The sequence below is a fragment of the Brachyhypopomus gauderio genome, chromosome 3 (genome assembly GCF_052324685.1).
Source record: "Brachyhypopomus gauderio isolate BG-103 chromosome 3, BGAUD_0.2, whole genome shotgun sequence".
Classification (NCBI taxonomy): Eukaryota; Metazoa; Chordata; class Actinopteri; order Gymnotiformes; family Hypopomidae; genus Brachyhypopomus; species Brachyhypopomus gauderio.
This window is the reverse complement of record NC_135213.1, coordinates 2,678,017-2,743,645: the sequence shown is the minus strand read 5'-3', so window position 1 is coordinate 2,743,645 and position 65,629 is coordinate 2,678,017. Positions and strand designations below refer to the sequence as shown.

The 65,629-nt window shown below is 41.4% G+C and overlaps 1 protein-coding gene and 2 long non-coding RNA genes across 3 annotated transcripts in view; 1 reads left to right on the top strand and 2 right to left on the bottom strand.

The window, feature by feature from the left end:
- The first annotated feature begins 9,665 nt into the window (after positions 1–9,665).
- On the top strand, positions 9,666–11,802 carry LOC143509685 (uncharacterized). Its single transcript, XR_013129732.1, has 3 exons — positions 9,666–9,963; positions 10,481–11,435; positions 11,623–11,802. It is a non-coding gene; the product is annotated as an uncharacterized LOC143509685 (long non-coding RNA).
- Positions 11,803–21,746: 9,944 nt separating this feature from the next.
- LOC143509986 (uncharacterized) lies at positions 21,747–60,146 on the bottom strand. The gene is made up of 7 exons (XM_076998926.1): positions 59,788–60,146; positions 28,740–28,799; positions 28,090–28,392; positions 27,688–27,978; positions 26,715–27,017; positions 26,228–26,527; positions 21,747–24,832 (listed from the first exon to the last, which is right to left on the bottom strand). The coding sequence occupies exons 2-7, from the start codon at positions 28,795–28,797 to the stop codon at positions 24,480–24,482; spliced, it is 1,608 nt and encodes a 535-aa protein (XP_076855041.1). The 5' UTR covers positions 28,798–28,799; positions 59,788–60,146; the 3' UTR covers positions 21,747–24,479.
- A 5,101-nt stretch (positions 60,147–65,247) lies between these two features.
- LOC143509854 (uncharacterized) overlaps positions 65,248–65,629 on the bottom strand; it is a 5,286-nt gene continuing 4,904 nt past the window's right edge. Inside the window, exons 2-3 of the long non-coding RNA XR_013129814.1 lie at positions 65,582–65,629; positions 65,248–65,373 (exon numbers count right to left, since the gene is read on the bottom strand). The exon at positions 65,582–65,629 is cut by the window's right edge and continues 175 nt beyond it. This is a non-coding gene — a long non-coding RNA (uncharacterized LOC143509854). The remainder of the gene's footprint in view (positions 65,374–65,581) is intronic.

Below are 65,629 nucleotides of genomic sequence, written 5' to 3'. Positions count from 1 at the left end.
TAGGAGGTTGTGGTGCACACGTGTCCAGAGCGGTGGGCAGTCCTAGCCCGGTGCCCGGTGAGCAGTTGGGGTTAGGTGCCTTGCTCAAGGGCACCTCAGTCATGGCCTTAGGCCTGGGAATCGAACCCACGACCCTCCGGTCACAAGACCAGTTCCCTACCACCAGACCATGTTCTACGTCACTATACATACAGTGATTAACTACCTTACCTACAGTGGATAGGGTGGGCTTTGATTTGATAGCAAATAATGTCCTGGTTGCATGGACGTAATTTTGATTTCAAAAGTGGGGGGGACATGGATTCGTCGCTATTTAAATATTTGGTTTTAACCGTAAAAACTGGGGGGGACCAAAGCCGGCTTTTGAAAAAGTGGGGGGGACATGCCCCCCCCCAAAATTACGTCCGTGCCTGGTTGTCAATGTTGACTCTTAGTAACTGCTGGTGTTTTCTGAATATTTACATGCTTTAATGTTACTTGCCAAGTGCTCTGACTCATTAGCTATATATGCACAAACACACGTCCACCATGATGTAAACCAGACTGTTTACAAAAGCCTCCCAAAAGCAAAAGTCATCATGGCAGACTGTGATGATGTTATCAGCAGTTTTCCACTTAGTCCCCCTAAATTATCATTTTCTGTTTAAACTGTTTCTGTTTCTAATGCAGTACTGAGGTACTCTGAATGTATTATATTGCAGTATTGAGTACTGATGTACTCTGAATGTATTTTAATGCAGTAAAGATGTACTCTGAAGCTTGAACAGAAGTGCATTTGTGAATGGAGTGTCACAGAGGAAAGCCTAGCCCAGGCAAGAATCAGAACAGTGGTGTCATCCAGACGTGTCCCTCATGTAGTGGTTGTGTCCTTGTGATGGCCCACTAAGGCCCACACGTGTAACAGCATATGGGTTGTGTGTGTGGGTGTAGTGTTGGGGAGTTTATGTGGTTTTAAATGTTTAAATGTAGCTCAATGAGCTTATAGGTATAGACACCAAATAAATACACCAGTGAACATGAAACCATAGACTAATAGGATGTAGGTAGCTCTTTTGTAGCTCTCTTTATGTGTAACACTGTTGATACCTTGTGCCAATGGTTTAGCCTTTTTAAAACATGTACTTTTCTATGCTAGGAGGGCACACCAGCAAGAAGAGTCAGACCATAGGTAGGGACAGTGGTAGCATTTTATTGAGCTTACCCAGATCTGATTTCGTGCCTTCTGTGTTCCCCAGGAGCCATGTCTGCAGCGTGGGTCAATGGGGGTGCTTAAGAGGGAGTGTGGGTTTACTGAGCCTGTCTTTATAGACCTGCTTGGAATTCTGGGAAATGTGGGCTAGACTATCTGGAACCTTTCTAGGGGGTAAACCAGAGGTATTCAGAGAGCTATGTGAAATATAGGTAACTTTCTTGTCAAACTTTCTTGGAGCTACAAGTCAAACGTGTTCAAATCAACACTAAGAACCAGGAGAACATAATGACATAAGGGAGGACAGTGTGAAACGAAAGGAGGGGGGGGGAAGCAAGCAACAAACACAGACACACAATGTGAAGAGAAAACAGCCAGCAATAAATGATTAAAAGTTATTTTCTTTTTGCTAATTATGTTACTATTAAATTATTAAATGTTCTTGACTGGGATATAAAATAACTAATAAAACACTAATGTTACAATATTATTAAAGACTACTATAAACAGCAATACTGATAATAAACAAACAAAAAAAAACCAAGTTATAGACTCATAGTTTTGCCATTTGGTTTAAAATCTGTTACAGACATATACTTTGGACTAGTTTAAAGAATACCAAATCAGGAAAAAAGACCCTTGAATTGGCTTGCTCTGGAACTGATAATGCTAAAGCTGTTGAGGCTTCCTACCGTGTTGTGCAGCTTATAGCAAAGGCTGGGAAGTCACATACGATTGGGGAAAGTTTAATTTTACCAGCTGCAAAAGAAATGGTTAGCGTGATGTTGGGAGAAAAACCCTGCAAGCAATTGAGTCTCATATCACTTTCTGATAACACAGTTGAACGGTGAATAAATGAAATGGCACATGATGTAACCCAGCAGCTTATAAAGAGAGTGCGAGATAGTCACTTTTATGCAATACAACTGGATGAATCTACTGACATTGCAAATCTTTCCAACCTTCTTGCGGTTGTGAGGTATGAGCATAACCGTGAAATATTTGAAGACATACTATTTTGTAAGCCTCTGCCCACCAAGACAACTGCTGAAGCTATTTTTGAGGTTTTGAATGCATTTATTGTGTTGAACGGAGTGAGCACTGATGGAGCAAATGTGTGTGAGTGAGCACTGATGGAGCAAATGTGTGTGAGTGAGCACTGATGGAGCAAATGTGTGTGAGTGAGCACTGATGGAGCAAATGTGTGTGAGTGAGCACTGATGGAGCAAATGTGTGTGAGTGAGCACTGATGGAGCAAGGGCAATGATGGGACAACACAACGGAGTCATCACGCGCGTGAAAGCTGTAGCGCCGCTGGAGACTTCTGTCTACTGGAGTTTACATAGAGAAACATTAGCTGCCAAGAGAATGTCAAGAGACCTTACAATTGTGCTGGATGAGGCAGTGAAGATAGTTAACTTCATTAAGGCTCGGCAACTCCATTAGATTCATTCATTCGATTTTTTCTAACCTGTTTATATACACTATATTACTAATAGTATTCGCTCACCTTCCTTGACTCACATATGAGCTTAAATGACATCCCATACCTAATCCATAGGGTTAAATATGACGTTGGTCCACCCTTTGCAGCTAGAGCAGCTTCAACTCTTCTGGGAAGGCTGTCCACAAGGTTTAGGAGTGTTTAAGGGGATTCTTGACCATTCTTCCAGAAGCGCATTTGTCAGGTCACATACTGATGTTGGACGAGAAGGCCTGGCTCTCATTTTCTACTCTAATTCATCCCAACCTATCGGGTTGAGGTCAGGACTCTGTGCAGGCCAGTCAAGTGCATCCACACCAGACTCCATCCATGTCTTTATGGACCTGGTGTTGGAAGAGGAAGGGACCAGCTCCAAACTGTTCCCACAAAGTTGAAAGCATGGAATTGCTCCAACAGACTTTACACTTGGCACAAGGCAGTCAGACAAATACCGTTCTCTTGGCAACTGCCAAACCCAGACTCGTCCATCAGATTGCCAGATGGAGAAGTGTGATTTGTCACTCCAGAGAACATGCCTCCACTGCTCTAGAGTCCAATTGCAGCGTGCTTTACACCATTGAATCCTACACTTTGCATTGTACTTGGTGATGTGTGGCTTGAATGCTGCTCAACCATGGAAACCCATTCCAAGAAGCTCTCTGTGCACCAGGGGCGGCTGTACGGGCGGGCCTGGGTGGGCCTGGCCCACCCTGATTGGCAGCTGGGCCCACCTAATCACAAACTCAGAATACAGTTTTCCGTATGAAAATTAAAGAAAATAAACTATAATTGCTGCAGGATGGCGCCCCCCCCCCCCAACCCCCCCCCCCCCAAATTACGTCCGTGGTGCTGTGCACTGCTCTTGAGCTACTCTGAAGGCCACATGAAATTTGGATGTCTGTAGTGATTGACTCTGCAAAAGTTGGCGACCTCTTCACACTATATGCTTCAGGGGAGAGAGAGCAGAAATGAGCTATAGCCTATGCCAACTAGCTATCTGTCCACACAACTGAAAAGTATTCTATATATAGGCATACTCATAAATGAACACACGAGGACAGAAATACTAATACAGACACTAAATACATTTTTACAAAGAATGACGGACAATAGACAATTAATCACAACTAATTACAGATTAGTATTTTTGTATGGAACCACCATGTCCGCCTTACCATTGCTGTAGCGTTCATTGACTGGGGCAATTCTACACCGCCCCACGTCGGTGAGCACGCACGCAGCCGCCAAACACATGACCTAGGTGCTTAATTTTATATGCCTGTGGCCATGGAGAGAATGAGAAATTATGGTTGTTTTTATTTTTGGTCAACATAAAATCTTAAATGTGCTTTATAAATACATTTTAAGTACATTATTAGAGTTTGCGTCGAAAGTTGTTAACCGAGGTCTTTCATACGGGAGTGGAGGATACTTATCAGTGTGTTTAGTAAGTGATAAACATAATGACTCTGATCATAACTGAGTCCATAAGTTCACTTCCCTCTGGCTTCAAGTCTCTCTAAGTCAGCGCGGACTTTGTGGGAGAGGTCCCAGCACGCGCCCCTCCACGCACTTTATTTAATGTAACATTTCGTTCATATTGTTCTTTCGCTTTGACTTGAAACCAAGAGGAAGAGGAAATTTATACGTAGCTATATTTTTATTTTTGAATTTTAAATATCTCTAGAAAACACGTTAATTAATTTACACATCTGCATTTTTGTCAGCCTTTCACATGCTCGTTAACACAGGATCAAGATCAGGTAAGATCAAACATAGCCTATCGCACTACGACGATAATTTATCACTTTTTGTCGAAATATTTTTAAACAGCGCTTCAGGCTGTTAAAAATTAGTATACTGCCACGGTAGTTGATATAGAGAATAAAGTCATAATATTTCGAGGAGTACGAGTCTTTTGAGGAAAGCCGGGGTTTACCACTTGATGTAGTCTTTTATATATATATATATATATATATATATATATATATATATATATATATATATATATATATATATATATATATATATATATACATATTTTTATTGGACATTGTATAAGATTACAGTACACATACTAACAGAAACAGTGTTAACATCCATTTTCTCATAAACAGTTTTCTCATAAACCCCCCTCCCCACCCAAGTTGGTCTAAAGGAAAAAGAAAAGAGTAAATAATAAATAAATAAATAAATAAAATAATAATAATAAAATAAATAACAATTATAATAAAAATAATAATGCTAATAATAATAACACTGAAAAGTGAAAGTGATTATGAGTATGGTAGGTACAGAACATGATGAGTTAAATAAATGCGTAAGGATAAGGGCCCTCAAGAGTTAGGCTAGTCCAGTTTTAGACAAACCGATGATTGGTCAAAATAGTAAAGAAGAGGTTGCCAAGATTGGTAAAATTTATGAGTTGAACCTTTTAGTGTGAATCCAGTTTTAGAAAGGACAGATAACCACATGAGGTCTGAGGGGGGCAATGGAGATTTCCAGTGTAAGAGTAAACATCTCCGGGCAATCAGAGATGAAAAAGACAAAACGTTTAAATTATTGTCAGAAAAATGTAAATAGTTCAATGGGACGCCAAATAGAGCTATAGAGGGGCAGGGGACTATGGAGACACCCAGGGAGTCAGACATCACTTTAAAGAAAGTGGACCAGTAATTTTGAAGTTTTGGGCAAGACCAGAACATGTGAGTGAGGTCAGCTAAGGCTACTAAGCATCTGTCACACAAAGGGTTCATTCCTGGGTTGTATTTAGATAATCTTGTTTTACATAAATGCATTCTGTGCAAAACCTTGAACTGTATAAAATTAAGATATGCACAAGAGGAAAGATAATTAACTTCGTACACAGCTTTGTCCCACCAGGCGTCCTGAAGCGTTTTTCCCAATTCCCTTTCCCATGCGGTTCTTGCTTTGGTTGTGGGACACTCCCCCTGTATTAATAAGTGTTTATACAATCTAGAAATGATACCAGTGATGGTATATGTTTATTTTAAAACATCATTTAATAAATCTTGAGGAGGCAAATTAGGAAATGTCGGGCAGTGATATTTGACAAAGCTACGAACCTGAAATAATCGAAATAAATGACTACGGGGCAAACCAAACCAAACTTCATATGAGTCATTTCTAAAAACCAATCGATGAATTTAAAGTCAGGTTATAAGCATTTGTTTCCACAACATGGATAAGCGACAGAACTTATGTTAGGGACTGTATACCATGGAGACTGTTCTGGTTGCATACTGTGATATTTGGTGGAAATTATCCAGGTATCTTTTACGTACTGAAAAATATGTCACAAACTAGTTGCGGCATACTGATTTGGGACCCAATCAATGTGCAAGTAGTATTTAGTAGGCTGTTACAAATATTGATTTTCATTCATATTCAAGAAAAATATATTTTGTGGCCCTGGGACTCCACTGATCCCGGGGGGGGGGGGTCGTGGGCGGGTGGGATTCCCGGGTCTTTCTCTGAAAAAAGAAAATTATATGGGGTGCAGACATTAGGTACTTTAAGAAGATGAAGAAATACTTTTTATTGACCCTCTTAGAGAAATTATGCTCTGTCTTTAACCCCTCCAGAGTGAACACACATACACCAGGTATCACAGCACTCACAGGGGCAGCATGCACAGACCCCAGAGGGAAATCACAGCAGTGCTCCTCACCAGTTGTGGATAAACTGATCCTGCTCAAGGGCATTTCAGCCATTTGGTACCGTGACAACATCCCAGAAATAAGGTTTGATTTCAATATACTAATTTAGCGCCTCCAACAATGTGTCTAGTACAGGGGTGCTCATTACGTCGATCGCGATCGACCGGAAGTGTCGGTCGATCGCGAAGGAATGTGCGTAGATTGCGTCACATAAAATAGTAGTAGATGAATCGCACACCTGCACTGACGGTTGTATTTTGATTGACATTCACGGTAGCCAATCTGCAATCCACGCAACAAATTACGTTCGCCCCCCCCCCCCGCTCAACAAATTACGTTCGCCACCCCCCCCCCCCCAACAAATTACGTTTGCCGCCACCCCGGTAGATCTTTCTGACTTGGTCATCTTATTAGTGATGGGATTTTCGGCTCTATTTTGAGATGCGGCTCTAATGGCTCTTCTTACTGTGGAGAGCCGGCTCTTTCGGCTCCCAAACGGCTCCCCATATATATTTTTACATTATTAATTAATTAATAGCTTAAACCTAATTTTATAACATTTTGTTTCATTATTGACATTGTTAAGTAAAAATGCTGCATAACAATGCTTTATAAATAAAAGTTTTATTATAACCAATTATTAAATTATCACAAAATAGAACAGCTTGGTCAATTGCCTGCCGTTTCCACAAAAAAAGTGGAGACTTTTTTTTTCAGTGTTTTCCCACCACATTATTAACTGAAAGCTGCGTGTGATTGGTCAGATGTGTGGAGCACACGCTTGACATGCGGGCAGTGGAGAAGTTCTTTGCAGTGTTGTCCGAAACGATATGGGTGGTAGTATAAAGAAACACCCCTAAAAAACAGGGAAAAACAGGATTTTACCTGACGAAAATTAATGTTGCATTGTGCTCCAGGTTTGAAAAGTGCTAAAGTAGGCTAAAGTACTTGAAAATGTAACTGTATTTTGTTTCACAACAAATAGATGTCTGACTGAATCGATGTGATAAAAAAGCGAATTATTTCGAATAATTTCGAGTATATGTATAAATATTTAAGTTTAAGGTGCTGGGAAATATTGAAAATGGCAAGTGACGTACAAGTGCTTGAATTCCACCTTGTAAAGGTGTATGAACCCGGCATACATAACTTCTTTGCGCTGAAGAGGTGCACGACCTCGCTTCGCACGGGGGTCCTCACGCAGGGGCGGAGCCACCGCGATTGCGTCATTTTCGGCGCACGGACCCTCGCGCTGGTCGCGACGCGCCAAGTATGCTCTACCTCTGGCAGAAACAGAGCAATACGCGCTAGGAGAGGGAGAGACACCGAGGCACCGAAGGACAAATAAAAACGATGTTGGAAAAAAACTGTGGCACTGTGGCACTTGCAGAGCACAAGCGCAATACTGAAGGAAAAAGCGGCTCCCAAATAGGATCCTAAAACGGCTCCCATTGTGGAGCCGGTTCCAATCGTTCACTTCAAAGAGCCGGCTCTTAGAGCCGGATCGTTCGCGAACGACACATCACTACATCTTATAAGTAGCTCGCAAGCTGAAAACTGTGGGCACCCCTGGTCTAGTACTATTATTTTGTTTGGTGCTACTTACTCTTAACCCTGAATAGTTAATGACTCAGTCCAGCCACAGATTAAAAAAATAATAAATAAATTAATGAGGAAAGAAAATAAAACAATGCCTGTAGCAGTGCGAGAAAGAGATCTGCACTACAGAGACACAGTATATAGGCTACTGTGTACCAGGAGTGACCAACCTGCGGCTCTTTGCCTGGTTTCATGCGGCTCCCCAGCCGGTCCGCTCTCACCTGCACTAACGGTCTGTGCCGTGGCCTGGTTACCTCATCATCTCTGAGGGCGACACACTGCTACATCTTCGTGCTGCGCGGTTTGTTTACAAGCCTAGCGAGCCGCTAATACTTTTAAAACCGGCGTAGTGGAAAACGGGAGACTAGCGGCATGAAGTGACTCCTTTGAGTCTCGTTGGTGAGACGCGGGTCTTCTGTCACACGTTTGGAATAAACCACATACGAGGTGCAGCAAAGGCACCGCACACGACTGAGGGAGCTTCAAAACTACTGACACTGTCTGTTCTCTTCATCATAAAGGTGAGCGCAGGTCAGTGGCGTTGTAACGAGTGTTGATAACGGAGTTTATCCACTTTTTACTTAAAAAACAACAGTTGCTTACATAACAGAGCTCGTAGTGTGCTCCAAATGTGACCAAGTCCTGAAGCATATCACGCCTTATGTTTAACCCCCCCCCCCCCCGTCAACAATCTATAATTGCTAGGATTGCTCAGTTCAATCAAAGGCTGACGGATCACGCCCAGAAACTGGTGTGGGGAAAAAATAAATAGGGCACCTATAGGATGAGTTGTTCATATCACGTGCAATAAAGATAACAAATAACATAAGACATAAACACCCCCACCCCCCTTTTTTATGGTGCCTATACTTATTTGAACCTGAATCCTTCTACCTGAACATAGGCAATTACCCCTGTGCTCTCCACATACCCGAATCTCTAATGCCTCTCCCTCCTTGTGCTCTCTCTCTCTCTCTCTCTCTCTCTCTCTCTCTCTCTCTCTCTCTCTCTCTCTCTCTCTCTCTCTCTCTCTCTCTGGTCCACAGAAATGTCACTCAACCTCAGTCCTCAGATTGTTCAGTTCACTCAAGGCTGACGGGTCATGCTCAGATACTAGCACAGGAAAAAAGAAATAGGACATTAGAGTCAATCATGTAACAAGCAATAAAGAAATACACAAATAACATGAGGAGGCCTAACAACACCCACACACCAACACAATAAGTATAGGGTGTCTATACTTATTTGAACCTTAATCCATTTTCCTGAACCTGAACATAGGCAATTGCAACTGTGCTCTCCTCAGACATGAAGGGCTTCAGTGTTCTGTCATCCATGATCCAACTCCTACTGATGTCTAACAGTAAGTAAAACAAGGTGGTAAGAATTACACACTCAACGACTAAAGTAACAGACTTTGAAAATCAAGGTTAAATTAACTGCAATGTTTACACATGTGGCATATGATAATTTAGGTTGTATTTCAATGGTCATAATTGTGTAATGTGTTTATATTCTTTAAATATCCACTAAGAGGTATCACAGCTGCATTATTGATTATTAAGGTTGTAGTTCCTCTCTGGTATCACAGCTGGATTAGGGATTATTAATATTTTGTAGTTCCCTCTCTGGTATCACAGCTGGATTATGGATTATTAATATGTTGTAGTTCCCTTTCTTGTGTTTAAATGTACTTTGTTTTGTTCCAGTCTTTTCTCCAGTTGCACCAGTCAGTCCAGTAAAGGTGAATCTTCATGATGCTGCTACTCTCCCCTGTAATCAGACGTGTTCTGGTCTGGTCACGTGGACTGTGTTCCATAAATCACGTGACATTCTGGCTCAGTGTGACCAGACATCCTGTCAGTCAAAGGAGGGATTTCACATGTCCCATGATCAGTACCTGAAGGGAGATCTCTCCCTCACCATCACTGATATTGATTACACTAAGAGGGCCTGGTACATCTGTGAGTGTGATACTGTAGAGATCTGTGATGTGAGCATATGGATTGCGTGTAAGTGTTTTAATGCTTAACTAGGTTTTTTCTACCCTGTTTACACATGAACTCAGTTCATTTACTCACTTTATTTGTAAAATATTTGTTGTGTTTTTGTGGGGTGGAGAGAGGGATATGAAGGTGAGGGTGGTAGAGGCACGTCTTAAATATCCATAACAAGACAAAAGAGAGCAAACATTGTCAGTGCAGGAAGAGTCCAAAGTGCACAGCATGTAGCGAAATAAATAATAATACTCAAAGTCTCTAGGAAGCAGTAAACACAGCAGTCGCATGAGCAGACTTCTGTGACATGAGTGAACAACACAGAAACAATGCACAGCAGTGGTGGTTTGGACCTGTGGGCTTAAATGCAGGGACAGGTGTGTGTGATGATGAGAGGGCGTGGCTAGTAGGTAGGAGATTGAGACCAGGGGAGTGGTGAAGTGTGAGGGGGTGTGTCTGTGTCTAAGTGGGCGTCTCCCCTGTGCTTTGAGGCCGGCCTACTGTGACAGTTTTTCTTGCTGCTTCTCCCCAGCTGTAAATGTCCACACACACGTCCATCCTGGAGAATCTCTCAACATGGATGTACCCGTCTCAGAGCCAGTGGAGGTGATTCTGAACAGGACTGGAGACACCAAACCAAACACTGTCAGACTGTGTGAGATTAGAGGACGTAAAATCCAGTGTGAGTCTGAGAAGAGAGTGTTGTTCAGATCCAGTCTGCAGTTGAAGGAGATGAAGGAGTCTGATAGTGGTGTTTACACCGTACGGGACACCAGGAATGATGAAGTCATTGCTACATGTACAGTAATAGTTGGTGGTAAGTTGGTAAAATAACTTTAATCACCAAATAAATTTATTTGGTAAATTGATTAAATACTGTAACCAGGATAAATCATAAGACTTTCATGCACTGTATTATAGTCTCACCTACTGCACCATCTTGTCTCTACTGACATTGTATTAACTATTTCAATTGTCTTCATATGTTTGTATATGTGGTATACAGAGAAGGCGTTATGTAAAAGTATAATTTGTATAATTGGAAAGAACAATACAGTCAGTGTTCTGTTTCTGTGTGACGTAGTTGTCTGTAGTTCTGTCTCAAGGGTCACAGTGAAGCTTCATGATGCTGCTACTCTCTCATGTAGTCAGTGTTCTGTTTCTGTTTGATGTGTTTGTCTGCTTTCAATCTCGAGTGTCACTGAATCCTGCTGTAAAGGTGAATCTTCATGATGATGCTACCCTCTCCTGCAGTCAGACGTGTTCTGGTCTGGTCACGTGGACTGTGTTCCATAATCCACATGACATTCTGGTTCAGTGTGACGAGACATCCTGTCAGTCAAAGGAGGGATTTCACATGTTCCATGATCAGTACCTGAAGGGAGATCTCTCCCTCACCATCACTGATGTTGATTACACTAAGAGGGCCTGGTACACCTGCTCCTGTAATGGTGAACCATTATGTGATTGGACTCTTCAAGTCCCTGGTAAGTAATATTTTACTATGTGGTTGTATTCCTATGTCAGATGGAACAGTAAGTTAGAACAGTCTGAGTCTTTTATAAACTAGATGCAGTGAGTATTGTGAGGAGTGTTTCTGCATTATTGTGTAATACTTACACACTACACACAGAAATACCAAGATGTTCTTCATATTTGTTTTTCTCCATCCAGCTTCCAGTTATAATGTTCCTGTCCTTCCTGGAGAGTCTCTCACCCTAGATGTACCTGTCTCAGAACCAGTGGAGGTGGTGTTTAATAAGGCTGATCATGACCGTCCAATCACTATCAGACTGTGTGAGATTAGGGGACGTGAAATCCAGTGTGTATCTGAGTATAAGAGGAGATTGATGTTCAGATCCAGTCTGCAGCTGAAGGAGATGAATGAGTCTGATAGTGGTGTTTATAGCATACGGGACACCTGGAATGATGAAGTAATTTCTACATACACAGTCACCACAGTCACAGTTGGGGGTAAGACTTGATTTCATTGTTCTGTCTGTAAATTAAGGTGACTGATCAGTAGGAGATGTGCTTTCAGAGCCCTAAAACCTAAATAGTGTTGTGAGGTTTACACCTCTCACGTCCTCTTTTCATATGCATACACTATTTGTGTTCATCTGTGGTCATACTATGTGAGTGCTATATTCATTAAGTAATGTAAGTTAAAATGTATTTATATAGCTCTTTAGAAAAAAGTTACTGAGTGAGTTCACAGGGTCATATTATCAACAAGAAGAAATATGGTAAGCAAAACATAAGTAGAAATTCAGACAAGATTAATAGAGGCTAATGTATGATGAACATAGAGCTTAAAAGAGGTTAATATACAATGGGCTAGAACAGATATAAATACATATGCTAACAAGGTAAAAGCAAGAAACGGGTGAAAACAATAATTAAGGATGAGTAGGTGTTTTGTTCCTGTATTTAACTATCATACCTGCTTATAGGGGTTTAGTTATGGTATTTAACTACCCTACCTGTTTGTAGGGATTTAGTTGTGATATTTAATTATTTTAATGAACAGCTGTTGCTGGTAGCATCCAAAATGCAGCATTCCATATGTTCAGATCTCATCACAAAAATTCATACACTAGTGTGTTTTAACACACACTCAACACTGAGGGGTTCACTTCTGGAGTATTTAAACTCTCCTAATGTGTTGTGTTCTGTGTTTAGGAAGACAGGACGGACCTGGCAGAACTGCTGTGGAGAAGAAGACAGACAAGCTGGTGCTGGCAGTAGTACTACCAGTTTTGGTGGTAATACTGGTGGTGGTGGTAGTGAAGTTACGAAAGAACTCACAGTGTTGTTGGGCACAACAAAATGAACATGGACAAGAGGAGCAGAGGACCAGTCAGAATGGTCCAGAGAGGGAATCTGCCACCGAGATGCTTCCCTTGAATCCTGCTTCATAATGAATGATTAATCAGATTCGATTCCTGAGTCATCAGACACAGCGTTGTAGCTCTGTAATCCTGTTTCTGATTCACCAAATACTGAATTATCTTTCAGTCATCCTGTTTGTGATTCCTGCCCATGAGATCTGGCTACTTACTGGACTAAATCACAGTACTGGACTGTTCAGAGATCAGTGATCTCAGCTGCTCTGCTGGACACTTTTGGGTGTTTTCACACTAGGAACCTTTCAGCATTTCTAGTGGTCTATCTGCTGAGTCATGCTTTCTGTATTAAATGTGAACACAGACCTCAAGGCTGGTCTCACACACCCACAATCTACACAGGACACACCAACCTAGGAGAAAAGCTACATGTGGGATTGTGTGATGTGAGGAAGAGACCTCAGCCTCTCTGCACCTCTGGAAGGTCACATGACTAATCAGCTGTGTTCTTCATGACAAAAGCTGTGTGCAGATGCACGAGAGTGAAACTGAGAGAGAGCAGAAATGTATGCAAGAGTGGAAATGCGCACGAGAGTGAGTGAGAGAGTTTAAAAGCACGCGAGAGTGAGTGTGGGTGAGTTGAAGTGAAGGATGAAAACATGAAGAATCCATCTTTCTTATTATCCTAAGTGAATGAGGGTGACATGAACAGTGATAATATCAGACAGACTAAGTTGCATTGTAATATTGGTGCTACTATTCTAGTGTATTTTTGGAATAAACAACATTTTACAACATTGTGTTTTATAATCACTAGCCTACTGTTCACTTCTTTTTAAAATTGTAAACAAAAGTTTTATAAATATGGACTCTACCATTTTTCAGTTTTTACATTTTAGTATTTGTCTTATTTTATAGTGGTCACGTAGGACTACGCCCCCCTCTTCTAGCTGTCACTCCAGTTTCCCTGGTTCTCATATCTGTGTTGTTCCCAGCCCATTGATCCCGCCTTGTTGTCTGTCTCCATGGTTTCCCCCGTCTGCCACGCCCGTGTCGTCAGTGTTTCCAGCTGTGTCCGTTTAAGTTCTGTGTATTTATAGTCCCTGTGTCTCCCATGTCAGTTGTCGGATATTTTATTCATTCCTATTCCTCGTTATCGCTGCCGTTTTTAGATTGGTGTTCTGTCTTCGCTGCCGTTTGGTATTTACGTTCTCTGTTGTTTTAGTCCCTGTTCTTGTTCCCTGCCTCGTTCGTTTTGTTCTTGTGTTAGTATGCCTGTGTACATGTTCAGACTCCCTGCCTGTTATGACCCCTGCCTGTGAATATGACTCTGCCTATGGAATTCCCATTAATAAATCTCGCTCTCCTCAGCATTTGTCAAATCAAATCAAATCAATGTTTGTCCGCCTCCATGCTCCGCAGCGCGAGCTGCGTTACAAGTGCACTTACAGTACAAGTTGTGTTTTAGTGTACTCCTTCCTTACTTGATTGGCTGCTTCTCAGACTGCCTTACCTTCAGAGGGGTATTCCAGAAAGCAGGTTAAGTGACGAAACCGGATAAGTAAACTCAGATTTAACCAAAACTCAGGGTTTTCCGTTCCAGAAACCTAGCTTGGAGAGATCCTGAGTCTGTTGCTATAGCAACTTGTGCTCTGAAGCTAACCTGCTCCCTAGCAGGTTAACTTGAACCTAAACCCGAGTTACAAACACGTCATTGTCACGTCCAGCCCCTCCCTCCTCCCTGGTCCCGCCTAGTTTCCCGGTTCCCATGGTTTCTCCCTCTGTCTGCCACTCCCTGTCCTCATTGTTCCCACCTGCATTTCGTTTCACCGTCATGTTGTCTGTGTATTTAAACCCCTCCGTTCTACCCCTTGTCGTCGGTCATTGTAAGTGAGTCCTTCTTTGTTTCTCTGTCAGCCTGCTATTACGAGTTATCATTATGTCTGTTCTTGTTCTTAGTTACATTCCTAGCCTTCGTTGTTAATACATGTTTCTCTCCAAATAGCACTGGTTTTGTTTGTGTATGTTGTCTTCCCCTGTCGGTCATGATCATCGGTTATTTATTTCCTGGTTGTCCATTTAGTTAGTCGTTCATGGTTTTGTGTTTGTGCCCGCTACCCCCTTTAGTCGTTGCTCCATTTATGTTATGAATCTTCCCGTAATGTTTGTGTGGTTTTATACTTGACGCGGGGTCCGCACGGCGAAATTTACGTAATCACAATGGCACCGCCCGTGCGCGAGGGCCTCACGCGCTGTCGATTCGCGAGGTCGTGCACCTCTCGACTTTTGTAACTTCGCGTGCGCCGCGCCTCAGCGCAATGAACAATGTCATGTTTACAGGGTTCATACACCTTTATAAGGTGGAATTAAAGCACTTGTACGTCACTTTAAAGGTCCATTTCAATATTTCCCAGCACGTTAAACTTAAAAAAATTTTTTTTTAATTAAGTTAAATATCTATACATATACTCGAAATGATTCGAAATAATTCGCTTTTTATCACATTATTTAATGGTTGTTTATTTTCAAAACGCCCAATCTTAACGTCTTCACGTTCTCTCATGTTTTGTCCTGGAATTACAAGAGGCTCGTATTTGTTAACGTAATACAGGAACTGTTCAGTCAGACAGCTATTTGTTGTGAAACGAAGTAGTTACAATTTCAAGTATTTTCAAGTACTTTAGCCTAAATTCCAGCACTTTTCAAACCTGGAACACAATGCAACATTAAAATTCATCAGGTAAATGTTTTTCCTTTCTTTTCTGCGCTACAGATTTCTGTTTACTTTAACTATCCACCACTGTATTTCCCGCTGTTGGGCGGGTACCAGGATTAATGTAATTAATATACATCTTCCACTGTTATTTACTTTCACAGTATCACACACTGCAGATACACTACCAATACAAGACTAGAATGTAAGATTCGTTTGTCTACAAAAACGAGGTATTTCAACTTACACGAAACGCTGGCGTCGGCCATTATTTTGCACACAAACGAGCATGCGCGAGATCAGGAACGCGCGCACACACACACAAGCGTGGTTTATGCCATGGCCAGGCAGCCATGCACAAGCAGCCACAGGGAGGTGGTCTCTTTTCTCGCGCTGTACCCTCAGCGGTGCTGGATCAAACCATATTTTCCAGTGGGATGCGGGGGTGTATGCACTTAATGGAAAATATGCAGATAGGTAAATAAAAGATATATTTTAGCCATTGAGCTTATTTTGAGTACAGAAATTTATAGTAATGAAAGATTTCAAGATTATTTAAAATTAGACTTTAAATAAAAATAAATTGCTGGGCTCTTTGATGGGTCCCCCCTGGCGCTGGGGCCCGGGACAACAGACACGGTTGTCCCCCCCCCCCCCCTGTTGACGGGGCTGCCGACAGCTACAAGCCTTATATACCTGCCTGGTAAACACGTATGTGACGTCACAATATAAATACGTCATACAGACTGCATGCATTTGAGTAACATCACGTCTTAAACACAGTAATGTATATAGTTCGTGGGTTCGATTCCCAGGCCTGAGGCCATGACTGAGGTGCCCTTGAGCAAGGCACCTAACCCCAACTGCTCCCCGGGCAGTGGTGGACAGTAACTAAGTAAATGTAATTCGTTACTGTACTTAAGTAACATTTCCATGTATCTGTACTTTACTCAAGTACTTTTATTTGGTAAGACTTTATACTTTTACTTCACTACATTTCAAAGCGAAACTTTTTACTTTTCACTTCATTACATTTACAGAAACATCTCGTTCCTTTTTCATTTTTAAATCAACACTTAATAAAATACCGAAAGATCAAAGTGTACCGTGTCACAGACTATAACCAATCAGCACTCAGTAAGAGATTAAGATTTGTACGCTAAATGGCTGAGGATCTGACATGGCTGCAACAGATGGCTTCCCCCCAACACCCCTGGCCTTATTTAGCCGAAATGTTTGAATTCCTCGAAAAGAAAAATTATTCGTATTCCTCCTCTGCATTCCGAAGAACACATCGCCGTCAAACTTGAAAAAACACATCGAAGTAAATTCACCATTAGATGAGTACTACCAACATGGTGGTTTATATACCCCGGTTAATTATATCACATTGAAATACACTACATTTAACAGATGCTTTTATCCAAAGCAGTGTGCTAGTATCTATGTGTGCTAGTACCTAAGTGTCAGTGTGCTAGTACCTAAATTGCAATCTGTGGAGACTCCCACATCATACGTTAAAGCCCGGGACACATACATGCAAATTTGGCCTAGCGAAGTGAACTTCGCAATTCATTCCTATGAGGGAGGTAAAGGCAAACAAATATGAGCAAGGCAAAGCAAAATTATAAAAATTATTATTAAAATTATTATTATCAGGGTGGGGGGGCGGCGATGTGTGTAAAATGTTGGCGGGGGATCGGGGGGTGGAGGGGTGGCGGTGAGTGTAAATTGTTGGACACAAATTAAGTATTATATTGTGATCGATTGCCGGTGGTTGGCGCCAGAGCGAACTAGTAACTCATTGAATCATAGATGTAGATCAGAGATAAATAAACTAGATTTTTTTTCAGTGTGAGAAATCGGATGTATGTCGTGTGAGCGTGTGAAGACGGTCTCTGGTAAAGACAGTCAATGCGTGTGTCTCACGCTCATTGCGTGAGAGTTGGCAACCCTGATTATTATTATATTAATTATTATTAATAATTCGGCCAAGTTTATTATTATGAGTTCAGTTGGTTAGGCTGCACACAGTTCTAGTTGTAGGTGCTAGAGCTTCTAGCTTCCCTGTCCCGCCATGTGGTGGACAACGTAGAACCTCAGAAAAAGTCCCCCAAGCTAGGACTGAAGTGGGCGGTTTGAAGTTATTGTTGTGTTTGGTAGTGAATTATGTTTTCATATTAAACGGTTTGTCTACTTGTCTACCTTTCTAGTGTGAATTATTAATATGGATAAAGTTTGGAAATGAATGTCGTGAGGATAATATAGGCTAGTTTTGTGTATTTTGTGTTTGCTAGGCAAATGTAAGGCATTGTTTCCTGTTCACCTGTTGATCAAGTAGGCCTAGGGGTTTTGATGTGACGCTAAGAAAAAAAAAGGTTTTTACTTTTACTTTTAATACTTAAGTATTTTTGAAGGCAGATACTTTTGTACTTCTACTCAAGTAAAAAATTGAGGTGAATACTTTTACTTTTACTTGAGTAATATTCAATGCAAGGTAACTGTACTTTTACTCAAGTACATAATTGGTGTACTTCGTCCACCACTGTCCCCGGGTGCCGGGCTAGGGCTGCCCACCGCTCTGGGTATGTGTGCACCACAGCCCCCTAGTAATCACTAGTGTGTGTGTGTGTGTTTGTGTTCTAACTGCACAGATGGGTAAAAAGCAGAGGACAAATTTCGATTGCGGTGAAAAAATCACAATTGACAAATATGGCACATTTGCACATAGTTTGTTGAGTGTGTGTTAAACACATTAGTGTATGTAGTGTGTGTTAACTAGGGGTGACCTGCAATAGTCGCTGATTCGACTATTCGATTGGAGGACCCCTAGTCGACTATGAACATCATAGTAGAATGTACCATTCTAACTGCATGGGGGTGCCCAAGGATGCTGCTAAGCATTAGTTGTTACATGAAATGTCTTTGTTTTCATTATATATAGCCTTTTGCCAAATCATCCCAATTTCTGTTAATAAATATTTTTAAATGATGTGTGCGCATTAACAATAAGCTTCTTCCTTACAACATATTAATAAATCACACCCTGCAGTTGCATAATTCAAATGAGCTGTCACGTAGGGCTACGCCCCCTCTCTAGCTGTCACTCCTGTCCCCTGTTCCATGTGCCTGTGTTTTCCTTGTCTGTTTATCCCGCCCCGTTTCTATCCGTTTCTATGCTTTTGTATTTATCAAACTTCTCAGAGTGGAATTTTGGACTTAAGTGCTGAAAAATTCTTAGATTTGCTCCTACTCACAGAGTTAAGTGTAAGTGCCAGTTATCAAAACTCTCAAGTATAAGAATCACTCTTACTCTCTCTAAAAGTTAAGACTGCTCCAGAGGACTCTTACGTTGTTAAGAGTTGCCACCAGGGGGCTGAGATTGCACTGAGAAGACAGAGACGCATGCGAACCTTCCTAGAGAGGAAGAATGTCTTGGAAATGTTTGATGACTTTCAATTAATCAAACGATATAGACTGGACAGAGCAGGAATCATCTTTGTCACTGACTTGGTGAGAGATGTCATCTCACCTTCAACTACACGCAGCAACGCCATCCCAGCTGAAATAAAAGTAGTGCTGATGCTTCATTTTCTTGCTACAGGAAAAATGCAACAGTGTAGTGCTGATGATTTGGGACCATCCCAACCAACAATTAGCCGAGTCGTCATGCAAACAATTATGGCACTTACAGTTACATTGCAACCCTTTTTATTGACTTTCCAAACAACACCCCGTGTCATCCAACAGATGCAAACCCAGTTTATGCAGATAGCTGGATTTCCAGGAGTTTTGCCAATTGATGACACTCACATAAAGATCATTGCTCCCAGCATTAATGAGGATGTTTATGTGAACAGAAAGAGGTACCACAGCATCAACACTCAAGTTGTGTTTGATGCAGAATACAACTTTTTAGATGTTGTACCCAAATGGCCTGGGTCAACCGATGACGCCCGGATTTTCACTGAAAGCGGCCTGAACCAACTCTTTGAAACAGGACTTGTGCCACCCGGACGTCATCTCTGACTTTGACTTCTGCCTTGTCAGTTCTTGTATGTCATTTGGGAGTGAGTCCTCTGCCAGACGTCCTTCAGACGCCCACTCTTCTTCTGGCCATTCATGACTTTGGAAGGTGTTTGGAAGCGCTGTCAAAAAGGGGCAGATGGAGAATCTGCGCTCAAGCCAGCAGGGTCGGAAGCACGAGCAGCTTCTTTATTACTGATGGATGCAATAATTTTGAAGTGACAATTAGCATCACAGTGTTTGTGTGCAAATCTAAATAAATGATAAAAACCTTGTCTTTGAGATATGTTTTAGAATTTCATTAATGCAGGATCCACTCCACAGATCACCACAGTATCTTCCCCCATGATATGTTGCACCACCTCACAAAATGCGCTAAGAGGCTTGCCCGGTGGTCCTCCGCCTGAATGTGATTCAGTTAGAATGTATGCAGTATCCAAAATAAATCTGAGAAAATATATGAATAACCAAAGAAAGAAGGGAAAATTATACACTGCTCAAAAAAATAAAGGGAACACTCAAATAACACATCCTAGATCTGAATGAATGAAATATTCTCATTGAATACTTTGTTCTGTACAAAGTTGAATGTGCTGACAACAAAATCACACAAAAATCATCAATGGAAATCTAATTTATCAACCAATGGAGGCCTGGATTTGGAGCCACACACAAAATTAAAGTGGAAAAACACACTACAGGCTGATCCAACTTTGATATAATGTCCTTAAAACAAGTCCAAATGAGGCTCAGTATTGTCTGTGGCCTCCACGTGCCTGTATGACCTCCCTACAACACCTGGGCATGCTCCTGATGAGGTGGCGGATGGTTTCCTGAGGGATCTCCTCCAAGACCTGGACTAAAGCATCCGCCAACTCCTGGACAGTCTGTGGTGCAACGTGACGTTGGTGGATGGAGCGAGACATGATGTCCCAGATGTGCTCAATCGGATTCAGGTCTGGGGAACAGGCGGGCCAGTCCATAGTTTCAATGCCTTCATCTTGCAGGAACTGCTGACACACTCCAGCCACATGAGGTCTAGCATTGTCCTGCATTAGGAGGAACCCAGGGCCAACCCCACCAGCATATGGTCTCACAAGGGGTCTGAGGATCTCATCTCGGTACCTAATGGCAGTCAGGCTACCTCTGGTGAGCACATGGAGGGCTGTGCGGCCCTCTAAAGACTTGCTACCCCACACCATTACTGACCCACTGCCAAACCGGTCATGCTGAAGGATGTTGCAGGCAGCAGATTGCTCTCCACGGCATCTCCAGACTCTGTCACGTCTGTCACATGTGCTCAGTGTGAACCTGCTTTCATCTGTGAAGAGCACAAGGCGCCAGTGGCGAATTTGCCAATCCTGGTGTTCTCTGGCAAATGCCAAGCGTCCTGCACGGTGTTGGGCTGTGAGCACAACCCCCATCTGTGGGCCCCATCCCAATGGGCCGGCTCATGTCAATCTCTAGTTTGGGCCGATTGGAAAAAGTTGGCCAGATTTGGGCATGAAACTCCCGGGCTGAAAGTGGCCCACTCTGGCCCTGTTTCTTCTTAAACCCCGTCTAGGGAGTTTTTCCTTGCCATTGTCGGCTCATGCTTGCTCATTAGGAATCTAGACCCATGCATTTGTAAAGCTGCTTTGTGACAACATGTTGTGAAAAGTGCTACGTAAATAAATTTTACTTGACTGTGTTTACCAGTGTCTGACCACCTCAGTGTAAACAGTGCAGATGGCAATACAGTTACTTTAGATCCTTCAATACTTGTGAAAGAAACAGTGTAGTGAAGCCCCAGGTATGGTCATTATATTAAAACTTATTTAATTATCATTACAATAATAACAAGAAGAAATCATGTTAACAATGGTCACAAGAAATCCAGTTTTAGTTTAGCCACTTGATCTGTTGTTATATATAAAGTAAGAAGGTAGTCGAGTCAGGTCTCTGAGAGCTGTTGTTACTATGGCATGAATGTACAAAACAGCATCAGTCTGTTGTGAATTCTGCCTCCAACAGACTGTATTTGAGCAAGACAACGTAAGCTTATACAGAACATTTTCACACACATATAGAAACACTTTTTGGACTATAAGTGCATGTCGTGGACATTTTCTGAAAATGGATGAGGACTCGGGCGTGGTTAAAATGATAAATTTATTAAAAGATAAAAAATATTAAAAAAGACAAAAGACAGACACAAACATGAGAGTCTCGTCTAGAACAATATAAGTATATAAGTCCCCCTGCTTATATACAATCTTAAACACAATTCAGCAATTCTAGCAAGCAGGTTATCTTTAGCACAGCATGTTCCAAAACATAGGCGCCCAGCAGACTGCTTTGTCTCACATATGTGTATGTCTTAATATGAAGCTTCCCTAGGTTTAGTGGAAGAAATTGATGTATCAGTTGAAAGCAGAGAAAGCTAAATGACCCAAGTATAGTAGACAGCAGAGGTGGGGACTCGAGTCACATGACTTGGACTCGAGTCAGACTCGAGTCATTAATATTAAGACTTTTGACTTGACTTGAAAAAATATTCAGAGACTTAGACTTGACTTGGACTTTTACACCAATAACTTGGGACTTGAATTGGACTTGAACCTGTTTACTTGCAAAGACTTGATTTTTTAACCCTAAATCTAAATTTTAAAACGCATATTAATATTTATAAAGTGTGCCCCATTAATTTCATTTCCGTCCTTCTGATGCAGACCGGTCCTCTGCTTTTCCACACTCTGTACGTGTGTGCGTGCATGAGCTGCAGCACAACCAATCAAATGGGGGGTTGGCGAACGTAAATTTTTACCGGGCGGGGTGTAAAATGGACACAAATTAAGTATTATATCGCGATCGATCGATCGCCAGTGGTTGGTGCCAGAGCGAACTAGTAACTCATTGAATCATAGATGTGGATCAGAGGTAAATAAACTAGATTTTTTTCCGGCGTGAGAAATCGGATGTGTGGCGTGAGAGCGTGTGAAGACGGTCAAATGTGTGTGTCTCACGCTCAATGCGTGAGGGTTGGCAACCCTGGGTTCTGTATCTGAACTCGGGGAAGAGAGCCTCTCTCTGTCACCATCATAATATCCAGTTCTATCTCAGCATGGATTGTGTATTTGAAGACATCTACGTCGAGAAAAAAATATATTGACAAAAGTGGAGCGAGTTTTCAGCTATGGGGACATCATTCATCGTGCACAAATGACATACAGACTTTTGGCCAGCAAATGCAATGCAGAATAGTTTACTGAAATGTCTAAAGTTGCAGATTCCTGTTAATTGTTCAGTTCTTATATTTGTTTGTCTTGTGTCACTCACACATGTTCTCCAAGAAACCAGATAAGAGAAGAGAGGGAAAATGCTGTTATGGTTCTTTGTATTGTACTGTGAAAATATCACAGTACAATCACCTGATATCATAAATATCAATATGGAGTTCTACTTATGACTTTTTCACAGAATATTTATTTCTGGAAAATTGTAGTTTAAAGTATGAATATTTTTGCAGCTAAGTTTAACAAATTGAACTGTGCAATAAAGAGGTGTAATTTTAATTTTTTTTTATACTTCGTGTTTTCAGTTGCACATGTTTTATCAAGATTTGAGGAGAATACAGATTTAAAAAAGAATTTACAATTTAAATTTATTTACATTTAAAATATACCTGCAACATTGGTAAAAAAAAAAAAAAAGACTCGAAAGGACTTGAAATTCCAAGTTTCAGACTTGGGACTTGACTTGACTGTTGCCTGTCTTGACTCGAGACTTGACTTGACTTGAGTGTCTTTGCTTGAGACTTGACTCGGGACTTGAGGTATAAAGACTTGGACTTACTTGAGACTTGCAAAACACTGACTTGGTCCCACCTCTGGTAGACAGTGACAACCAGTTAACAAAGTGCTTTTACCCTTTGCACTCCCCCTGACCTGGGTCACAGCATACCATAGCCTAATATGAACTAAACATGGTTACACTGAATCACAATACTTCATTATTGTAGTCCTTCTCCTTAATCAAAATGACATGTACTAAATCATAATGTTCATAATGATCTCTTATAATCTAAATAACAGGAGCAAGGATAACCTAATCAAGAATGACATAATTTCTGTCACAGTGCACTATAAAGGTAACAAACATGTAAAAGCTGAAAAATGGTTCAGCTGCATCACAAAACTAATCAGTGTATCTGATGTCACTGCTCATGCATCACTGCTAATTTGATCACACAGTGCTGAAGTCCCATATGGTCCAATATGGTCCAGCCATAGACACAACCGCCATTTATGACAAAACAGTGTGAGTAAAACTATGAGAGTTGAAACACACACAAAAGAGTGTTTCCAGCCACTCACACTTGCACTCATTTCCACTCTCTCACTCTCGTGTGCATTTCCACTATCTCTCAGTTTCACTCTCATGCATCTTCACTCAGCTTTTGCCATTAAGGACACAGTTGATGAGTCATGTGACCTTCCAGAGGTGCAGAGAGGCTGAGGTCTCTTTATCACACCACACAATCCCACATGTAGCTATTCTCCCAGTTTGGTGTGTCCTGTGTAGATTGTGGGTGTGTGTGACCAGCCTTGAGGTCTGCAGTGAAAACAACTGGGGCTGCTTTGTTGTCATGATGGGTGATGTGTTCACATATACTACAAAAAGCATGACTCAGCAGATAGACCATTAGACCATTAGAAATGCTGAAAAAGTTCCCAGTGTGAAAACACTCAAAAGTGTCCAACGGAGCAGCTGAGATCACTGATCTCTAAACAGCCCAGTTCTGTGATTTAGTCTAGTGAAATAGCTGGATCTCATGGGCAGGAGTCAGAAACAGGATGAGCGACCAGTTGTTCAGTATTTGGTGAATGACAAACAGGATTAAAGAGCTCCAAGTCTTTGTCTGATGAATCAGGAACAGAATTAGAAAGCTACAAGTCTGTATCTGATTAATCAGGAACAGAATCAGAGAGTGACAATTCATTATTCAAGAGTCGTTCCTGAATGGCTGGTTCTATCTCTGGATCATCCTGATTGGTTATCTGCTCCCCACCTGTGTTTATCACATTCATCCCTTGCTGCTCTACACGTTCATTTGGTGGTGGGTTCATCCGTAGCCAACAGTCCTGTAAGTTCATTCGGAACAGCACCATCAAAATCACCACAGACAGTAAGACCAGTGATGACACTATGGCCAGCACCCACATGGTAGTCTTCTCTGGCTCTTTCTCCTGTGTTCCAGGTCCCCCCGGTCTTTCAGAGTCCTCTTCCACATTGTCTTTGTCAGGTTCCTTCCATATTCCTAAACACGGAACCAAAAATGTTAGGAGGGTTTAAAACACTCTAGTGATGAACTGTGTAAAAGGCCCTCAGTGTTGAGTGTGTGTTCAATGCACTAGCGTATGTAGTGTGTTGAGTGTTACACTAGTGTATGTAGTATATTGAATGTATGTTAAACAGTAATGTGTATGTAGTCTGTTGAGTATGTGTTAAGTGTGTGTTGTTTGATTTTGAGATATGAGGTGCTAACAGGAACAGAAGGTACATCAGCTGGCTAAAAAATTAGGCTTAAACTTTAATTACAGAAGTTAGCGCCTGTTTGGCTCAGTTGCTACAGTTGACGTTGACTACTCTGTTTCTCATTTGTTTTTTGTCAATACTTTGTTTTGTCTTATTATTACCATTGTTTTTGTTTGTCAGCAATATCTCAACAAATGTTGATTCAAGGTAAATTTTTCAGGAACAGTTTGTTGTGTTTGTTGCCCTGTGTCATTGCTTGGCTGGAAGAGAGTCAGCAGCTAAGAAGCACAGTAGGACGACATATGGATCCAGTGCTGGTTCCCAAGTTAAAGTGTCATTTGAAAGCAAGCTTGTGTTGGTAATCTTCAAATGTTACCCATGGAGGTCCCTGGTTTTAGACTAATTAGCCCTGGTGTTGTGGCTGATGTGACTGCTGTAGGGATTCATATTAGATCCGCTACACCTTCCTCTCAGTGGTTTCCCAGTATTCACAGTCGATTGGCAGGTTTGCCAAAACATCGTCTGTGAACTTGCTGTGGTCAAGATGACTGCATTGTTTGAGTGGTTTGTGAAATTGTATATCTTTCTAAAGACTTTGAAAGATTGTGTCTTTTTCATTAAAAATATGTCATCTGGTCCCAGCTTGGTTGAGAACGCCTGCTCAAGAGATCTCTATATTCTATAATTTATTTTTTGTATTTATTTTTCACCTGGTTTTGCACCTTTGTCCTGTAATGAATAAATTCTCATGGCCTCAACATGTTTCTTGTAGCTCCAGCACTTGGTTTAGGTATGAGTAATGAAACTGCCTGAGGAATTAATCATTAATTATAACATCTTGCTATTTATTATTTATTCTCAAAATCTAGGATACAATCACTACAGTTTTATGTATATATGTTGTTTTGCACTGTTCACTTGCACTGTTTTTTATTCTTTTTATGTGACTAAGAGGTACCACTCAAAATTTTGTTGCATCATGTACAATGACAATAAATCTATCTATCTATCTATCTATCTATCTATCTATCTATCTATCTATCTATCTATCTATCTATCTATCTATCTATCTATCTATCTATCTATCTCCATCTAACAAACAGTATTAGGAATCTGAAAACACTCCTACTGATCAGTCTCCTGAATTTACAGACAGAACAATCAAATCAAGTCTTACCCTCAACAGTAGCTGTGCTTACAGTGTATGTACCAATGACTTCCTCATTCCTGGTGTCCCGTATGGTGTAAACACCACTATCAGACTCATTCATCTCCTTCAGCTGCAGACTGGATCTGAACAACACTCTCTTCTCATACTCAGACACACACTGGATTTCACGCCCCCAAATCTCACACAGTCTCATAGTGATTTGACGGTCATGATCAGTCTTGTTAAACACCACCTCCACTGGTTCTGAGACAGGCACATCCAGGGTGAGAGACTCTCCAGGAAGGACAGGAACATTATAATTGAAAGCTGGATATAGAGAAACAAATATGGAGAACATTCTGGTATTTTTGTGTGTAGTGTGTATTATCCAATAATGCAGAAACAGTCCTCAAAATACTACTGCATCTAGTTTATAAAAGACTGTTCTAACTTACTGTTCAACTGAAATATGAATACAGACAGTAGAAATCTAATAAAGCATTAATATACTTACGCTCGATCCGAGTGCTCACATCACAGATTTTTTCACCATCACACTCACAGGTGTACCAGGCCCTCTTAGTGTAATCAACATCAGTGATGGTGAGGGAGATATTTCCTTTCAGGTACTGATCATGGGACATGTGAAATCCCTCCTTTGACTGACAGAATGTCTGGTCACACTGAGCCAGAATGTCACGTGGTTTTTTGAACACAATCCACGTGACCAGACCAGAACACGTCTGACTGCAGGGGAGAGTAGCAGAACCATGAAGATTCACCTTTACAGCAGGATTCAGTGAAACTTGAGGTTGAACTGTAGACAAACACATCACACAGAAACAGAACACTGGATGTACTTATTCTGTTTTTCATTTGTATTGCATTTCCAATTATACACATTTTAGTTTTACACAAGGCCTTTTCTCTGTACCACAGAAATTGAATGCAATTGAAAGTTATTACAATGTGACTACAGTCAAGATGGTGTAACGTTGGCGCTGGCGAGAAGGATGAGACACGAATCCCACGTGGCAGCAAACATTATGTTTATTGTGACACAAATGTTGTGCAATCGCGCACGAGTACAAATACACATATACATGGAAACGTGCAGACTCAGACAACGACGAGCACAGGACACTGCGCGAACGCACATTAAGTAGACAAACCACATAAGCCCCTCGTGATGACGAGACGAGCCACAGGTGAGACGAATAATCACAAGACATAACCGCAACCACGGAGATCCACAGACGTAGACTAGGAGACGTAGACGACGTAAACACACGCCCAAAAGGGAGGGGCAGGGGTCCTCAACGTGACAGATGGTGCATAAAGTGAGACTATAATACTTACAGTGCATGAATGTCTTAAGCTTTATCCTAATTATTTAATACATTTAGCAAAAAAAATATTATATTTAGTAAACAAGAGTTCAGGACCTGACAAAAGAGTTTCAGTCAGACAGTAAAATTGGATCTTACCACCAACTATTACTGTATATGTGCCAATGACTTCATCATTCCAAGTGTCCCGTATGGTGTAAACACCATTATCAGACTCCTTTATCTCCTGCAGCTGCATACTGGATCTGAACATCACTCTCTTCTCATACTCAGACATACACTGGATTTCACGCTTGGTAATGTTACACAGACTGACAGTGATTGGATGGTCATGATCAGTTTTATTGAACACCACCTCTACTGGCTCTGAGATGGGTAAATCCATGCTAAGAGGTTCTCCAGGGAGGACGTTTGTGCAGACATTTACAGCTGGGGAGAAGCAGCAAGAAAAACACAACAAATATATTGCAAATGGAGTAATGACATATATAAATGAGTTTATGTGTAAACAGGTTAAAATCAAGCACTTAAAACACTTACACGCAATCTGAATGCTCACATCACAGATCTCTTTACTATCACACACACATGTGTACCAGGTCCTCTTATTATAATCAACATCAGTGATGGTGAGGGAGAGATCTCCCTTCAGGTACTGATCATGGGACATGTGATATCCCTCCTGTGACTGACAGGATGTCTGATTACACTGAGCCAGAATGTCACGTGGTTTATGGAGCACAGTCCATGTAACCAGATCAGAACACGTCTGACTGCAGGGGAGAGTAGCAGCATCATGAAGATTCACCTTTACTGGAGTTACTGGTGAAACTGGAGAAAAGACTGGACCAAAACAATGGACATTTAGACACGAGAGGGAACTACAACATATTAATAACTCATAATCTAGATGTGATATCAGAGAGCGAACTACAACATATTAAATAATCCATAATACAGCTGTGATACCACTTAATGCATATTTAAAGTAGATAAACGATATACACAAAATATAAACAAAACCATTGAAATACAACCTGAATTTCTATATGCTACATGAGTAAACACTACTGTTGCTCACACTCAAACGTATCAGCCAGAATTGATATCAGAGTTAATTTGTTCATAATTTTATCTTTCATTTTTCAAACTCTTGTTACTTTGGTTCAGTGAGACCTTATCTTACTTACCGTTAGAGATCAGATGGAGTTGCACCATGGATAACAGGGGGACACTGAAGCCCTTCATGTCTGTGGAGAGCAAAGGTACAATTTTCTATGTTCAGGTTCCAGTAGAAGATTTCAGATTCAAATTATAGACACCCAAAAAAAATTTGGGGAGGAGTTGTTAGGCCTCCTCATATTATCTAAATTGCTTGTGATATGAACAGTGATGTCAATAACTCGTTACTCTAATAACGAGTAATGAGTAATATAACGAGTTAGTATATTCCGATCCAGTAATCAGATTAAAGTTACTTTTTCAAGTGACTGTGCATTACTATTTTTTTAGTAAAAAAATACTACTATCTTAGTAAAAAAATATATATTTTTGCTTTCTTCTGGGCCCAGTTATAATTTTGCATCTGACTGTAGCACATCGCAACACATCATTCTTGGCAATGATCTCCGTAACGATATGTGTGAAGAAATACCCCTAAAAACATTTACCTGATGAACTTTAATGTTGCATTGTGTTCCAGGTTTGAACTTTAAAATGCTTGAAATTGTAATTGTATTTCATTTCACAACTAATAGCTGTCTGACTGAATGGTTCGCTTGTATTACGTTTACAAATACATTTACTAGGGGTGACCTGCAATAGTCGCTGATTCGACTATTCGATTGGAGGACCCCTAGTCGACTATGAACATCATAGTAGAATGTACCATTCTAACTGCATGGGGTGCCCAAGGATGCTGCTAAGCATTAGTTGTTACATGAAATGTCTTTGTTTTCGTTATATATAGCCTTTAGTCAAATAAAATCATCCTAATTTCTGTTAATAAAATATTTTTAAATGATGTGTGTGCATTAACAATAGGCTTCTTATTTCTACACATTAATAAATCACACCCTGCAGTTGCACAATCCAAACAGTTGAGCTGTTTGTCGTTTCAGTTGTATTGTCTCATCTCGTCGCGGTGCGTCTCGGCAAGTAGGCCTATAAACATTTGTTGTTGTTTGCTTTATAAACCCCATTACTTTAACCTTTACTTATAATTTTTTTGCTGTTGTGTGGTATTTTTTTTATATTTTCAGGCAGACATATTTTATTTAAAATATTTTTGACATTTTGCACAGTGCCTATGTGACAAAGTTCGATATGCGCACTGACGGTGACTTTTTTGTTAATGTTCTCTAATGTTTCATTAAAAAATAAGTAAATAAATTAAACAATTAAAGCTGAATAAAGCCAACCTACCATGTTTATTCATTTATCTGAGTGTTTTAGGTTTTTAGGTTCTCCGGAATGAGAATGGGATGCCGTTTAAGATGATATGAATATTTTATTTGTAATTTTTTGCATTAAAGCAGGCCACCACATGCATTCTTAAAAATAATCAAAATATTTATTGGATTCGTTTTTAACTAAAACAAAAAAAGTGAAATCACGTGCTGGTGAGAATTCAGAAAATATGTTTTTTTAATAAAGAATAAATGAAACAACCACTTCAATGTTGAAAAGGGACATGTTAGCTCTCAGCTGTAACATTGCAGACTCATGAGGCAGGTTAGGATCCATGTGCAGGTTAAATATAGTATTTAATAGGACAAATCCAGAGAATGTGGTCGTACAAGCAGAGGTCAAAAATCCAAAAAAAAAAAACCGAACAGAAGCAAATAGAGGGCAAGGCAAAGGCAACGTCGAGAGAACCAGGCAAAGAGATCATACACAGAGAAACTGAATCAGAGTAAATGCTCGGTATGCAAACTTGTAAGGAATGGCAATACTTCGCAATGAGCAAGAGTGAATGTAAATGTGAATGAAAATGTGCCATATTTTGTCAATTGTGATTTTTCACCGCAATCGAAATTTGTCCTCCGCTTTTTACCCATCTGTTCAGTTAGAACACACACACACACACACACACACACACACACACACTAGTGATTACTAGGGGGCTGTGGATCACACGTGCCCAGAGCGGTGGGCAGCCCTAGCCTGGCGCCCGGGGAGCAGTTGGGGTTAGGTGCCTTGCTCAAGGGCACCTCAGTCATGGCCTCAGGTCTGGGAATCGAACCCACAACCCTCCGGTCACAAGACCAGTTCCCTACCACCAGGCCATGACTGCCCCATGCTGGTTGGTGATAAATATGCCTGTCAATCATGCTTAATAACAAACAGCTGAGCTGTACTAAAACTCCGGGGGGTCAGACCTCTGGCGGCGCGACCGGGGAGTACAGGACCTGACATCAGTTACTGTCTGTTTTTCACATTATTTTAAACCACAAGTCTTTCAAACAGTTATGCATATGTATGTAACAGTATGGACATCTCTGGGTCAGAGATTTCATAAAAATATTTAAATAAATACTACAGATTATATGCCTGAGCTTGACCAAAATTAGTTTTTAAAAGTTTAATATGTCCCTTTCATAATAAAACATGAAAAACTAATAAAAACATATTCAAATGTTCAACATATTCATGTTTCATATTCAAAAATGTTTGAGGTCCAAATGGCACCGTATGCCAGGAGTGACCCATAAAGAAAAGCTCGGAGTTGAACTGAAGAGTCATTAGAATGCAAAACAAACGCATTGAGGAACATGTCATGAATATCGTGTTTATTGTTATTTATTATTCACCAGTTTAACAGTTTAACTAGTGTCCTAGATGATGAATAGCTAAGAGTTGTTTCTTGTCGTGACCAATGTTATATTTTAGTATATCTAGCCCTGGTTCAATTTCTCTTTTTGACCTTTGTTTCATCATACTGTATCTGTTCGGTTATATAGTTGTTTTTTTAAGATTTAATTGCAAATTACAATAATTTTGTAAGTTAAAGATCTGTTGCTGACTTATGGCACATAAAAAAAAATATGGCACTTAAATAGGGTGACCAAACGTCCGTATTTGCCGGGACATGTCCGTATTTCACGTCCGGCGTCCCGGGTTTTTTTTTTAAGTGAGGGAATGTCCTGGTTTTTAAATTACCTGCATCGGGCCATTAATTGTACAGGCACAAAGTGTCCTGATTTTCCCAAATAAAAATATGGTCACCCTAACTTAAAGTGGTGATGAGGTCTTATACATTTCTTGGAAGGTCTTTAAAATGGTATTGAATTAAATTTCAGTATTTCTGCATATACACTGTTGTCCCAGCAGGCATTTCAACGTTGAATCAACGTTGAATCAACGTCGAAATTTATGGTTGAATCAACGTTGGATTTTGTGTAGATTTTGAAAGGTGAATCAACGTTGATATGCCAACGTCGTTTCAATGTCATACATTCAACCTTGAATAAACCATAAAATTCACGTTCATGATGCTCAAAATTGCATGAGAGAGAGGAAAAAAACAACTGTATGCCATAATGAACAATTTTATTTTTTTTATTCTCTCATTTTACTCGGAGTACCACCACACAACCTCAGTCATGGCCTCAAGTCTGGGACTCGAACCTACGACCCTTCAGTCTCAAGACCAGTTCCCTAACCGCCAGGCCACGACTACCCTGCCCTACTGTCTTTAAACCTGTTGATTTGTCATTGCGAAGTTTTGTTTCTGCCTCAAAACATTTAAAACTGTTTCATTGCCTGATGTTGTCTTCCTGGTTAATACCTGCCTGTTTTTGACGACGTTTTTGGACGAATTAATAAATTTTAAAAAATTATATTATTATTATTATTATTACTAATAATAATAATAATAATAATTAATACCTCTTTCAAAACCCTCAGCCAATCCCAAAGTGTTGTTAGTACTTTTTTATTGTATGTGTTTTTTGAACTTGAAATGGTAATACAAAGGCAGGTTGAAGATATTACGTTGATTCACCGTTAATAGTTCAACGTTTGCGCAACCATTTAACATTAAACGTTGATTCACCGTTAATAGTTCAACGTTTGCGCAACCATTTAACATTAAACGTTGATACAACGTTGTTTCAACGTTGAAACAACAACAGACAGTATTTCAACTATATTTCAACCACATTTCAACGTTGAAGGTCGGTCGTGTGCCAGCTGGGGTAGCTTCCTTATATTTGTAAACAGCCGACTCACTACCTTTTTTCTCTGCTCTGAACACCTTCGTTGCTCGAGTTGAATTATGGGATAGGATAGCGTGCAGTAATCAACATTTCAAAATGGCGCCCGACTTAGTTTTTTTTTTTTTTTTTTTTTTTTTATTATTGAAGAATAACAAGTACATACACATCACTCGTAAAGGTAGGAGAAAACAAGGTACAGAAACGTCAAGAAAACAAAGAGGGACTAGGGGGCCAAGAAAAAAACTCTAAACACTAAAAACACTAGAACAGAAGAAATTTAGAAACATCAAGAGCCACTTTTTTGGCATACTCAGATCTTACACATTTTAATGAGGAGAAGTACCGCTTAAAGTCAACTAGGAAGCCTGCAAAGCATGGGGCTGAGCGTCTCCATTTACAGCAGTGTATGTGGTATTTAGCAAGCAAGAAAACAATATTCACCAAATCAGATATTTTGTGATCAAGATCGCTGAAAAAGTACAACACATGATTAAGATTAAAGACCGGAATGTTCTCAAGTTTTAATGATAACCAATTTCTCATGTCACTCCAAAAAATTTTAGTGATGGGGCAAGTGAAGAACAGATGTTCTAAGGATTCACCTTGACTATCACAAAAAGAACAACCTTCCACTTCGAATTTAAACCGTCTTTGTAGAAAATCTGCAACTGGATAAAAGTTATGACAAATTTTAAAATGAGTTTCTTTCACCTTAGGTGAGACAGGATATCTCAGATATTTAGAGTTGGACTTTAATGCTGTAGCTGAGTCTGCCAGGACTGATGTCCTTATGTTATAATCATAAAACAATTTAGATTTAAAGGCAGACGTAAGAACAGCAGTATTACACCTTTTGTCCATTACGTTGCAAGTACTTATTACCAAATTAGGAAGGGTTGAAGAGACTTTAGCATACAGAAGGGTGTTTTGTATGAGACAGACCAGAGCATCTGGAATAGCTTTACACATTTTCAAATAATCTTTACGATTACAAACCAAATTATATTTGTCCATAAAATCCCTGTGGTCCAACAGACAACCACTGGCATCCATCAAATCAGTTACAAACAAAACACCCTTCTCGTACCAATCAGCTTTAAAAACTGATTTCCTGTTGACCAGTATTGTTCTATTATTCCACAATAAAGAACCATGTGGTGAAAAGTTGTGAGAGAAAATCATTTTCCAGTAGTGCAAGACTTGCGCGTGGAATTTAGATAACTTAACCGGAATCTTACTAATCTCAAAATCACACCGTAGGAAAAAATCCATACCACCAATCTTTTTAATTAAAGCTCTAGGAATGTGAAACCACATAGAGTTCGGAGAAGACAGGAGGGACCTTAACCAGTTAATTCTACAAGAACCAAGTAATGCTTCAAAATCTAAGGCTTTGATACCACCCTTATTATAATCTTTAATCAATTGAGATCTCCTCAAGTAGTGAGTTTTATTCTTCCAAAGGAAATGAAAAAATATTGAATTTGCCTTTTGAATAGATTTCTTAGAAGTAAAAACCGCCTGGCAAGGATAAATCAATTTAGACACTCCTTCAGCTTTAGAAAGAAGAACACGACCGAAAATTGTAAGATCTCTAGTTAACCAGTGACCCAGGGATTTCTTCATATCAGTCACCCTTTTATCAACATTGATCTCTTCTCTCCTAACAGGGTCCTTAGAAATCGTAATGCCCAGATATTTCACTTCAGACTTAACGGAAATAGAAGCAAAAGATTCCTCAGAGCAAGAATGGATCGGGAGCAGATCACATTTTTTGATATTGAGAAGCAGACCTGAAGCACCAGAAAAAGACGAAACCAGATTTAGAGCCACTTCCACCATGGTTTTATCTTTTAGAAAAATAGCAGTATCATCGGCAAATTGACTTAATTTAAATTCCTTACCCAAAATATTAATGCCATGCAAATTTGAATTCCTATAAATTGATAGCGTAAACATTTGAGTTGCCAAGATGAATAATTTAGGAGAAATCGGACATCCTTGACGAATGCCTCGTGACACACTAAAGCTTGGGGTCATACCATTACCAAGGGATACTGAACTACTTATATCAGTATAAAACATCTCGATTATACTACGAAATTTCTCCCCAAAACCCATGCGTTCCAGGGTTTCGGCAATGAAACAATGTTCCAAAGAGTCGAACGCCTTGTAGAAATCAAGGAATAAAATAAAACTGTCATTATTAATAAATTCTCTATAGTCCAACATGTCTAGAATCAATCTGGTATGAAAATGTATATTCCTTCCTTTCATGAAGGCAGACTGACATTCACTAATTACAGAAGCCAAGCCCTTATTTAAGCGATTTGCATACACAAACGCTAGCATTTTATAGTCTATACATAATAAAGTGATTGGTCTCCAATTTTCCAGGGATAAAGGGTCCTTGTTGACCTTAGGAATCAGGGTGATGAGTCCTCGCTTCATGGTGGGAGAGAGAGATTTGTTAGAGATGCAGTCTACAAGGCCATTGAATAATAACAACCGAATATCTTCCCAAAAGAAAAGATAGAATTCAACTGTCAGACCATCCAGGCCTGGTGATTTCCCCTTAGCCATTCGCTGGATTACATCATCCAACTCATCAATGGTCAAATCTTTCTCCATTGCTTCCTTAAATTGAGAGTCAACTAATTCAATGGAATCATTAATTTCCTCAAAAAAGGACTGGCACTTAAATTTGGAAAATTTGGAACTGTACAAATTGCTATAAAAGGCACTAATCTTGTCACATATTGAATCCGAATCTTCAGTAACACTGCCATTAACATATAATTTGGAGATTCTCTTTTTGGACTGTCTCTGCTTCTCAAGACCATAGAAATATGCGGAATTTCTTTCACCCTCCTCAATCCAACGAGCCCTGGAGCGAATAAACGCGCCCTTTGCCTTTTCTAAAAATAAATCATCAAGTTGAGATTTGAGATCATCTAAATGGCCTCTCTCCTCCGATGTTAACAGAGGTTTAGCACACATAGAATTTGTTATTTATAATTTGTGATTGTTTTGCTCTCATCTCATTGACAGTGTGCTTACCTATTTTAATTGCAAGAGATTTAACGCTAAATTTAAACCACTCCCATTTGCTCAATGATGAAGTTTCCATCAGTGAAATTTCCTCTAAGAGTTTTCTAACTTCTGTACAAAAGTTCACATTTAACAAAAGCTTGCTATTGAATTTCCAAATTGAATTTGTGTGCAATTTACGATTGTTCAAGGAGAGGAGTAATGAAACAGCACAGTGGTCAGTTAAGGGAGATGCAGAGATTTCACATTTCACAACTCCATCCAACCTATTACGAGGGATTAACCAGTAGTCTAATCTTGAACACTGACCGTTGTTTGAAGCATTAAACCAGGTGTATTGTCTGGAATTAGGGTTTCTTGACCTCCAACAGTCAGTCACATTAGCGTTGGAAACTAAGTTGTTGAAGTTATCATCAATGAGATTATGCCGCCCTCGAGAGGGAAGACGGTCAACCGAACTGTCTGGAACTACATTAAAATCACCTCCTATAATCACCTCCTCTGTCGAGTACGTTATTTTCCACTGTTTTATCTTCTCACATAGATCTGAATAAAAAATGTTGTTAATTACTTTGCTGTTATACCCATACACACAAACTAGAATGAATTTAACTCTGTCAATTTCCACTGCTACCATTAACCAATGACCATCCGTATCCCCTGAGTGACCCAAAATGGATCCCGGAAACTTGTGGAACATGATCATCACACCAGCTGAATGAGATGTGCCATGACTAAAATAGGTGAGATCTCCCCATTGCGTATGCCAGAAAGGAACATCCTCCCTTAAAGAGTGAGTTTCCTGCAGAAAAAAAACAGTTTGCTTTTTGCTCCTTGCAATAAAGAAAAATAGCCTTACGTTTAACATTGTTTCTTAGTCCCCTAGAATTTAACGTTAATAAAGAAAACATAAAACAAACCGTGAATAAATTCACCAAAAGATGACGGTAAGCAGGAACGTATAAAGTGACTTAGCCGTTAAACATCAGAGTTAGCCTTGCAGTAAGCCTTTAACCGAAAAAACAAAGAATCCTTCAGCATAAACAGAAAATGGTTATTCAGAAAACACTCTTTCATTATCTATCAGCGCATACCCTTCCTTCAAGTACGCACGCTTCCCCCTGCTCCTGGCCTCCTGAACCAAAGGCCAAAGTTTGTTTCGGGCAATTCTGTCCTCCATAGAAAAGTCCTCCTTAAATCGAATATGCAGATCTCTGCAAACTTTAGCGTCCTTGGATTTTAGCCAGACCTCGTCCCGAACAGTGCGCATACTGAACTGTATAATAACAGCTCGATGGACGTTATCAGAAGTGGCGGCGCTGGTTCTCCTCCCCAGCCGATGTACAGTGTCCACTGTGTCACGCAACCGGTCCACTGATACCGGGATGACTCTTGTGAGAATCCCGATGATAGTTTCACGCAAGTTTTCACCCTCCTTTTCCGGCAGACCGATCACTCTTAGATTCCACCGCCTCTTATACCGGGCATGTTCAGCACAGGAACTTTTCAGCTTCTGATTCTCGATCCGGAGATTGTTTACCTGGGACTGAAGCTCGGAAATTTCTTTTTTATTGTCTTGGATTGCCACAGTATTCGCCTCGATGCGCTTTTCGATTCCCGTTAAGATGTCCGTCTGAAAGTCCATCTTATTGTTGTAGCGGATACATATATTAGTTTATGGATTATGAACGGGGCACCATCCTGATTGCTCAGGAACCAGTATTGTGATAACGGAGTTAGGTGGAATATGGTTTGATCAGTCTCATTACTAAAGGGTTAAGTTCTGGTTCCGCGCAGTGACCTAATACCATCGACCAAAATATGCATTTACCACCGTGACCAGATGAATAAATGTCCACATTTATTAAATGGTTAATATTACAATTGATACAAAGCATATGAATGATTTGGCTCAAATTGAAACTAAACCTATATGTGAATCTACTAATTTAAACCAGGGATATAATAGTGAACAACAAAGAATATAAAATTAAACAACAATAGCGAATGATAAACAACTGTCGGATCATGAGATTTATTTATTTAACTATCCTAAGGCTTGCCTAACTAGCGTAGGACCCAGGGACGGACACGAGGTCTTTAGAGAGAGAATAGAAAAGAAGAAAGAGGAAGTTTGGGCAGGTTAATGGTAACAGTATTTACTATTTTGGATTCCGGGAGAAATAGCAGCTGGCAACCCCAAAACAGCATATGAACTGAGCGTCTTACTTCGAAGGAGAGACGTGGTTACGCGGACCAACCGGTGCGCGTTCACGGTTCGTTTCTTGAGGCGGCTAAGGTCTGCGGAGCAGGTCACGTGAGACAGCTCGGGTCGCGGAGACTTAGCGGTGACGTCACAGTCGAAGCTTGAGGGCGCAGACAAACTTGTGCAGATGACTTGACTGAGAAAGAAGATGAGCTTGACTTGAACGACTAGACGAAATAAAAGTACTTTTGACGACGAAACGTAGAATAAAGAAAATAAAATAAAATAAAGAAGAATCTTCTGTTGGACTCGGTGAGAGCGTTAGTTGCGGTTTCTTGGCATCGCTCTTCTGGACACTGCGGTGTTCGGCGTGAGTCCAGCGAACAGTCGCGATGGTTTGGCGTGTTCGAGTCTTTGAGTCTTGGCGACTCTGGCGAAGTTCTCCAAGTCTTCCCAAATTACCAGGCTGCCAAGCTCATAGTTTCGCTTCGAGCTAGGGCTTTTAAAACAAGTTTTAGGGGCGTAATTGTAAGGCGCTTTCATGTTCATCAGGCCATTGACCATTGGCCTTTATTAATGAATATTCATGACCTCTGCCCAGACAGGGGAGAGAACGAGAGAGAGAGAGGGGGAGAGCGAGGAGTGCCCGTCTTTCCAGGTCTAGTTAATGACTTAACCAAAGAAGACAGATTAACACAATTCGAAGACAAAGTAAACTAATCCTAAATAAATTGTCTTACATACTCTGCCTAAACAAGAACTAATTTGGTTCTATTAGTCTACACATTGAGCCATTCTCAATTTCCACTTTTGGACAACAAATGACATAATGCACAGACAGGCATAAATGTGAGGTCACATACGTACACATGAGAATGATTACATTCGATGAGTAACATACAAACTAATACATAGATATGCATCAATGTGGTGTGTTTATACAGTAACACGTATTCTAATAAGATCACTTAATACTGAATACATGAAAGATCATAAGTTGTGTCTTTATATCAACCACATGGCACAGTGTTCACATTTAAATGGTCTTGTGGTCCTTTGTTCTTAAGGCTGGAATGCTGAATACTGGTTTCAAGAATAATTAATCTTTCCTTGTATGGAAGGTAGTCAAGTTCGGTGTCTCTAGACTGCATTCGCCGAGCTGGTTCCTGTAGGCTGAAGCCCAATTCTGTGTACAGATCAGATTTGGAGTTACAGAGATCCCTGAAATATTTGTATCTTCAGCTCTGGATTATAACACAGGACATAGAGTGGGTTTAAACTGTGGGCGATCAGATAAGGTTGGAATTTAGAGTTTTATGGTCCTTCCTGACTGTGGTCCCAGTGTCCATCGACGAAGGTTGGTTTTGACCAGCCTCTCTTAGATGGCCTCTCTCCCAAGCTCAGGAGATCATAAGGTCAGCATTGTAGGCTTTTGGGAGGTAAACACCACTATGGATGTGGGTCCTTTGGGGCCTGTTGCTGTGTAAAGAATCAGTCTTTAAATTTACATGCAACCAAAGAGATGTGAGTCAGTTTCTCAGTTCAGTGGGAAAGGATTCCATTTTGGGTGTCACAGTGAAATGGCGTTTAGCTGTCTCCACTACATATCCCCCACTTGGTAGGGCATCCACGATAGTGGGTGGCATGCCACAAGATGGAGAGAGCTGAAGGATGCAGAGCATAACATGACACCAACATTCACATGCTTTATTGGGGTTGCCTCATAAAGAGAAGAGAAAGATAAAGAAATCATATAAGTAATAGGTTGGGCTAACTAGTACGACATTATCCTTATCGTGCACTACAAGGGTAACTCTAGGAGAACTAGGTCCTTATCCAGCTCATCTTCCCCCTGGTCACTGCCAGGGTAAGGATCTTTGCGTCTGACAAACTTGACTAGGTGGCTGGTACATTTGTCTAACTGGGTTTGCAGGATCCGAGTTCGCATTAGGTAAAAGTAGGCTATATTAAAACTAACACGTATCCTAACCCCACAACGGTGGCTAGTACGGTGTCTGGGGTTGACCAGGAATAGGAGATAGGTTGAGAAGGGGCGATAGGTAGGGATGCAATTTCCTTCAATACATTTCCTACTGGGGTCAAGTCAATCACTTGGGTACCTTCATACATGTAAGGGTATGTGTTTCTAGTTCTAGGCGGTGTTTCGCAAAGAAGTCAGTTATTTCTATTTCACTTTCATATTGATCAGGGTTTAACTGATACAGAGCCAAATCTCCGACATGCAGTATAGCTTTGGAGGCTTTAGAGGTGACGGTGACAGGGCACTGCGCACTGTCCATCAGAAATCGGAGGCCACAAATACCATTAGTACTATCATGTATAAACAATTTATTTAGACCAACGGTAGTAGATGTCTTTGGCTTACGTACACATGCATAATTTGGAAGAGTAAATTTGGTAGAGGTTTTCTGTAAACACTATGGGTAAGTTAACTAGGAAAATTGGTTCCCTATCTTGAGGGTTGCAATATATTAGAACCACACCACCTAAAGTATAGGCAAAGTGAGCCCACAAATCTGTGGAGGTTCCTTTAGTAGCTTTGGTCAAATTGTGTTGTACCAAAAAGTGAGGTATTAAATATGGAGGGGTTCTTCCCCTACCAGAGCTATCAACGGAGGCGCTGATTCCACGCCACATGTCTGAAATGAGTGTGTTTACCAGTTGGGTGTGAGCATCATCAACATGTAGGACAGAGAGAAGCATATTAGCTGTTCATATGGTCTTATTTAAAACGATGCTGTAGGTGTTAAGCACTAAGACAGTGAGGTCGTTATAATGCTGAATTTCAGGACTGCACTCAGCCAGGTCATCCTACTGAGATAATTGTACATCGTTAAGCTTATGCATATCATACGTTGTTTAACTATTTAACTACATGTTGGGCTAAGGGTCACCTTAGGGTTCACCCCCCCCACTAAGTGTCTAGAGCACAAAGACAGCTTGGTTAGCGCACATTGTGGGTAAAATAATGGCCAGAGTAGAGTATGGATGAAGAGTTGTAGATAGCTCTATGGGATTTCTTTCTTTAGATTTTGTTCTCTAAGGTGGTCTTATGGGCTTTGATTTGATCGTGGTGAGCCCAAATAAAGTTGGATCCCCCCTTTCTGGAGGAACTTTGATTCGGTGGAGGAGTTTGTCAGTGATGGTGTGGGGCCCTGTGTAGTTTGAATAGGACTTATGAGCTAATTTCTCTGTGCATTGTCTGGCCCTGCCTGTAGGTGTGATGAACACAGAGGACCACACCTTGTCCCCCACTTGGAACTCATGTTGGGATGCTTTGACGTCATAATAAGCTTTGCGTCTTCTAGCACTCTTTCTGAGATGTTGTGCAAATGTGAATGTAGCCTTGCGGCGTTTGTGGAGGTTTGACCACAGAGAGGTTAGTCCTTGTTCTTGTCTTGGGGCTCTGTGAGTCAAAACTGAGGGCTTAATCTGGTGGCATACCAGGCAGTCTTTGATGTGGTTTATCCCATCTTTTATCATGCCAGGCCAGTAGGCGGCTTGTTGCAGTGCTTGATGTGTGGCCTTAACTCCTTTGTGGCCTTCACATGGAGAGTCATGGGCATGGATCAGCATTTCCCCCCTTTGGCTTCGAGGGACCACGAGCGCAGGTGAAGTGAGGGCCTCGGAGACATACGTAGGCAGGCCCTTGACTAGACGGAGTGAGGATTGAGCACTAAACAAGTCACTAAGGTCAGGAACAGTCTTACTGTCAGGTTCTAGAATGTCATGTGTCAGGGAATCGGAGAGGTAAAGAACCATTTTGTGATCAGCCGGATCTTGGGCCTGTAAGGCGAGGAGATCTGAATCTGACAATGCAGGTTGAGTTGATGCAGACTTGAGTTGGATTGATGGTTCTGTTTGTGACCTCGTACCCACCAATACTGATGGGTCGGGAGGGAGGGAAAAGTCTGTGGCATCTGCATCTAGGTCTTGCCCTGGACTACATGGATGTTCTAGAGACCCCCCTGTAAGTTCTGTTGAAGATGGAACCATATTGATGACTTGCTGCAAGTGTTCTTCTTTTCCTGCAGTTGTCTTTAGGTCACCTGGAAAGGTGTCTTGATTTGCGAGACACTTGTTAGGGGGCCAGGTAGGCCGTGGAGTGTCTTGCTTCGGTTTAGTCAGTTTTATATCTGTGATGCCTGGCGGCTCCCAGAGGTGGCCAGGTATTGTGGCTTGTATCTCAAATGTGTGGCACACTGACGAGGGACTGGGTAGGGAAGCTGGTAATAGTTCCCGGACTTGTGCCCAGATTTTTAGCTGTTTGGAATCAATCAGTGGCTTGAATCGGTTAAGGAGATCCTTGCCAATGAGAAAGGGGATGGTCTCCAGGGGAGAAATGTGAACCGGGTGAACGAGGTTCATTGGGCCAATAGTCAGATGGATCCAGACTATTTTGTCCACTGCTATGCTTGTGTGTGAGTAGGGTTGGACATTCAGGGGGTAACTTTGAGGCTGTAGCTCTTTGTTAGCTTTCCTCGTTATGGCTTTAACCTGATGGAACAGAGTGGTGGACATCAAGGTGATGTCAGATGCTGTGTCTAACAGAGCTTCCTGAGTTAATGAATTTTCTAACTTCACTGACAGGTGGAGTTTGCGTGCAGCTCCTTTCTCACTGAGATGGCCTAGGAACTGTTGGAATGAAGGTTCATCTTGGATGATGGAGGGATCCTCCTGGCCGAGTCTTTCTTTTGGGTCTAATTGTACAACTAATACTGTCTTATGAGGGGTGGAGTTCACCTCATCTTGAGGGTGGGTATTAGTGGTCTTCCCCCCACCGTATGAAGTTGGTGGGCAATAAGGCCTGATCTCTGTTTTACTGGAAATTTTGTGGAGTTCTTGTTCTGCTCTCTGGCGTTGTGGATGAATTTGTGGTCTGGGACTTTCTTCATTCAGCGCTGTGACGGAGAGTGGGTCAACCTTAGGGGCTTTAGTGGCTTGAAGGGTTCCCGCTATTCGTTTGATGAACTCTAGGTCTTCTTGGCTCATGTTTCCAAGGGGGTTGTTGTTGTCAGTGGCTTTATCTCTGGGCTGGAGATCTATTTTGCAGTGAGTTTTACCATGCCTTTCCTCAGTTTGACCTGGATGACTATCATATTGTGGCTTGTTGTGTGAATATGATTTCATCTTTGGAAGGGTGTTGTTCCCTCTGTAGTTGCTGTGAGTTTGTTCTCCGTTCTGAGGGTCTGAGAACATAGCTTGGTGCTCTCTGAAGGAGCTTCGGCTGGTAGTAGAGTTGGACCGGTCTCTGTTTTGATCCCTCCAGCGGGATTGAGAGTGTCCGTGGCCTTCGTCAGGTGTTCGGGATTGGGGGCGTCCTCTGGCCTCATGGGTCAGGGTCGAGCCTGAGGGCTCCAAATCTGGGGCCTCTTCAAGCTCCAACCGTGGGAGTTTGGAGTCTGAGTTCTGGACCTTTGGAGGTTTGGACCGCTTTTGGGTATGTTTGATGAAACCTTTAATGGCTAGATTACGAAGCTGTCGGCTAGATAGTGTTTGGGGACAGGCTGCCACTCCTAGCTGGTGGCTAGTATTGGGATGGAGGTTGTGGACAAATAATGTCTTGAAGTTTATGTCTTCCTCCATTTCAGGTTCATTGCGAGACCCAAAGTAGGCCTGACGGAGGCGGGAATAGTATTGTTGGGGTGATTCCTGCCTTTGCTGTTTTGTTTCCATAGCTGCTATCAATCCCGTCTGATGTAAATGGTTGGAGAATTCGTCTTCTAATGCATGGCAGAGCAGGTTATAGTCTGCTCTTATCTGGAGAGACTGACGTTCGATGAAGCTACTGACCTCCCTGCTAGATGTCACCTTTATGAGGTACACCTTGTCATCTACAGTGGTGCAGGGGAATTTTCTCAGGTAGTATTCAATGTCTTTTAAGTACATGCTGACATCGTTATCACTATTGGGCTTTGGTTCGAAGCGGATGATGTTACGCGCTATTTTGTCCAGCTCTCTGTCGGAGGGTCTTAGAGGCGGGTAGCCTCCTGGCGACTGGCCTTCTGTAGAGGACCCGAGGCTGGCTAGGTCTATGTGGCCAGGCTTGCTTGGAGGGACTGAGGGGTGTCCTGAAGTGAAAGCATGTGTGGTAGGCAGCCCTATATGCCTTGTTGGGCTACCTTGGTGGCTGGACGTGGCACTCTGTCTCTCCGGGTAAGGGTTTTCCCACTCAGGTCTTCTGCTCTGTTCAGGGTTCAGGGAATGATGTCTTTCGTTCCGGTAAGCGGTGGAACTTCTCTCTGGGAGTTCCCTTCGTGAGGATGGACTCCATGTTTCAGTTTTGGCTTCTGCAAACTCGACCTCTAACTTGCGCTGATTTTGTTGCGATACTACTAGGTCATACTTTGCCTTTGACAATTCAGACATGAGTTCTTGTCTTTCAAGATTAGTTTCTTCTCGAGTCTGGTTTCTTAGTTTGGTGGCTTCAACAATCTCTCTTCTTAATTGGGTGTTTTCTTCTTCTATTTGGCGGCTTACTTGGATGGCATTACTGAACTTCTTCTGCCATTGGTCTCTTTCATCATAAGCGGCTTTCAACTGTGTGATGGTCAGGAGGGCTATCTTGCTTATGACCTCGGTGAGCTCTCGACCCTTGAGTTGTTTAGTTATGTGTGATGCTATGCAGTCAGTCATGAGGTCAGTTAGTCTAGTGGGTTCAGCTTGTTGAGCTTCCTCTAAGTAGCCAGGGACTATGTCTTTGGTTAGTTCCTGCAAGGTGACTTCTACATCTCTCATGGTGTCGTCTCTCTTTGGGGCGCTTGCCTGACCTGACTTACTCATGGTGTGTGAGTTAAGTTTTGTCTGCTAGAGTTTGAATTGGGTCAGCTAGATCTGATGGTGTTTGAAGGTAGTTATTGCAAGATTTTCTAGCGTATGTGGGTAGTGGTCTGACCCGTATGTAAATAACAAAACAAACAAAAGAAAACAGATATGTGTATAAGACTAAATAGAGGATTATAAAAGTATGGTTAAATGTGCTTTAAATGATTGTTTCAGTAATACTTAGTAAAAGTAAAAGAATTAAAACAACAAATAAGACAAAATGTGTATACAAAAAGAAAATTTTTTAAAAGACTAGATAAGTGGGAAGTATTTGGTTATATGGGATTTAATGTAAGTTCCAATTTAAATTAAAATTAAAATTTCACTTAATACTATAAAACAAGAACTGTTGAGCTGTCTTTGGTCTAGGATTGTGGGGTTGATTAACTTTAGTCACTTTATTACTAATTGGTAAAAGTGGATCTAAACAACAATAATATTAATAACTCAATATTAATCACTTCTATACAATGGCTTTATATGGTACAGTATAATACATTATACTACTTTAACTAGGTACATAAACAGCATGTGGCATTTAAATATTTAAAGCAATTTCGGTTTCAACACTTCACTTGTATTGACATTCCATGTGCAGCCGCACGATGGAGACACAAGGCTACGTTTCAAAAGGCGAGGGCTAGCTTTCCAAAGCTAACCAGTTTAGCTATTGTTTCCTCCCTACTGGGGAGCGTGTCAACAGTGACGTGTCTACACGTGTCTAAACAATTATACTTAATTAACAATGTGTGGCTTTCCACGCGAGGGAGACAAAGAGTTCGCTTTCACAACACAGTAGGCTAGCCTTAGCAGGCCAGCTAGCTAGTTCAACTAACAGGTTCCCTTTCCGCTAGGCAACGAGTAACGTCAGAGGTGACGTACTTGACCTCAGAAGGATGTACATTGATCTCAGACAACCACGTCTAGAGATGCTATAGTTTAGTTCAATCTTTTCGTTAGTTAAGCACTTAAAAAAAAACAGCAAGAGCACCGCTGCGTTTCCACAATTACAATCAATGTTAAAAAATTTATCACAATATCAACTACTTGTTCAAAGGTTAATTACGACTCATAAATATTTAATTTGCCATGGGTTCATCGTTGAGCAACGACCGCGCTGTGGCATTCACAAATACACAATTTACCGTGCGCCTAAGCGCCACCTGAAAGGATTAAATTGCAACTTGTGGCTCTTGGGCTTTGACTTGAGATGCTGGAACACGCAGCCCTCTCAAGTTGTCCGTCAAGACAAGATATTAACTTCGGATAAACGCGAAGAAGAATCTCTCGCCTTTAACTCGTATTTCCAAGGTTCGTCCGTTGTCAGGCTAGGGCCGAACCTTGTCCCCGAAATATCGAGCTTGGTCACTTCAGACAGAATTTACGGTACCCGCGTAAACTCAGCTTATGACCGAGATATAAACTTAAAGTTGGTAACCGCAACTTCAATTTTCTACCTCTTTTCCTACAGAAAATGTTAAATTTCCTACAGAATTGCACTAGGGCAAGTGCGCTACAGCTGATCTTAAAGAACGCTTCACTGACATAAACACGACGTGAAACATTTAACATAAAACACAAGTCATTTGCTCACATTCAACCAGTAAAGACACGGGATTATGGAAATAATTAATAACGGTAGCAGTACATTTCTGACCAATAGCTAGATATGACAACGGAACCCTCACACGGGCAGCACCATTATATGTAGCGGATACATATATTAGTTTATGGATTATGAACGGGGCACCATCCTGATTGCTCAGGAACCAGTATTGTGATAACGGAGTTAGGTGGAATATGGTTTGATCAGTCTCATTACTAAAGGGTTAAGTTCTGGTTCCGCGCAGTGACCTAATACCATCGACCAAAATATGCATTTACCACCGTGACCAGATGAATAAATGTCCACATTTATTAAATGGTTAATATTACAATTGATACAAAGCATATGAATGATTTGGCTCAAATTGAAACTAAACCTATATGTGAATCTACTAATTTAAACCAGGGATATAATAGTGAACAACAAAGAATATAAAATTAAACAACAATAGCGAATGATAAACAACTGTCGGATCATGAGATTTATTTATTTAACTATCCTAAGGCTTGCCTAACTAGCGTAGGACCCAGGGACGGACACGAGGTCTTTAGAGAGAGAATAGAAAAGAAGAAAGAGGAAGTTTGGGCAGGTTAATGGTAACAGTATTTACTATTTTGGATTCCGGGAGAAATAGCAGCTGGCAACCCCAAAACAGCATATGAACTGAGCGTCTTACTTCGAAGGAGAGACGTGGTTACGCGGACCAACCGGTGCGCGTTCACGGTTCGTTTCTTGAGGCGGCTAAGGTCTGCGGAGCAGGTCACGTGAGACAGCTCGGGTCGCGGAGACTTAGCGGTGACGTCACAGTCGAAGCTTGAGGGCGCAGACAAACTTGTGCAGATGACTTGACTGAGAAAGAAGATGAGCTTGACTTGAACGACTAGACGAAATAAAAGTACTTTTGACGACGAAACGTAGAATAAAGAAAATAAAATAAAATAAAGAAGAATCTTCTGTTGGACTCGGTGAGAGCGTTAGTTGCGGTTTCTTGCCATCGCTCTTCTGGACACTGCGGTGTTCGGCGTGAGTCCAGCGAACAGTCGCGATGGTTTGGCGTGTTCGAGTCTTTGAGTCTTGGCGACTCTGGCGAAGTTCTCCAAGTCTTCCCAAATTACCAGGCTGCCAAGCTCATAGTTTCGCTTCGAGCTAGGGCTTTTAAAACAAGTTTTAGGGGCGTAATTGTAAGGCGCTTTCATGTTCATCAGGCCATTGACCATTGGCCTTTATTAATGAATATTCATGACCTCTGCCCAGACAGGGGAGAGAACGAGAGAGAGAGAGGGGGAGAGCGAGGAGTGCCCGTCTTTCCAGGTCTAGTTAATGACTTAACCAAAGAAGACAGATTAACACAATTCGAAGACAAAGTAAACTAATCCTAAATAAATTGTCTTACATACTCTGCCTAAACAAGAACTAATTTGGTTCTATTAGTCTACACATTGAGCCATTCTCAATTTCCACTTTTGGACAACAAATGACATAATGCACAGACAGGCATAAATGTGAGGTCACATACGTACACATGAGAATGATTACATTCGATGAGTAACATACAAACTAATACATAGATATGCATCAATGTGGTGTGTTTATACAGTAACACGTATTCTAATAAGATCACTTAATACTGAATACATGAAAGATCATAAGTTGTGTCTTTATATCAACCACATGGCACAGTGTTCACATTTAAATGGTCTTGTGGTCCTTTGTTCTTAAGGCTGGAATGCTGAATACTGGTTTCAAGAATAATTAATCTTTCCTTGTATGGAAGGTAGTCAAGTTCGGTGTCTCTAGACTGCATTCGCCGAGCTGGTTCCTGTAGGCTGAAGCCCAATTCTGTGTACAGATCAGATTTGGAGTTACAGAGATCCCTGAAATATTTGTATCTTCAGCTCTGGATTATAACACAGGACATAGAGTGGGTTTAAACTGTGGGCGATCAGATAAGGTTGGAATTTAGAGTTTTATGGTCCTTCCTGACTGTGGTCCCAGTGTCCATCGACGAAGGTTGGTTTTGACCAGCCTCTCTTAGATGGCCTCTCTCCCAAGCTCAGGAGATCATAAGGTCAGCATTGTAGGCTTTTGGGAGGTAAACACCACTATGGATGTGGGTCCTTTGGGGCCTGTTGCTGTGTAAAGAATCAGTCTTTAAATTTACATGCAACCAAAGAGATGTGAGTCAGTTTCTCAGTTCAGTGGGAAAGGATTCCATTTTGGGTGTCACAGTGAAATGGCGTTTAGCTGTCTCCACTACATATCCCCCACTTGGTAGGGCATCCACGATAGTGGGTGGCATGCCACAAGATGGAGAGAGCTGAAGGATGCAGAGCATAACATGACACCAACATTCACATGCTTTATTGGGGTTGCCTCATAAAGAGAAGAGAAAGATAAAGAAATCATATAAGTAATAGGTTGGGCTAACTAGTACGACATTATCCTTATCGTGCACTACAAGGGTAACTCTAGGAGAACTAGGTCCTTATCCAGCTCATCTTCCCCCTGGTCACTGCCAGGGTAAGGATCTTTGCGTCTGACAAACTTGACTAGGTGGCTGGTACATTTGTCTAACTGGGTTTGCAGGATCCGAGTTCGCATTAGGTAAAAGTAGGCTATATTAAAACTAACACGTATCCTAACCCCACAACGGTGGCTAGTACGGTGTCTGGGGTTGACCAGGAATAGGAGATAGGTTGAGAAGGGGCGATAGGTAGGGATGCAATTTCCTTCAATACATTTCCTACTGGGGTCAAGTCAATCACTTGGGTACCTTCATACATGTAAGGGTATGTGTTTCTAGTTCTAGGCGGTGTTTCGCAAAGAAGTCAGTTATTTCTATTTCACTTTCATATTGATCAGGGTTTAACTGATACAGAGCCAAATCTCCGACATGCAGTATAGCTTTGGAGGCTTTAGAGGTGACGGTGACAGGGCACTGCGCACTGTCCATCAGAAATCGGAGGCCACAAATACCATTAGTACTATCATGTATAAACAATTTATTTAGACCAACGGTAGTAGATGTCTTTGGCTTACGTACACATGCATAATTTGGAAGAGTAAATTTGGTAGAGGTTTTCTGTAAACACTATGGGTAAGTTAACTAGGAAAATTGGTTCCCTATCTTGAGGGTTGCAATATATTAGAACCACACCACCTAAAGTATAGGCAAAGTGAGCCCACAAATCTGTGGAGGTTCCTTTAGTAGCTTTGGTCAAATTGTGTTGTACCAAAAAGTGAGGTATTAAATATGGAGGGGTTCTTCCCCTACCAGAGCTATCAACGGAGGCGCTGATTCCACGCCACATGTCTGAAATGAGTGTGTTTACCAGTTGGGTGTGAGCATCATCAACATGTAGGACAGAGAGAAGCATATTAGCTGTTCATATGGTCTTATTTAAAACGATGCTGTAGGTGTTAAGCACTAAGACAGTGAGGTCGTTATAATGCTGAATTTCAGGACTGCACTCAGCCAGGTCATCCTACTGAGATAATTGTACATCGTTAAGCTTATGCATATCATACGTTGTTTAACTATTTAACTACATGTTGGGCTAAGGGTCACCTTAGGGTTCACCCCCCCCACTAAGTGTCTAGAGCACAAAGACAGCTTGGTTAGCGCACATTGTGGGTAAAATAATGGCCAGAGTAGAGTATGGATGAAGAGTTGTAGATAGCTCTATGGGATTTCTTTCTTTAGATTTTGTTCTCTAAGGTGGTCTTATGGGCTTTGATTTGATCGTGGTGAGCCCAAATAAAGTTGGATCCCCCCTTTCTGGAGGAACTTTGATTCGGTGGAGGAGTTTGTCAGTGATGGTGTGGGGCCCTGTGTAGTTTGAATAGGACTTATGAGCTAATTTCTCTGTGCATTGTCTGGCCCTGCCTGTAGGTGTGATGAACACAGAGGACCACACCTTGTCCCCCACTTGGAACTCATGTTGGGATGCTTTGACGTCATAATAAGCTTTGCGTCTTCTAGCACTCTTTCTGAGATGTTGTGCAAATGTGAATGTAGCCTTGCGGCGTTTGTGGAGGTTTGACCACAGAGAGGTTAGTCCTTGTTCTTGTCTTGGGGCTCTGTGAGTCAAAACTGAGGGCTTAATCTGGTGGCATACCAGGCAGTCTTTGATGTGGTTTATCCCATCTTTTATCATGCCAGGCCAGTAGGCGGCTTGTTGCAGTGCTTGATGTGTGGCCTTAACTCCTTTGTGGCCTTCACATGGAGAGTCATGGGCATGGATCAGCATTTCCCCCCTTTGGCTTCGAGGGACCACGAGCGCAGGTGAAGTGAGGGCCTCGGAGACATACGTAGGCAGGCCCTTGACTAGACGGAGTGAGGATTGAGCACTAAACAAGTCACTAAGGTCAGGAACAGTCTTACTGTCAGGTTCTAGAATGTCATGTGTCAGGGAATCGGAGAGGTAAAGAACCATTTTGTGATCAGCCGGATCTTGGGCCTGTAAGGCGAGGAGATCTGAATCTGACAATGCAGGTTGAGTTGATGCAGACTTGAGTTGGATTGATGGTTCTGTTTGTGACCTCGTACCCACCAATACTGATGGGTCGGGAGGGAGGGAAAAGTCTGTGGCATCTGCATCTAGGTCTTGCCCTGGACTACATGGATGTTCTAGAGACCCCCCTGTAAGTTCTGTTGAAGATGGAACCATATTGATGACTTGCTGCAAGTGTTCTTCTTTTCCTGCAGTTGTCTTTAGGTCACCTGGAAAGGTGTCTTGATTTGCGAGACACTTGTTAGGGGGCCAGGTAGGCCGTGGAGTGTCTTGCTTCGGTTTAGTCAGTTTTATATCTGTGATGCCTGGCGGCTCCCAGAGGTGGCCAGGTATTGTGGCTTGTATCTCAAATGTGTGGCACACTGACGAGGGACTGGGTAGGGAAGCTGGTAATAGTTCCCGGACTTGTGCCCAGATTTTTAGCTGTTTGGAATCAATCAGTGGCTTGAATCGGTTAAGGAGATCCTTGCCAATGAGAAAGGGGATGGTCTCCAGGGGAGAAATGTGAACCGGGTGAACGAGGTTCATTGGGCCAATAGTCAGATGGATCCAGACTATTTTGTCCACTGCTATGCTTGTGTGTGAGTAGGGTTGGACATTCAGGGGGTAACTTTGAGGCTGTAGCTCTTTGTTAGCTTTCCTCGTTATGGCTTTAACCTGATGGAACAGAGTGGTGGACATCAAGGTGATGTCAGATGCTGTGTCTAACAGAGCTTCCTGAGTTAATGAATTTTCTAACTTCACTGACAGGTGGAGTTTGCGTGCAGCTCCTTTCTCACTGAGATGGCCTAGGAACTGTTGGAATGAAGGTTCATCTTGGATGATGGAGGGATCCTCCTGGCCGAGTCTTTCTTTTGGGTCTAATTGTACAACTAATACTGTCTTATGAGGGGTGGAGTTCACCTCATCTTGAGGGTGGGTATTAGTGGTCTTCCCCCCACCGTATGAAGTTGGTGGGCAATAAGGCCTGATCTCTGTTTTACTGGAAATTTTGTGGAGTTCTTGTTCTGCTCTCTGGCGTTGTGGATGAATTTGTGGTCTGGGACTTTCTTCATTCAGCGCTGTGACGGAGAGTGGGTCAACCTTAGGGGCTTTAGTGGCTTGAAGGGTTCCCGCTATTCGTTTGATGAACTCTAGGTCTTCTTGGCTCATGTTTCCAAGGGGGTTGTTGTTGTCAGTGGCTTTATCTCTGGGCTGGAGATCTATTTTGCAGTGAGTTTTACCATGCCTTTCCTCAGTTTGACCTGGATGACTATCATATTGTGGCTTGTTGTGTGAATATGATTTCATCTTTGGAAGGGTGTTGTTCCCTCTGTAGTTGCTGTGAGTTTGTTCTCCGTTCTGAGGGTCTGAGAACATAGCTTGGTGCTCTCTGAAGGAGCTTCGGCTGGTAGTAGAGTTGGACCGGTCTCTGTTTTGATCCCTCCAGCGGGATTGAGAGTGTCCGTGGCCTTCGTCAGGTGTTCGGGATTGGGGGCGTCCTCTGGCCTCATGGGTCAGGGTCGAGCCTGAGGGCTCCAAATCTGGGGCCTCTTCAAGCTCCAACCGTGGGAGTTTGGAGTCTGAGTTCTGGACCTTTGGAGGTTTGGACCGCTTTTGGGTATGTTTGATGAAACCTTTAATGGCTAGATTACGAAGCTGTCGGCTAGATAGTGTTTGGGGACAGGCTGCCACTCCTAGCTGGTGGCTAGTATTGGGATGGAGGTTGTGGACAAATAATGTCTTGAAGTTTATGTCTTCCTCCATTTCAGGTTCATTGCGAGACCCAAAGTAGGCCTGACGGAGGCGGGAATAGTATTGTTGGGGTGATTCCTGCCTTTGCTGTTTTGTTTCCATAGCTGCTATCAATCCCGTCTGATGTAAATGGTTGGAGAATTCGTCTTCTAATGCATGGCAGAGCAGGTTATAGTCTGCTCTTATCTGGAGAGACTGACGTTCGATGAAGCTACTGACCTCCCTGCTAGATGTCACCTTTATGAGGTACACCTTGTCATCTACAGTGGTGCAGGGGAATTTTCTCAGGTAGTATTCAATGTCTTTTAAGTACATGCTGACATCGTTATCACTATTGGGCTTTGGTTCGAAGCGGATGATGTTACGCGCTATTTTGTCCAGCTCTCTGTCGGAGGGTCTTAGAGGCGGGTAGCCTCCTGGCGACTGGCCTTCTGTAGAGGACCCGAGGCTGGCTAGGTCTATGTGGCCAGGCTTGCTTGGAGGGACTGAGGGGTGTCCTGAAGTGAAAGCATGTGTGGTAGGCAGCCCTATATGCCTTGTTGGGCTACCTTGGTGGCTGGACGTGGCACTCTGTCTCTCCGGGTAAGGGTTTTCCCACTCAGGTCTTCTGCTCTGTTCAGGGTTCAGGGAATGATGTCTTTCGTTCCGGTAAGCGGTGGAACTTCTCTCTGGGAGTTCCCTTCGTGAGGATGGACTCCATGTTTCAGTTTTGGCTTCTGCAAACTCGACCTCTAACTTGCGCTGATTTTGTTGCGATACTACTAGGTCATACTTTGCCTTTGACAATTCAGACATGAGTTCTTGTCTTTCAAGATTAGTTTCTTCTCGAGTCTGGTTTCTTAGTTTGGTGGCTTCAACAATCTCTCTTCTTAATTGGGTGTTTTCTTCTTCTATTTGGCGGCTTACTTGGATGGCATTACTGAACTTCTTCTGCCATTGGTCTCTTTCATCATAAGCGGCTTTCAACTGTGTGATGGTCAGGAGGGCTATCTTGCTTATGACCTCGGTGAGCTCTCGACCCTTGAGTTGTTTAGTTATGTGTGATGCTATGCAGTCAGTCATGAGGTCAGTTAGTCTAGTGGGTTCAGCTTGTTGAGCTTCCTCTAAGTAGCCAGGGACTATGTCTTTGGTTAGTTCCTGCAAGGTGACTTCTACATCTCTCATGGTGTCGTCTCTCTTTGGGGCGCTTGCCTGACCTGACTTACTCATGGTGTGTGAGTTAAGTTTTGTCTGCTAGAGTTTGAATTGGGTCAGCTAGATCTGATGGTGTTTGAAGGTAGTTATTGCAAGATTTTCTAGCGTATGTGGGTAGTGGTCTGACCCGTATGTAAATAACAAAACAAACAAAAGAAAACAGATATGTGTATAAGACTAAATAGAGGATTATAAAAGTATGGTTAAATGTGCTTTAAATGATTGTTTCAGTAATACTTAGTAAAAGTAAAAGAATTAAAACAACAAATAAGACAAAATGTGTATACAAAAAGAAAATTTTTTAAAAGACTAGATAAGTGGGAAGTATTTGGTTATATGGGATTTAATGTAAGTTCCAATTTAAATTAAAATTAAAATTTCACTTAATACTATAAAACAAGAACTGTTGAGCTGTCTTTGGTCTAGGATTGTGGGGTTGATTAACTTTAGTCACTTTATTACTAATTGGTAAAAGTGGATCTAAACAACAATAATATTAATAACTCAATATTAATCACTTCTATACAATGGCTTTATATGGTACAGTATAATACATTATACTACTTTAACTAGGTACATAAACAGCATGTGGCATTTAAATATTTAAAGCAATTTCGGTTTCAACACTTCACTTGTATTGACATTCCATGTGCAGCCGCACGATGGAGACACAAGGCTACGTTTCAAAAGGCGAGGGCTAGCTTTCCAAAGCTAACCAGTTTAGCTATTGTTTCCTCCCTACTGGGGAGCGTGTCAACAGTGACGTGTCTACACGTGTCTAAACAATTATACTTAATTAACAATGTGTGGCTTTCCACGCGAGGGAGACAAAGAGTTCGCTTTCACAACACAGTAGGCTAGCCTTAGCAGGCCAGCTAGCTAGTTCAACTAACAGGTTCCCTTTCCGCTAGGCAACGAGTAACGTCAGAGGTGACGTACTTGACCTCAGAAGGATGTACATTGATCTCAGACAACCACGTCTAGAGATGCTATAGTTTAGTTCAATCTTTTCGTTAGTTAAGCACTTAAAAAAAAACAGCAAGAGCACCGCTGCGTTTCCACAATTACAATCAATGTTAAAAAATTTATCACAATATCAACTACTTGTTCAAAGGTTAATTACGACTCATAAATATTTAATTTGCCATGGGTTCATCGTTGAGCAACGACCGCGCTGTGGCATTCACAAATACACAATTTACCGTGCGCCTAAGCGCCACCTGAAAGGATTAAATTGCAACTTGTGGCTCTTGGGCTTTGACTTGAGATGCTGGAACACGCAGCCCTCTCAAGTTGTCCGTCAAGACAAGATATTAACTTCGGATAAACGCGAAGAAGAATCTCTCGCCTTTAACTCGTATTTCCAAGGTTCGTCCGTTGTCAGGCTAGGGCCGAACCTTGTCCCCGAAATATCGAGCTTGGTCACTTCAGACAGAATTTACGGTACCCGCGTAAACTCAGCTTATGACCGAGATATAAACTTAAAGTTGGTAACCGCAACTTCAATTTTCTACCTCTTTTCCTACAGAAAATGTTAAATTTCCTACAGAATTGCACTAGGGCAAGTGCGCTACAGCTGATCTTAAAGAACGCTTCACTGACATAAACACGACGTGAAACATTTAACATAAAACACAAGTCATTTGCTCACATTCAACCAGTAAAGACACGGGATTATGGAAATAATTAATAACGGTAGCAGTACATTTCTGACCAATAGCTAGATATGACAACGGAACCCTCACACGGGCAGCACCATTATATGTAGCGGATACATATATTAGTTTATGGATTATGAACGGGGCACCATCCTGATTGCTCAGGAACCAGTATTGTGATAACGGAGTTAGGTGGAATATGGTTTGATCAGTCTCATTACTAAAGGGTTAAGTTCTGGTTCCGCGCAGTGACCTAATACCATCGACCAAAATATGCATTTACCACCGTGACCAGATGAATAAATGTCCACATTTATTAAATGGTTAATATTACAATTGATACAAAGCATATGAATGATTTGGCTCAAATTGAAACTAAACCTATATGTGAATCTACTAATTTAAACCAGGGATATAATAGTGAACAACAAAGAATATAAAATTAAACAACAATAGCGAATGATAAACAACTGTCGGATCATGAGATTTATTTATTTAACTATCCTAAGGCTTGCCTAACTAGCGTAGGACCCAGGGACGGACACGAGGTCTTTAGAGAGAGAATAGAAAAGAAGAAAGAGGAAGTTTGGGCAGGTTAATGGTAACAGTATTTACTATTTTGGATTCCGGGAGAAATAGCAGCTGGCAACCCCAAAACAGCATATGAACTGAGCGTCTTACTTCGAAGGAGAGACGTGGTTACGCGGACCAACCGGTGCGCGTTCACGGTTCGTTTCTTGAGGCGGCTAAGGTCTGCGGAGCAGGTCACGTGAGACAGCTCGGGTCGCGGAGACTTAGCGGTGACGTCACAGTCGAAGCTTGAGGGCGCAGACAAACTTGTGCAGATGACTTGACTGAGAAAGAAGATGAGCTTGACTTGAACGACTAGACGAAATAAAAGTACTTTTGACGACGAAACGTAGAATAAAGAAAATAAAATAAAATAAAGAAGAATCTTCTGTTGGACTCGGTGAGAGCGTTAGTTGCGGTTTCTTGGCATCGCTCTTCTGGACACTGCGGTGTTCGGCGTGAGTCCAGCGAACAGTCGCGATGGTTTGGCGTGTTCGAGTCTTTGAGTCTTGGCGACTCTGGCGAAGTTCTCCAAGTCTTCCCAAATTACCAGGCTGCCAAGCTCATAGTTTCGCTTCGAGCTAGGGCTTTTAAAACAAGTTTTAGGGGCGTAATTGTAAGGCGCTTTCATGTTCATCAGGCCATTGACCATTGGCCTTTATTAATGAATATTCATGACCTCTGCCCAGACAGGGGAGAGAACGAGAGAGAGAGAGAGGGGGAGAGCGAGGAGTGCCCGTCTTTCCAGGTCTAGTTAATGACTTAACCAAAGAAGACAGATTAACACAATTCGAAGACAAAGTAAACTAATCCTAAATAAATTGTCTTACATACTCTGCCTAAACAAGAACTAATTTGGTTCTATTAGTCTACACATTGAGCCATTCTCAATTTCCACTTTTGGACAACAAATGACATAATGCACAGACAGGCATAAATGTGAGGTCACATACGTACACATGAGAATGATTACATTCGATGAGTAACATACAAACTAATACATAGATATGCATCAATGTGGTGTGTTTATACAGTAACACGTATTCTAATAAGATCACTTAATACTGAATACATGAAAGATCATAAGTTGTGTCTTTATATCAACCACATGGCACAGTGTTCACATTTAAATGGTCTTGTGGTCCTTTGTTCTTAAGGCTGGAATGCTGAATACTGGTTTCAAGAATAATTAATCTTTCCTTGTATGGAAGGTAGTCAAGTTCGGTGTCTCTAGACTGCATTCGCCGAGCTGGTTCCTGTAGGCTGAAGCCCAATTCTGTGTACAGATCAGATTTGGAGTTACAGAGATCCCTGAAATATTTGTATCTTCAGCTCTGGATTATAACACAGGACATAGAGTGGGTTTAAACTGTGGGCGATCAGATAAGGTTGGAATTTAGAGTTTTATGGTCCTTCCTGACTGTGGTCCCAGTGTCCATCGACGAAGGTTGGTTTTGACCAGCCTCTCTTAGATGGCCTCTCTCCCAAGCTCAGGAGATCATAAGGTCAGCATTGTAGGCTTTTGGGAGGTAAACACCACTATGGATGTGGGTCCTTTGGGGCCTGTTGCTGTGTAAAGAATCAGTCTTTAAATTTACATGCAACCAAAGAGATGTGAGTCAGTTTCTCAGTTCAGTGGGAAAGGATTCCATTTTGGGTGTCACAGTGAAATGGCGTTTAGCTGTCTCCACTACATTGTTTAACAGCTGTATCGCATGTAAAATGGCTGTTGCGGAATCTCCCTCGAGATCAGTTCCAGTCGTCCTCAACTTCTTCGCCGCTCTGTTTTTTAATGGAGTGTGGTCTCGGTTTACTTTATCAGCTTTACCGGTAGACATGTTTGGATCAAAATTTGTAGCAGCGACATCAACTTCAATTGCATCAGAGTCATCCTCGTTGTGCTGCTCCCGTAGGGCAGTCAGGCTGTATTCATGATCCGACATGATACCGACAAACTTCTAACAATTTGGAGCTGTAGCAAGTGAAGTAGTAACCAAAAAGGCTTTCAAACGGACTATCAAAAAAAGTATGTTTAGCACAGATCTACTGCTAAGGCAAAATGTCAAGAGATTTGGCTAAATAGTAAAAAAAAAGTAAGTTTCAACAGAGCCTGCTAAAAACCCTCCTCTCACTCCGCCATCTTAAGCCTCCCTCCGGCTGCAGACCTCCAGCAGCCGCCCGACTTAGTAGGCCATCCGGTACTTGTGACTACCCGATCCGTACACCCTGCCCGATCCGTACCGAGCATGCGCGAGAAAATGTGCACATGCGCGTTGCGATTGTCCCAGGCACGTATCGGGCAGATATTTGCGCATGCGTTAACACTTTACGACACTACCGTTACATTTTACGACACCTTTGTAAACAGTTAAAAATAATAGTAGTAATAATAACAATTAAATAATAATAGAAATAATAATAAATTATATTTATTATAATTGTAACTGCGGATTAATACATACACATACATTATAATATAATATAGATTTATACATTGGTTACATTGGGGAGAACATTGGTTTGGGGTGCAGGAAGTGTTGTAATAAAATAATGAAGGATTTCAGATTTTATGGCGAGTTAAAGGAGTATAAAGGAGCTATTCAAACCGACTTGTGACAAAAATATGCGACGCGAAATTCGTCGTGTATCTGAAAACTTTATAGTTAAAGGTAAGTTAAATTCAAACCATGTTCCTAGGTTAACAGTCGGTCCTGTCGTGGAATATAAAGTTAATAACTATGGTGGAACGTTTTCTTTTTATGTTTAGATAACCGAATATTTTACATCGGACCAAACAAAAGGTAGGCCAAAAGTAACCGGCAATAACCCTGTCTCTAGTGCGTCGTACACCATGATGGTAACACCGGTGCCAGGGTTATTATGACACTCGATCAGAGCAGACCTCTTTTTCTCTTCAGTCAACATAACCAAACGCATATAATTTTTGTTTGGTCCGATGTAAAACATTCGGTTATCTAAACATAAAAAGAAAACGTTCCACCATTGTTATTTATAAATATATATATAAGAACTTTATATTCCACGACAGGACAGACTGTTAACTTAGGAACATGGTTTGAATTTAACTTACTTTCAACTATAAAGTTTTCAGATACACGACGAATTTCACGTCGCATATTTTTATCACAAGTTGATTTGAATAAACCGTGGGAGATATACTCCTTTAACTCGCCATAAAATCTGAAATCCTTCATTTTTTTTTATTACAATGCTTCTCGTACGATCACAGACTCCGTTCACTACTTCGCATCTAGTAGTGTCGTAAAGTGTTAACGCATGCGCAAAATATCTGCCCGATACGTGCCTAGGCCAATCGCAACGCGCATGCGCACATTTTCTCGCGCATGCTCGGTACGGATCGGGCAGGGTGTACGGATCGGGTAGTCACAGTACTTATCTCTTACTGTTTAATGCCTACTATATATTCGAAAACACTACCCTTTATTTCGTACTGATTTGCCCTACTGAATAGGAGGGAAGTACGGTATTTCGGACGGAACCAATGGGTTTAGCAGAACGTACCGCATTGAAATCTAGTGCCTTCTGCTTAAGTACGGCATCGGACGGAGTCTAACACTACAGTGGCCCCGAATCGCTGATTCAGTTTTATGAATCTTACCTGATCTTGGGAGAGCCGGCGCTGATGAGACGAATAAAAAAAATCCAGATGTGTAAATAAATTAAGCGTGTATTCTAGAGATATTCGAAATGAAACGCCCACGTGGTTCCCATGCGCTTTAGCTGAAAGCGAAAGATACCCTTCACTTCCGGGTTGTGTCACAACAAATCGAAACCATCCCAAAAACTATTTGAACCAAATAAAATGTACCGGATCAGATAGTTCATGGGTTAAAGTTCTCCGTCACCACGACGGATTTCCGTCATTTTAATTTTTTGGGGAAAAAATCCGTCAAATAAATATTCGATTCGCGAGGTCGTGCACCTCTCGGTATTTCACCGCGGTCAAGCTATCCGCGCTTTTGCGATTCATCCGTGCTTTAAATTTGATTGCGCCTATATGCTTGATTTTACGGTATTTCGCTGCTCACCGCATACTAGGCTGTCTAAGCGCCGAGAAACTCTTTGCTATTCTTTAAAGAGCTTTCTCTACATTCATAAATACTTTACTTGATTTAACTAATTTAATTGCAACATTAAACACAATTAGAAATGTATTTCAATTGCTTAATAAACACTGAACAAAATAGTTTTAATGTTTGTATTTAGTCTATTGTAGGGCTCGACTACCAGCAATAATGGACTATTGCAATGCTGCAAATGTTCAGGGCAGGGGGTTACTCCATGACTATACATGTTTTTAATAAATCTAGTCCTTGTATTTGTAATGATGTTTAAAAGTTTGTTTAATTCTGAGACTGTGGTTTCCTATTTGTCTGAATTTTCCCATAATGCCAAAAAAATCCTACTACCACCCAAGAGTGGGTAGCCTTTGCTTATCCCCGGTGCAAATATAGACAGATTCTGCTGTACCATTTTTCAAAAATCTACACCGAAGTCTTAAATGTTGTTAGGGCTTGGAGATAAACTTAAATGACATGATTTAAAGCACTCATGTCAAATAGGCTCAATTTCTCCGAAATACCCCATAATGCCAAAACAATTCCACTGCTGCATAAGAGTATACACCCTTAACTATCATCACAGTAAGTATGAACAGGTTTCACTGTACCATTTCTTCATAAATCCATTTTATCTTCATACCACATTTAGGCGAATTTAAGCACTCATGTCTAATAGGCTGAATTAGGACATCAATTTCTCAGAAATCACCCATAATGCCAACACAATTCCACTGCTGCATGAGAGTATACACCCTTAACTATCATCACAGTAATGTTGAACAGGTTTCACTGTACCATTTCTTCATAAATCCATTTTAGGTTCATAATGCATTTAGGCGAATTAAAGCATTCATGTCAAATAGGCTGAATTAGGACATCAATTTCCCATAATGCCAAAACAATTCCACTGCTGCATGAGAGTATGAACCCTTTACTATGACCACAGTAAGTATGAACAGGTTTCACTGTACCATTTCTTCATAAATCCATTTTAGGTTCACAATGCATTTAGGCGAATTAAAGCACTCATGTCAAATAGGCTGAATTAGGACATCAATTTCTCAGAAATCTTCTATAATGCCAAAACAATTCCACTGCTGTATAAGTGTGTATGAGTGTAGCTAAACTGCATAGGATGGTGATATGTAGGATGGTTTTGGAGGTGAAGAAGAGGAAGAGAGTGAGAGTGGAACCTAAAATCAGGTGGTGGAAGTTAAAGGATGAGGACTGTGGTGTAAAATTCAGGGATGAGATGAGGCAGGTACTGGGTAATGGTGGTGGTGTTCTGGATACCTGGGATGAGACTTCAAATGCAGTAAGGGATTTGGCTAGGAAGGTACTTGGTGTGACCTCAAGTCAGAGGAAGATAGACAAGGAGTTGTGGTGGTGCAATGAGGAAGTTCAGGAAAGTTTGAGAGGAAAGCGGTTGGCTAAAAAGAATTGGGATTTTCAGCAAGATGAGGAAAGTAGACAGAGGTACAAGGAGATGTGTCGTAAGGCAAAGAGAGCAGTGACAGAAGCTAAAGAGAAGGCATATAGCAAGCTGTATGAGAAGTTGGACACTAAGGAAGGGGCAAAGGGTCTGTACAGATTGGCCAGACAGAGAAACCGTGATGGGCAGGATGTGCAGCAGGTTATGATGATAAAGGATAAAGGTGGAAAGGTGTTGTGTGGTGAGGAGAGTGTCTTGGGAAGGTGGAAGGAGTATTTTGAGGAACTGATGAATCAAGAGAATGAAAGGGAAAGAAGGTTAGAAGAGGTAGAGGTTGTGAATCAGGAAGTGCCCCAGGTGAGCAAGAAGGAAGTAAGGGCTACAATTCAGAGAATGAAGTGTGGTAAGGCAGTTGGACCGGATAATATTCCAGTGGAGGTATGGAAATGTTTGGGAGAGACAGCAGTGGAGTTTTTGACTGGGTAATTTAACAGAATCTTGGAAGTTCAGAAGATGCCTGAGGAGTGGAGACTAAGCATAATGATGCCGATTTTCAAGAATAAGGGCGACGTTCAGAGCTCTAGTAATTACAGGGGAATAAAGTTGATCAGTCACAGCCTGAAAATCTGGGAAAGAGTATTGGAAGCTAGGCTTAGAGGAGAGGTAGAGATCTGTGAGCAGCAGTATGGTTTCATGCCAGCTAAGTTCACCACAGATGCTATGTTTGTTTTGAGAGTGTTAATGGAGAAGTATAGGGAAGGACAGAAGGAGTTACATTGTGTGTTTGTTGACTTAGAGAAAGCTTATGATAGAGTACCAAGACAGGAGCTGTGGTATTGTATGTGGAAGTCAGGAGTAGAAGAAAAGTATGTGAGGGTGGTGCAGGATATGTATGAGAACAGTGTGACAGCAGTGAGATGTGCGGTAGGAATGACAGACGGGTTTAAAGTGGGGGTAGGACTACATCAGAGATCAGCCCTGAGTCCCTTTCTGTTCGCAATTGTCATGGACAGACTGACAGACGAGGTTAGGCAGGAGTCCCCTTGGACTATGACGTTTGCTGATGACATTGTGATCTGTAGTGAGAGTAGGGAGCAGGTGGAGGTGAACTTGGAAAGATGGAGATATGCTTTGGAGAGCAGGGGAATGAAAGTGAGCAGGAGTAAAACAGAGTACATGTGTGTGAATGAGAGGGCAGACGGTGGACAGGTTCAATTACAAGGAGTTGATTTGGTGAAGGTTGACGAGTTTACCTACTTAGGGTCGAGGGTACAGAGTAATGGAGGAAGTGAAAGAGAGGTAAAGAAGAGAGTGCAGGCAGGGTAGTGTAGAGTGTCTGGGGTGATCTGTGATAGAAGGGTGTCGGCTAGAATGAAAGGAAAGATCTATAGGACAGTAGTGAGACCTCCTATGTTGTATGGACTGGAGACAGTGGCACTGACAAAGAGACAGGTGAGGGAGATGGAGGTGTCTGAGATGAAGATGTTGAGATTCTCATTTGGAGTGACGAGGAAGGATAGGATCAGAAATTATTTTATTAGAGGATCAGCACATGTAGCATGTTTTGAAGATAAAGTTAGAGAAGCGAGATTGAGATGGTTTGGACATGTACAGAGGAGGGAGGAGAGGTATATTGGTAGGAGGGTCTTGAGGATGGAACTTCCAGGCAAGAGGAGGAGAGGTAGAACTAGGAGGAGGTTTATGGATGCAGTGGTAGAGGATATGAGAGTGGCTGGTGTGTCAGTGGAGGACACTCAAGACAGGGCCAGATGGAGGAGTTTGACCCGCTGTGGCGACCCCTAAACAGGAATGGCCGAAAGACGAAGAAGAAGAAGAAGAAAAAGTTAAAATTACAAGAAGTCAAGAAATTACCCCTGACCATTCCACCCCAGTGGAATTGTTTTGGCATTATAGGAGATTTTTGAGAAACTGATTTCCTAATTCAGCCTATCTGACATGAGTGCTTTAATTCGCCTAAATGCAGAATGAACCTAAAATGGATTTATGAGGTAATGGTACAGTGAAATCTGTCCAAACTTACTGTGATGATAGTTAAAGATTCATACTATCATGCAGCAGTGGAATTGTTTTGGCATTATGGAAGATTTCTGAGAAATTGATGTCCTAATTCAGCCTATTTTACACGAGTGCTTTAATTTGCCTAAATGCATTATGAACCTAAAATGGATTTATGAAGAAATGGTACAGTGAAACCTGTTCATACTTACTGTGATGATAGTTAAAGATTCATACTCTCATGCAGCAGTGGAATTGTTTTGGCATTATGGGAGATTTCTGAGAAATTGATGTCCTAATTCTACCTATTTGACATGAGTGCTTTAATTCGCCTAAATAAGGTATGAAAATAAAATGGATTTATGAGGAAATGGTACAGTGAAACCTGTTCATACTTACTGTGATGATAGTTAAGGGTGTATACTCTCATGCAGCAGTGGAATTGTGTTGGCATTATGGATGATTTCTGAGAAATTGATGTCCTAATTCAGCCTATTTGACATGAGTGCTTAAATTCGCCTAAATGTGGTATGAAGATAAAATGGATTTATGAAGAAATGGTACAGTGAAACCTGTTCATACTTACTGTGATGATAGATAAGGGTGTATACTCTCATGCAGCAGTGGAATTGTGTTGGCATTATGGGTGATTTCTGAGAAATTGATGTCCTAATTCAGCCTATTTTACATGAGTGCTTTAAATCGCCTAAATGCATTATGAACCTAAAATGGATTTATGAAGAAATGGTACAGTGAAACCTGTTCATACTTACTGTGATGATAGTTAAGGGTGTATACTCTTATGCAGCAGTGGAATTGTTTTTGCATTATGGGATATTTCTGAGAAATTGAGCCTATTTGACATGAGTGCTTTAAATCAGCGCAATGAACAATGTCATATTTGCAGGGTTCATACACCTTTATAAGGTGGAATTAAAACACTTGAACGTCACTTTAAAGGTCCATTTCAATATTTCCCAGCACGTTAAACTTAATTAAGTTAAATATTTATACATATAGTCAATATAATTCGACTGTATAATTATATAATAATATATAGTAATATGATTCGATATAATTCAAACCAGCGGTCAACTGGTACAAAGACAAGACATATATAGACAAACAAACGACCCTCAGGTGAGACGGATCGTGGGCTCCGCCCACCTGAGGGACGAACACAACACCACAACAACAATGACAACTGCCGCTGTGAACAGAGGCCGGTAGGGGGCCCACCGTACCGTGACACTGTGTCGTCTTTTTTGAAATTCTCAAAAATTTATTTGAAAATTGCTGATAAGCAATCCCTTCACCATGCCTTCCCAGGTCTCCTAAAAACATTTTATGGATGATAGATTTTACATACATGCATTTCTGAGGAAAGAATCTCAGCGTAAATCATCTGTATAGTATGTGAACATTATAAATAAAAGGAAAATTTATAGTATACGTTAAAATGTTCATTGCCTTATCTAATTTTACAAGTGATTATATGATGTATCCTACCCAGCATCAAACTTGTCCACAGAGCTGCCTGGGGCAAGAAGTAAGTAGCCAAGTAAGGGATGAATGTGTTGGAATAGTACACATTAGGGTGCCCTTCGAGGTCTAGTGGTGCACTCTCAATGACCTTCTGGAAATGTCTCTGGAAAGGTGTCTGACATATAGTGTCCTAAAAACAAAGACCTTCAGTGTTACTGATATAAAGGTATTTCAGTACTAACAGCACACCTTGTGAATTATATTAAACGTGAGTGAGAGACTGAGTAACTAACAAGCCAGGTCCATGATGTGCTTTGCATTTAAAACGAGTGACTTATTATTAATTGTATAATGTTGCAATCAAAATATATTATTGCTAATTTTCATTTAGTATGTACCTCAAAGTCTTCAGCGACAGTAGAGCTGTCATTGACAGGTGGTTCTCC

Coding starts and splice junctions, on each gene's coding strand:
- LOC143509986 (XM_076998926.1), bottom strand. CDS start 28,797: ATGAAGGGCTTCAGTGTCCCCCTGTTATCCATGGTGCAACTCCATCTG. Junction 28,393..28,739: donor ACTCCATCTGATCTCTAACG/GTAAGTAAGATA, acceptor GTTTTGGTCCAG/TCTTTTCTCCAGTTTCACCA. Junction 24,833..26,227: donor AAGCACAGCTACTGTTGAGG/GTAAGACTTGAT, acceptor TTCCGTGTTTAG/GAATATGGAAGGAACCTGAC.